This window comes from Silene latifolia, chromosome 9 (genome assembly GCF_048544455.1).
Source record: "Silene latifolia isolate original U9 population chromosome 9, ASM4854445v1, whole genome shotgun sequence".
NCBI lineage: Eukaryota > Viridiplantae > Streptophyta > Magnoliopsida > Caryophyllales > Caryophyllaceae > Silene > Silene latifolia.
The window spans coordinates 11,955,999-12,028,087 of NC_133534.1; the positions used below are offsets into that span (position 1 = coordinate 11,955,999).

At 39.1% G+C, this 72,089-nt stretch overlaps 2 protein-coding genes across 2 annotated transcripts; both read right to left on the bottom strand.

Moving 5' to 3' along the window:
* Positions 1-8,153: 8,153 nt before the first annotated feature.
* LOC141600591 (uncharacterized) lies at positions 8,154-12,374 on the bottom strand. Its single transcript, XM_074420834.1, has 3 exons — positions 12,288-12,374; positions 8,859-9,405; positions 8,154-8,188 (listed from the first exon to the last, which is right to left on the bottom strand). Exons 1-3 carry the CDS (start codon positions 12,372-12,374, stop codon positions 8,154-8,156), a joined length of 669 nt encoding a protein of 222 aa, XP_074276935.1.
* Positions 12,375-31,486: 19,112 nt separating this feature from the next.
* LOC141600592 (protein FAR1-RELATED SEQUENCE 5-like) lies at positions 31,487-34,198 on the bottom strand. Its single transcript, XM_074420835.1, has 3 exons — positions 33,342-34,198; positions 32,805-33,125; positions 31,487-31,673 (listed from the first exon to the last, which is right to left on the bottom strand). The coding sequence occupies exons 1-3, from the start codon at positions 34,196-34,198 to the stop codon at positions 31,487-31,489; spliced, it is 1,365 nt and encodes a 454-aa protein (XP_074276936.1).
* Positions 34,199-72,089: the final 37,891 nt, after the last annotated feature.

A 72,089-nucleotide genomic window follows, 5' to 3' on the forward strand; every position in this document is an offset into this window, starting at 1 on the left:
GATTTATCAACAAATCCCGGCGGTTGATGCATGTATACTGATACCTGTCGAAGTGAGTATTAAAAATAATATTTATAATTTTCCAAACTACAACTAGCAAGCGGTAGTAAGGGTCGATCCGCAGGGAGGTAGGGAGATAATAGTTGCTTCTAATTTTAGTCTAAGGGTAACAGTTTGAGGGGTTTTGATATGAATTAAATCTAAATCTAATAACATAAACTAAATAAGCAAATAAAAGTAATAAAGGATGTAAACAATGATAAAAGAAATGCTAAGACGGTTGGTTCACTATAGCTACGATGGCACATAATCCTAGGTAAGTTCGAAATACAGTTGTGTAGGATGGGTAAAACATGTCCTCTCGGTCCAAGTTAACTAGTAGCTCCTTTCGGCCTATGCTACTGGTCCCTAGGTCTCACTAATACTAGCTCTCGCCCTGAAAAGTGATTCCTAAAGCCTAAATTACATTATCTTTCGATCTTAGCAATTTAGTCGTCTTAATTCATTAATTAATGCCCTTCCCTATCTTACGAACTACGCGTTGGTCAAAACTAAGCATCTAACAAGTCTCCTCTCGGTCTCATTGCTAAATATTGCACTTAACGAATCAAACGGTGCTAATCAGACACGAAGTCGATGGATCGACCAGCTTCCCCAGTCGATCGACAAGCCGGCTCAGTCGATCGACCAGTTAAGCCAGTCGATCGACTAAACCCTAATTCGGGGTCACCTATTCTAATGCCATCTACGCTATAACTCCCCTACATCTTAGCAAAGGGTATTTAGCTACTCATACTGGAATTAATAACGAAAACGAAACTAAAGTTGCGAATAACAGAATTCATTATTAAATTAAATAAATAGTAAAACCGCATAAAAGAGAAATTAGGGCTTAGGGATTCTAACTAATCAATTCTAATCTATAAAGAAAGAACAAATTCAGAACAAGAAATACCGGAAATAAGGGAAGCGGGACGAACAAATCCGGATACAAAGAAGAACTTTATTAAAAGATACTTAAGAAAATTGTAAAACTAAATAATGATAAGTCTCGACCCTATTATCAATGAATGAATAAAAGGTAGGAAGGGGTTACGTTAAATAAGAATGTCACGTAACTCTTATTCTTAAAACCTAATTACAATGGGCTTTCTAATTCTCGTCCTTTTCATTTCCGTGTCAGGTCGTGGGTTGGTCGATCGACCACTGTGACCAGTCGATCGACCAAAGGTGTTGTACAGTAATGCGTTCTGACGAATTCTGCAACGCGCAGCGATCTTAAAACAGCTGTCATTTCTTCGTTACTTGGTCAAATCAGGCGTTCTACGCGGCGTTGGAAAGCTAAGAGGATAAACTTTCACCTCCATTTGGAATCACTCGATTATCTGCTCTAGAACGCGAGATATAGCCATCTGAAGCAGCCTGCAGTAAATTGTTCAGCATTCTGACTGTCTATAGACCATGTAGGTCAGTCTATAGACCACTGTAGCTGGTAATCCGCTTCTAAAACTCTCGCAAATTAATCTTTCAGGCCTTGAAATGCACACCAAGTTCATCTCTCGAGTCACTACTTCATGTCAATTGCAATGCTAAGTACTTAGGGACGGATTCGGCTCGATTTCTGCTGGATTCTTCACATTTATGCAATATTATACAAAAACACGAAAGTAGATGGAAATAGGGAAAATAGTAGCATAAAATACATATTTGAGCTCTAAAATACGTGTAAAATAGGGTGTAAAACATCATATAAATGACACGCATCAAACTTCCCCAAACCAAACCCTTGCTTGTCCCCAAGCAAGAACTAGACTCGATCCTAAAACCTAATTGGAACGATTTCAATCTCAGAGCGAAATGCAACTATAAAGCCTAAACCAGTTTAATGCTAAAAACCAACAATCAATTAGTAATATGAATCATGCAAACGAGTTATGTAGTCGTTAAAAATAAAGCTGAATCGTCGACCTTGCAAGACCTTTAAAATTTGACTCTCACGGGTCACTCTTCTCTTATGAAGCAAAGGGTAAGCATATATATGTAAGAGAGGAAGAGAAATAGCCGCTCACCTAGACTACGACCCACATAATCATGCATGCAACTAATATGATAGACAATTCTAACTACCGTACATACATTCCAACCAAACAAGGTCCTGTCACAGCCGAGGGCTTACAAAAATATGGTAAAGTGAGGCAATGGGTGAGAAAAGGCAAAACAATAATGGAAATGTGGAGGTATATGCGGTCAAGCTAGTACCTAAACAAAACCATATGACAACATCCATTTCCAACAAACTTATAGGTTTAAGCATATGTGCCCTTCATTTGGCACAAAACTCACCAAACCGAACTGAAAATACTCCTTAATAAATCTAAATAAAGCATAGGAGTGAAACCGTCTACAAACAACATCTTTTCCTTGCATGGTTTCTTTCTTTCATCATTTTTTCTCTTTTTATTGAATTTTTCTCAACTTCTCTTTTTTTTTTCTTTTCTTTTCTTTCTTTTTCTTTTTTTTTTTTTTTTCATTTTCCAATTCTTTTCTTTTCATCCTCCTTCTTTCTTTTCTACCATCTCCAAATAACGCAATACAGACCAAACTTGGCACAATAAATTATATACCGCAAAAGCATACATTATACTAGCTTGACAAGGCAGACTAAATTTGGATGTAGCTAAGGGTCAACAGGCAAATTTGGCTAATGTGGAGTTCAATGGGTAAAAACGAAATAAAGGGGAAATTGTAAGCACCTCCCTGCATGTGACACCAACCACTAACCCGAATGTATGCAGGCAAAAAACAATTGAATTTCATAAATGTGCAAATTAACGATACACGATATGCAAGGAGTAACAACTCACAATCCTACATGAAACCGGTCACAAATGACACCAGTTATATGAGCTCTAATCCTTAGAAATTATAAGTAGGTTGCCAAAATTCAGGTCAAGTCTATAATCCAGCAAATATTTTAACAAAAACTCGTAGGTTTGCATATGTGATTCTACTAATAACATGTCAATTAAGCACGGCTTAGGCATAAACAGCTGCAAATGCAATGTCATCATTGAAATACTACCGTTCCGACTCGACCTACATGCTAAAATAAACGTGCAATTTTTTGAATTTTTGAAATTTTTTCAATTTTTTTGAATTTTTGTATATATATAGGAAATGAAATAACAAATGCAAACTGAAGTGCAATAAACGTGAAACAGAAATGCAATAAAACATGTGAATGCAATGCGCAAAACCCTTCCCCAAACCAAATCACACAATGTCCCTATATATGAAATAAAAGGGAAACGGGAATTTGCGTTATTATAACTAAACAAGACATGAAGTTAAACTCGGAAACTCACAAGATTTTAAGCGCAGCAAAAGGAAACCTCCCCAAACCAGCGTGAGCTAGGAGGTTTCAGTAGCCAGCAGTGCTACCATAGGTACCTGAAAAGAAACAGAAGTACCGCGCGTAATTCCGAGAAAATAATTTCCGAACGCAAAATTATGTGCAAAATAAGGAAACAGAAGAAAACAGAAATTGATCAGAGAATAAAGTGGAGAAAAGACTCCCTCAACTCCGCAAATCGACCAAACACAGCAGGGGAATGGTCGTGAACAGATACAGCAACGAATGTGGTCGATCGACCACACCATCTAGTCGATCGACCAGGGTAACAGGAACAGAAGCCTCTGGAGTCGCGGCTCAGTCGATCGACCATACAAGCCAGTCGATCGACCAAGATACCTGCTGTAAGTTTCTGATTTCTTCGAATTAGCTCAATAAATTGAGCTAATATGGTCTATGAACCTGCAAATACACATAATAACGCGCCCAAAATTGTGCAAAACCCAAATGTAAAGTCTAAAGTCTGTAAATCCTAGGCAAACTTATTAAAGCGAAGTCTCGCGCAAACCAAAGCAATAAATAGTCTAACAAAAGCAATAAAATGTCTAAAACTTATGAAATAAAAAGTTTTCATCCGCGAAAAATGCGGAAAATCTCCGACCATGGCTTCTGGCTATATGAAGTACCCTCGGCAATGCTAATCTCAAGAAATTTGGACTCCATTCCACTCCTTCATCTAGAATACTCAACGGGTCATCAACGGCTCTAGCGGCTTCCCAAGCTCTTGGATCGTCTGGCTCATCAAACTCCAAGTCATAATCCGACACTTTCCTCGGCTCTTCCTTCCCCAAACCAGTTCTGCAACAAGTCAAAAAAGTGTTTTCCTCCATCGTGCTCCCAACCGAGGCGGAGGTGTTAGGGGGAATAAGCACAGGGTAAAAGGTAGAGTATCATCAAATTTGCTCGACAAATTAGCAGCTTGATTAGCCACTAAATTTGCCAACCGATTTTCAAAATTCTTATCAGATTCAATCCTAGCTTCTTCCATTTTTATAACTTGAACCAAGAGAGTTTGAACTACCTTTCTTAATTCCGCAGTTTCATTTGTAGCATTCTCCAGCTTTTCGAACCTGGCATTAATGGAAGCTTCTAGTGCCGCAATAGAATTCATCTCAATGCTTGGTTTTCGCGAATTCCCACGCGAACTTCCCATCTATCAAGAGTGCTCAAGCCTTCCTCCTGAAATGATTCTTCTAAAAGTCTCTGTCTAGCGCAAGGTGACCTGCGTATAAGAAGAAACTACAAGAAGAAGATGATAAAAGTTTAAGGAACAAAAAGTTCCTTAAACTAAGAAAAAGACTAAAATAAAAAAAAAATAAAAATAAAAATAAAACTAGCGCTGCCTCCCCGGCAACGGCGCCAAAATTTGATACCTATCGAAGTGAGTATCAAAAATAGTATTTATAATTTTCCAAACTACAACTAGCAAGCGGTAGTAAGGGTCGATCCGCATAGAGGTAGGGAGATAACTAAGGGTAACAGTTTGAGGGGGTTTTGATATGAATTAAATCTAAATCTAATAACATAAACTAAATAAGCAAATAAAAGTAATAAAGGATGTAAAAATTGATAAAAGAAATGCTAAGACGGTCGGTTCACTATAGCTACGATGGCACATAATCCTAGGTAAGTCCGAAATACAGCCGTGTAGGATGGGTAAAACATGTCCTCTCGGTCCAAGTTAACTAGTAGCTCCTTTTGGCCTATGCTACTGGTCCCTGGGTCTCACTAATACTAGCTCTCGCCCTGAAAAGTGATTCCTAAAGCATAAATTACATTATCTTTCGATCTTAGCAATTTAGTCGTCTTAATTCATTAATTAATGCCCTTCCCTATCTTACGATCTACGGGTTGGTCAAAACTAAGCATCTAACAAGTCTCCTCTCGGTCTCATTGCTAAATATTGCACTTAATGAATCAAACGGTGCTAATCAGAAACGAAGTCGGTCGATCGACCAGCTTCCCCAGTCGATCGACCAGTTAAGCCAGTCGATCGACTAAACCCTAATTCAGGGCCACCTATTCTAATGCCATCTACGCTATAGCTCCTCTACATCTTAGCAAAGGGTATTTAGCTACTCATACTGGAATTAATAACGAAAATGAAACTAAAGTTGCGAATAACAGAATTCATTATTAAATTAAATAAATAGTAAAACCGCATAAAAGAGAAATTAGGGCTCAGGGATTCTAACTAATCAATTTTAATCTATAAAGAAAGAACAAATTCAGAACAAGAAATACCAGAAATAAGGGAAGCGGGACGAACAAATCCGGATACAAAGAAGAACTTTATTAAAAGATACTTAAGAAAACTGTAAAACTAAATAATGATAAGTCTCGACCCTATTATCAATGAATGAATAAAAGGTAGGAAGGGGTTACGTTAAATAAGAATGTCACGTAACTCTTATTCTTAAAACCTAATTACAATGGGCTTTCTAATTCTCGTCCTTTTGATTTCCGCGTCAGGTCGTGGGTTGGTCGATCGACCACTGTGACCAGTCGATCGACCAAAGGTGTACAGTAATGCGTTCTGACGAATTCTGCAGCGCGCACCGATCTTAAAAAAGCTGTCATTTCTTCGTTACTTGGTCAAATCAGGCGTTCTACGCAGCGTTGGAAAGCTAAGAGGATACACTTTCACCTCCAATTGGAATCACTCGATTATCTACCTTAGAACTCGAGATATAGCCATCTGAAGCAGCCTGTAGTAAACTGTTCAGCATTCTGACAGTCTATAGACCATGTAGGTCAGTCTATAGACCACTGTAGCTGGTAATCCGCTTCTGAAACTCTCGCAAATTCATCTTTCAGGCCTTGAAATGCGTACCAAGTTCATCTCTCGAGTCACTACCTCATGTCAAATGCAATGCTAAGTACTTAGGGACGGATTCGGCTCGATTTCCGCTGGATTCTTCACATTTCTGCAATATTATACAAAAACACGAAAGTAGACGGAAATAGGGAAAATAATAGCATAAACTACATATTTGAGCTCTGAAATACGTGTAAAATAGGGTGTAAAACATCATATAAATGACACGCATCATATACAGTTTCTTCCAAGTTGCCATGTAAGAAGGCGTTTTTAACATCGAGCTAACGCATTGGCCAAGACCTGGAGACGGCCAAACTGAGGACCGTTCGAATTGTTGTTGGTTTTACGACGGGACTGAATGTTTCATCACAATCAACACCGACTTGTTGTGTCTTACCATTCACGACAAGACAGGCTTTGTGTCGTTGGAGAGAGCCATCTGCATTGAATTTATGACGGAATAACCACATACAACGAATTACAGATGCATCAGTCGGTCGGGGAACCAAATCCCAAGTATAATTGTCCCTTAAAGCGGAAAATTCGTCCTGCATAGCACGGTTACAATTCGGGTCTTGCAAGGCTAGGTGAGGTGATGTGGGAATTAGGGAAGGCTCGGTGGTAACGGTGAAAGCGCCTGGTTCTTAGGTTTGAATATGTCATTTTTGGCACGGGTCGTCATGTGATGAATGGGAGGGGGATGGGGTGGTGGTGGAGGAGGGGGAGGGGGTGGGGGTGGTGAGGGAGAATTGGTGGCGAAAGCTGGAGTGGGTGGAGAGGAGGGTGGAGAGTTGGTACGGTCGAGGGAAGGAGGGGATGTTGGGTTTGTTGTACGGACAGGGGTATGGTCAGTGGTATGGGGCGTGGTTGGGTGGACGGAGGGGTGGCTATGGAGTCATAGATAAGCGGGTTGAGGGTAGAGTTGGAGCTGTCCAAAAACGTGTATGAGGGACGGGTGGAAGTGGTCAATTCTACGAAGGGGAAAATGGATTCGTCGAAGGCATGGCGAGACACATAGATACGACCAGTGGGAATGTGAAGACACCGATAACCGCGTTGACTCGGGGGATAGCCTAGAAAGACGCATTTGAGAGATCGAGGCTCTAGTTTGTGAGTTCGAGTCGAAGATATATTAGGATAGCATGCACACCCGAAAACTCGAAGGTGATCATAGGACGGATTTTTGAGGTAAAGAGCCGAAGTGGGAGTGTGGAAATTAAGAGTAGATGTGGGAATATTATGTGAAGATGGGTAGTAGTGTGAAGAGCATCAACCCAATAGTGAGGTGGGATTGAGCAGTGATGGAGGAGTACGAGAACGATGTCATTAAGTCTTTGGATCATACGCTCTGATTTACCATTTTGTGGGGATGTTTGGGGGCACGAGAAACGAAATACAAGACCATTTTTTGTGGCAAAATTATGAAAAGCACTATTGTCGAATTCGCGGACCATATCACACTGAAACGATTTAATTTTGCGGTGGAATTGAGTGTGGACAAAGTTGCTAAATTGGGTAAATTTGTCAAAAACTTGAGACTTGAATTTAAGAGGATAGACCCACACAAATTGAGTGAAATTGTCGATGAGCACCATATAATACTTATAGCCTTGTTTACTTAAAAGAGGTGATGTCCATAAGTCGCAATGTACGATATCAAATGGAGCAATAGTATGAGAAAGTGAATGTTGAAATGGAAGTCTTTTATGCTTACTAATTTGACAGGAGGAACATAAACTAAAATCATGAGTTTTATTAAACTGAATATGATTATGAGAATTCAAAAAACTTAAAATAGATATCCCGAGCTGACCGAGACGAGGATGCCATACGTCGTGATGATGGGCGAGGAAGGGTTGAGGTGGACTAGAAGAGGAGCTGGATGGGACGGTGGACACAGGGTAGAGTTCGCCGTTACTGTCACTCCGCAGAATCGTTTTCCCACTCGGAATATCCTTCACAGAAAAAACAAACGGGTCAAATTCAACACTTACGTTATTGTCTTTAGTGAATTGGCGCACTGATATAATGTTTTTAATAATACTTGGTGCATGGAGGACTTGTCAAGGGTGTAAGGTTCGGTTAGGGGTTTGTATTGTAGAAGTGCCAGAACCCATAATTGGAATGCTATTGCTGTTTTCGACATATATGGAACGAATCTTACTCGAATTAAGGGATTAGAAATCATACCTGGGTCCGACGTAAGATGAGACGATGCACCTGTATCCATAAACCAAGGGTCCACGTGATTTTGCACAACAAGAGCTTGGAACGATTGGCTCAAATCAGTGAGTTGTGGAGGTTCGGTGTCTGTAACATATGCTTGTCCCTGGGGGTGAGGTGACTAGCCACGAAAGGAAGGAGGTAGAGGTGGAGCCATACCATACGAGGGCCATGGCTGAGTCCAGCCGGGGTAAGTGGGGTAAGGGCAGGGTGGTGGTGTCCAGAGGGAGAGCCAGGAGGGTGGAGGGCCCGACGGGGAGGCTTGGCTAGGTGGGGTTTGTGGCTGGGTCGTGGGTTGACGATATTGGATGTTATTGTTGTTATTCGTGCAATTGTTATTATGGCGATGATTATGGCGATTTTGTTGGTTGTTTGTGGAGTTGTTGTTATGGCGAGGAAGACCTGGTGGGGCAGGTTTGGTGGTGGATTCAGACCATAAATCAGCGGCAGGGGCAGCCAGGGCAGTGGCGGGTTTATCGCGGCCAGATTTGCGATGTAACTGAAGTCCGGGCATACTGCGAGCAGTCTCGAAATTCTTAGTGGTCTGATTTATAAAGGAAGCAATAGTATCACATTCACTAGGGAGACCACGTACCAGTTGGATGACGAGGCGTCGATCGGACACGGCGGCGTCAACATCCTTAAGCATGCCGGCGAGTTCGCGTAATCGTTGGCAGTAGGCGTCCAACGAACCCATGTGCTCGAGACGGAGAGTGTTAAATTCCTGTTTAAGAGCAGCGGCACGCGCCCCTTTGTTGTTGTTGAAGATATTCTTGATCCGGACCCATGCTGCACGGGCTGTAGAATCGTCTTCAAGGATACGGGGAAGAAGTTCATCACTAAGGGTACCGTAAATCCATTGGAGAACATGGGCATCAACTTCGGACCACGACTCGAAAGACGCGTCAGTCTCGTTGGGAGGAGGTGTGCCATCAATGTGAGACAAAACCTTATACCCACGAGCATGAAGTTTGAATAATCAAACCCGTGATGCATATGTCACTTTCGTGCCATCGAGAACACGAATTTTGTGTTGGATATTTGAGACGGTGAATACGGGATGAAGGCCGGCTTTTTGGGAAGAGGAGGGAATTGAATCGTTTGTCATGATGATGATGGTGCGTGAGGCAAAGGGTTTCTCGAAAGATAACCAAAAATAGGGCACAGGACCGAGGAGATGCCGAAGTCTCCCTAATCTCGTGATACCATGTTAATGTTCATAATCCCTGAATTGGGATGAGTTCTATCATTCATATATATATATATCCAAGATTACAAGGTAGTTAGGCAATATACAAGGCTATAATATAGGAATACAATCAGCTAAACTAGGAGAGTATCAAGGGTCAAATATTTACATAATAATAGGCATAAATAACTGTATCAAATATTATCTTCATAATATTTGTCTAACACTGGATATTGGGTAAGTGCATGTGCTTGGCAGCGCTTCATTCCGAAGAAGGGTGATATTGTTCTTCCTGTGCTTGGCGCCTTGGCGGCAGATAATGTAGTGTCATTTTAGGTAGACCTAGCAATACATACAATTCATAAGAATGACCCACAACCTGAAGCCCAAGTTAGCCCCAAGTATAACTCGCAGTCGCAATGTGGTTAACCCATTTTGACCGGAACTTTACTGGACCCTGTTTTGAGCTGATCTGAAATGACTTGACCCAAGCTCGAGTTGACCAGCCTGTAAGGCCCCGTTTTTTTTAACTTAAAGTCACTTAACTTAAGTTTATTTTAGATCCTATAAGTTCAGTTTAGATCAGATCAGATCCTATAATTTCAGTTCAGATCCTATACGTTCGGTTCAGTTCAGATTCTATAAGTTCAGTTCAATTCAGATCCTATAAATTCAGTTCAGTCAGATTCTATAAGTTCAGTTCAGATCCTCTAAGTTCAGTTTAGAAAAGTTATATACAGAGTATTATTTTTAAAAACTGACACAAAAACATTTGACATTATTAATTATTCGATACATATATACATTATTATTTTTAAAACAAAATTATCACTCTTCTCATTATTTTTTATCGTAATGTAACCGTAGTATAATGTATGAATAAACCAATGCATATAAAGAGGAAAAATGTTATTATCTTACCTTGTGTTTTAGACTATACTTTCTTATCAGTGTTCTCTCTTGGTTGCCCACTAATTTCTTGTAAAATAATTGTTTAATCTCAATAAAAGTTTGCATAATAATAATAATAATAATAATAATAATAATAATAATAATAATAATAATAATAATAATAATAATAATAATAATAATAATAACAATAATAATAATAATAACAATAACAAGAATAATAATAATAACAATAACAAGAATAAGAATAATAAGAATAAGAATAAGAATAATAAGAATAACAATAATAATAGTAATAGTAATAGTAATAATAGTAATACTAGTAATAGTAATAGTAGTAATAGTAAAAGTAGTAATAATAATAATAATAATAATAATAATAATAATAATAATAATAATAATAATAATAATAATAATAATAATAATAATAATAATAATAATAATAATAATAATAATAATAATAATAATAATAATAATAATAATAATAATAATAATAATAATAATAATAATAATAATAATAATAATAATAATAATAATAATAATAATAATAATAATAATAATAATAATAATAATAATAATAATAATAATAATAATAATAATAATAATAATAATAATAATAATAATAATAATAATAATAATAATAATAATAATAATAATAATAATAATAAGATTTTGGATCATATGAGAATGGCACAAGCGTGAGAACGGTGAGAACGCGCGTCAGTCATTTGATCTTGTCTGACGCGGCTAATGTAAGGGCCTATAACGCGCGCTCCTTTACCAAAACTTGGGGGCTTTGTCTTTCTTTTTCCCTGAAATTTACCTCGCGCTTCTTCGTTAAGCTTTCAACCATAGATTCCGACCTTCTTTGTTAAGCTTTCAACTATTTCTCTCTCCTTATTCTCTGTAGAGTTGCATTTTCGTCTTTCTGTTGGATTTTCTCTTACCTATTTCGTCATGAAGGTATATACTGTTTAGCTTCAAGCTTTTTTCGATTTCGTCCTTAATTTATTTAGTCCGTTTTATGTAACTCCACTGTAACCTAAATTAATGTTTCTTATGTTCATTTTGCCGGATTATTCATTTATTGATGAATTTTGAGTTCAGTATTGTTGTTAAAATCGAAATTTGCGTTTTCATTTGCATGCTATCGGAATTTGTATTTGTCGCATTGTTTGTTGATTTCGTAACTTGCTTATACATTTCGATTTGTTTGTTGTTTTTTAGTTTGATCTAATTTGTGCTTTTTTGGATTTTTGTTGAATTTTAAGTACTTTTAACGTAAGTAGCATCAATTTAAGACCACATGCAAAAGGTCATAATTGCGTGCACATTATTGTTGTAGATCATGCACATTTCAATAAAACTAATAGGACATTTCTTCGTGAAACGTGTACAACACAACACAACTGATTAATATTACATGCAAAACTACTTTCAGTTATTGAAGTGCAAAGGCGATCCTGGAACTGTTACACGCCGTATTTCTCCGAGGTTGAACAACCTCAGTCCTACTGTTGATGATCCTACTCCAACGTTCTCCCGTATTACTACCCGGATGTCACCTAAAAGTTTTGTTGATGTCCTTCGACACCTTGATTACAATCAATGGTGTGCTCTGGAAGAGATTGGTTTTTCTTCATTGTTTTGGCTAAGGGTTATAAGGCTTCCTTTACGCCTTGGTTATTGGTTAATTGAGAACTACAACCCGTATTCGGATTTCATCATTCTACCTGATAAATAGCACTTTCGTGTTTCTGCTTCTTGTATTCATGATGCTGTTGGCCTCCCAATTGGAGGAAAACCTGTTTTACTTTCATGCTGTAGTGACGAAGATGCGAGAATGTGATGCGTTTTACGCGCATTGGAAAGCTCAATTTCATGTTGATGGTCAAGTGGATATCAAGACCCTTGCAGAGCATATTATTTGTCATGATGATTACAGTGATCAATTTAAGATTAATTTTGTGGTGCTTGCTTTGTCTTTGTTAATGCGCAACAATCAGAAGCCGTTCATCAATCACCATGTACTAAAATCGCTGAGGAATGTGTCTGCCATTGGTCAGCTTGATTGGTGTCAATTTGTCATGGAGAGTTTGCGGTATAACATAAAGGATTGGGTCAAGAAGGGGAAGAAGAATCACTTTGGTGGACCTCTCTTGTTTCTAATGGTACAAATCTTCTGGGTTACATTTATTGTTAGTTATTATGGTTTTAAAACCTATCATTTTTCAGTCATAATCCTGTTTTTACTTGCAGCTTGTTTATGTTGACCGTGTTGTCCGTGAAAAACGATTCGTAGAAAGAGATTACTATACTCTTTTGAATTGGACATCTGCTGCACTTTTCTCAAGGGAAAAGCAGGAGATGGAGGCTGGTCAGTTTGGTCTTAGTCGTGTAAAAGGTCGATTGATGGAAAGAATTAGATTTTCTAAACCATGCAGACAAGTGGTTGAAAAAGTGCGGAGAGTGTCGAGGGATGTTAGTACTGATACAAAATCTCCAATTTCGTACTCGTCTCTGGAGGTATATCCATTGATTCTCGAAGTATTCACTATTCCATTTCAAGATTCACTTTGAAATATTTTCTTTGTACCTTCATAGTACTAAAGATGTACCTTCATAGTGTGCCTTGTCCAGGAGTTTGCAGATGACTACACTGCTTCAGCAAAGAGAATCGTGGAAGATATGGTTGTGTTAGATGAGAAATACGCGGTTGGTTTGCAATGTTTCCCAGGTGAAGAGTGTGTCAAACAGGCCCATTCAGCAACTGAATTTGTATATTTGACATATAGTGGTGGTACCGAAGATGTGTCGTGTGCAACGTCGTGGGAATCCAGCACACTAGATGAGGATGAACAGTTAATTGCTGTAGCAAATGTAGCTGAGAAAGCGTACAAATTGAAACTTGCTCGTGCTAAACACAGAGAACAATGTGCTAAGTGGAGAAATTCATTTGTACCTGTCATTGGTGAATTTTCGTTCGATTTAGGGTTGGAGAAAGACTTTGCTGAGAGTGAGGCAAGGTTAGCCACAGCTAAAGGGATTAAACGGGACCGCCCTGTCACTGGTGAATCTTCTTCAACTACCAAAAGGGTTCATTTCATGGCAAGTCCTTCTTATATACCTCTATCCAGCAACAAGCAACAGTCATCTCGTTTTGATCCGTTGTTTTCTGCTATCCAAGATGACACCAATGTGTTAACACCTCTTACTGCGGTGCACCTTCAAGTGGCTGATTATGTTTTCAGTGACCGGGGCACTAACAATCGTCGTTCCAGGTAATCTAAAATGTGTACTTGCTAAATTACCATTTTGTGTATGTCATTTTCAGTGTTTCACACCTGACAAGTAATTTGTTATATTTTTTGCTCTAGTGAGCACTTATATTCGTACAAGACTTATTTTGCAACGCGAATGCATTTGTGGTCATTAAAGTCGTCTGAACATTTTTCGAGTGTTGTAGTTGATTGTTGGTCATCATACTTGAATTGTAAAGAGGAAGAAAATAATCTTGGTACTCCGAAGCGGTTCTTTTTTACCACGCTTGTGCATGTAAGTACATTTACATACACTCTTAAATGTTGTGTGTAATATGTATTTTGAAATATTGTACTTCCCTCTTTCGTTACTTTCCCATGCAGTCTGTATTGGCGAAACTCAACCCAGGTTTAAGTGATGAAAAAATTTATGAATTATTCGAGGCTCGTGTAAAAATGGAGTTGAAGCTTTTCTCGGGAATAGACATAACTTCAATCGCACTCGTAAGTTGTTATTGTTAGCTTGAAATACTTTGCAATTTTCTTTGCCATTGTTGTATTGCATTTTTAAAAAATTGAGACATACTATTATCGCATAAGTCCTTTCTTTTTTTTGTTTAATTCCAACTACTAAACTCATTTGAACCTCAACTTGTATATACCCATTTTATATTAAAAAAGTTCAGATTAGGCCAAATTAGGATAAATGGCCATTTAACACAATGTTAATGCTATAATTTCTCAATGTACTTTCTAAACGTACTAAATGTACTTTTTAAACATTTACAATGTTAATGTTGTAATTGCTCAATGTGGGGAATATCTAATATGCATGAGCAGTTGCAACTATATGCACACGTTGGGAACATAGACCATGAGTCATACTTCATTCCATGTCTACATTCTGCTTTTGTTTTATTTCAACTGCTTGAGTCAAAGGGAATTTTCTTTGCGTTTGTATTAAATAAGGTCACTTTATATTGCAATGTACTGTTCTCATTTTTTACATGTGCCTCATGATTAGTTAAAATGTACCCTTCGAAGAGTTTGACTGTACTTATGGTTGTACGTCATTTGTTTTGTAATTTCAGTTTTTTTTCCCAATTGTACACGAGAAACACTTTTTCTTATACGTGGTTGACCTGGTGAGGAAGCGTTTCGTCATTCTTAACAACTCACTCTCAGATGAAGACGCCATCAAGAAATATGGTGTATCTCCACTGTTAACAGTATGTTTGAATTTGACACATTTTTGTTGTTCTATTGAATTTTGACTATTAGTCACGCTTAACACTGGTTTAAAATGTTTTGTCATAGATTGATGCTCTTGGAAGGCTTTTGGGTGAGAACCAAAAAACTTCTGACTCTAGCAACATTGTGTTGGCTATGGATCCCATTGTTGCAAAGCTTAGTTGGAGAAATAACTACAATGTTGATGACTGTGGTATATACACAATGAGGCACATGGAAACATTTATGGGATTAATCTCTTGGAAATGTGGCCAGATGAAAAATGATGTGAGTGTTGGTTCTTATTTTAAAGAAATTCATTTTCATTGTGTTTTGCCTATCTTGTTAATTGTTGGCTTCTGTTTTGCAGTGGAGCGTGTTTAAAGTGTTACGATACAAATATCTATGCACATTACTTATGTTCGACCACAATGATTGCCATGAAACTGTCGCTGATCATGCGAAGAAGGGTCATTTCTCTAAAGCCAGTGATTGCATTTAATGTTCAAATATTATCTACGCAGTACGTTAAAATTTGTCTGATGACATCCCTGTTCATGTAGTATGATGTTTTAAATTCTAGTGTACGTTAGTATGTTAATGATTTGTAATTGCATAAGCAGAATGTTGAATTTGTGAACCAATGTTTTGTTTCACTTAATTAAAGTACTTCTTTGTCTATTTTTGGCGTGCTATTTACTTGAACGTTATTATCTCCTTGAATAGCGACTTATGATGTACTGAATTAGCAAAATAATATAATGTACATTTCAGGTCTGTTTTTAAATCTCTTTTGTAAAACAGTACATGCACATTATGAACATACATAATGGACATTTGAATTAAATTGAAAGCACATTTATTTCTATTATACATTGACAACAGGAAAATAAGTCTAAAATCACGTCAAAGATCTATCTATAGCGACATCATAATCTAAGTATATGAATGAACTTTTGAAGTTTTCTATCTTATTAAACGATCACATGCATTACAATTTAATTAATGTTTCATGTTCTTTTTAAAATAATTTAATGTACCTTTAAATATAATATAATGTACATTTTCCAAACAGTGCTTAATGATATTTTAGTTGCACCTAATTATCAGAACATGCACATTATGAATATAGATAATGGACATTTTAATTAAACTGTTTACATAAATTACATAATATATAAAGTGTAAACAGGAAAACCTGTTTAATAAACTGTCAAAGATCTATTTTTAATCCCTTCCCAAAAATGGGTTCACTCGCCCCTTGTTGGGTGTCTTTTGGTCTTGCGGCTATACAAACCACACATAAGGGAAAGGGTTTAGAGTTGGATTAGGTGGATTTGCGGTAGCGGTCTGCCTAATGCAACCCTAAACGCTTTCCCCTCCCATTTTAGGATATCTAACCCCCTAGATTTAATCCCGTTCCCAAAAAGGGTTCAGTCGCCCCCTCTAGGGTGTCTTTTGGTCTTGCGGCCGTTCATAATCCAACCGTAAACCCTTTCCCATGCCGTTTTAGGATACTTGGCCCCCTAGTTTTAATCCCGTCCCTAAAAAGCGTTCACTCGCCCCCTCTAGGGTGTCTTTCGATCTTGTGGTCGTTCGTAATCCAACAACTTGAGCTAATTTGTACATTATGAATGTCGAAAAAGTACATTTAGAACTTTTAGAAAATACATTGACAAATTATAACATTACCATTTTGTTAAATGGCCATATATCCTAATTTGACCTAATCTGAAGTTTTTAAGTATAAAATGGGTATATAAAAGTAGAGGTTCAAATGGTTCTAGCAGTTGAAATAAACAAAAAAAAAAGAAAAAAAAAATGGACTTATGGAATTATAGTATGACTCAATTTTTTTAAAAAAAAACGCCACTTTAAACTTCTTCTCTTTAATATCTTACTACTTTTTGATAAACCTGTCAATTAAATTGTACCTGCACGTTTTCTCATTCTCAGATCGTTCACTTACTCTTATCGCTCTCTATCGGAATGAAGGTTATACTCTTTGCCTTTAATTATTTGCTAAAAATAACTGTGTTTACTTTTCATCTGCTTCGAATTTTACATAGTTTCCTTAGCTATTAATGTTCGAAGATGTTCATTATAAATCAGTCCTAATATTATTTCTCAGGTGCATCAATATGTCGGAATTTATACGCATTGTTTCCTAATGATTTTGATTTACTTTGCTATGGCTTAATATTTTTAAATATTTAGGATGTATTTTCTTCATGTACTTTTTTAATGTTTAGCATTTACTTTCTGGATACGTGTCCTTCATATCAATATGTCGGAATTTATACGAATTGTTTGCTAATGATTTTGATGTAGTTTGTTAATGTTTAACATTTACTTTCTGGATATCTGTGCTTCATATTAATATGTCGGAATTTGTACGCATTATTTCCTAATAATTTTGATGTTCTTTGCTATGGCTTAATATTTAGGATGTATTTTCTTCATGTACTTTCTTAATGTTTAGCATGTCCTTTCTGGATATCTGTATTTTTAATGGCTTTATGTTTATGTCTTATATGTTTTTTTATCTTTTTTTTTTAAAAAAAAAACAACATTTAAAACTGAAGAACACAGATGTCACTATGGTTGTGCAAATCAGTCCTGATTCACCTACTGTTTGTCAACCTCTATCAAGATTCACCACAGACTCTTCTTCTGCTGAGATAATTGAAGTTTATGACAGTCCTACAATAGGAGTAGTACATCATCCTAGCATTTGTCCTCAACTATGAATTATTATCGTTCACTTGCATTGGTAAATTCATGTACATTATGGTTCATCTCGTCTAATTTTTATTATTGTGTTACAGGGTGATGCTTTTGCACGGTTTTTGGGTGAAAATCAATCAACTATGGAGAAAAGTAATATAGTAATGGGCATGGATCCTACAATAGCAATGCTTCCATGGAGAAATAACAGAAATATTTTTGACTGTGGTATTTACACCATGAGGCACATGGAAACATTTATGAGAATAGCCACTTGGGACTGTGGACTGTCCAAAATTGATGTGAGTTTTACATTTTAATTGTAACTTATTTAGAACAAATCAATGTTATTTTGTTGGTTATTAAATTCTAGTTTCATGTTTTTTTTTTTTTGCAGATGAGATCGTTGACAATGCTGAGATTCAAGTACCTATGCACGCTACTAACATTTGAGCACAACAAACATCGTAACAGCATTATTAGACATGCATTAGCGTGTAACGACATTCACAAATAGTTTCTGAATATGATTTATTAGTTTTCTTTTGTTCTGTCGACATATCTGACGTTAGTTAATGTTTATTGGGTTTGCTGTATTGATAATGTACTTTTGATCTTTGGCGTATGTACATCAAAGTTGTACTGGATGTGCATTCATCCCAAGCTACTTGTTATAATGTACATTCTAGAATGATCAGTTGTCCATTTTAAGGAAAACAAATGTTCACCAAAATCAATGATGTTCTTGCTTTAATACGAGAATGTTCATTTTAAGGAAAACAAATTTACATCCTGTGTAACTTTATTGCTTTAGGATCTCACAATTGATATAATTAATTTATATCGTGCGTGGTCATTTTAATACGAGAATGTTCATTTTAAGGAAAACAAAAAAATATACTCCGTATACACTAATATTTAAACAAATCATATGAGAAGAGGCCAGAAAAGAGAAGGGAAATAGCAATATTCGAAATTGAGTAAATATGTACAATTAGTATTTTAATTTAACTATTACTTCTATATCATATGTTGCACACAATTTTTCTACTTGCCCAAATAACCCCAACACACGTAAATCTAGGGTGGACCTAATAATACCTATTATGAAAGTATAGCCAATTTATGTTCAATTATAAAACACGCAATTAGGTGTAAATCTAAAATAGATAAAAGGAATACTTATTTCAAACAATCTTTCCAAAGAAAATACTTCTTTCAACTACGGAGTATTAGGTAACTTCTCCATAAATTTTGGTTATACTCCACCTTCGTTTTCAATACTTCTTCATTGCCAGGTAATCACGTTCATTTACTAACTTGTCCTGAATTTCGTCCATTCTTTTGGTGTATTTCTTAGGTAACTATACTTGGTTGATTTAAAGCATTGACAAAATCACCTGAAAATCACGCCTCTTTTGTTGGTTACATTTTCATCGTTTTCAGTTTAATTGGATGTTCATGTCAAGTTTAATGGGATGTTATTTATTGATTACAATTGTGTGAGATTTTACGTGTGTTGGGATAATTGGGGCAAGTAGGAAAATTGTGTACAACATATGAAATAGGAGTAATAGGTAAATTAAAATACTAATTGTACAATTTACTCAATTTCGAATATTGCTCACAGTGTTCATCGTTTAATTAATAGTGTTTTTAAAGTTTACAGTATGATGTTCTAAATGTTATCGTTCAATGAACATTTTGGAATAACCATTTTAAATCTGTCTACAGAGGAAATCATGTCATTATTTTGCTTGGGATTGGTAACAAATTCTGAAGAGGAAGACAGAAAACAATTCACTGAACATCATCTTGACGCAAAGAAGACAATACTAGGATGACTATTCAATGGGAAGGACGCCATAATTGCAGGGGTGGAGGACAACTATGCAAAAAACACAGTACTAAAAGATGAAACTTACATGCTACAAATCTTTCAAAAAGTTAATCAAGCTGACAAACATAACATGGAAGCAATATGCAAGTGTTGGGCTAAGATGTTTATCTTACACAATGAGGAAGCCCGTTTAAGAGAGGAATATGAAAGCAGATTACAGACAAGCATTTCATTTGGGGTTAGAACGACTACCAGGGATAATGTAGTGGTTTTCCGAAGGTGTCTTTGTTACTTGACAGACAATCTCTTAACAAAGAGGACATTGCACCTGTTTCAATATCATTTGGCACCCAAGTTAGGAAATCTTGTTGTTGTAGACAGTGAAGAAGAAGATTTTGACTCTATCCCAACATCAATTTCCCGACCAGCGGTCGAACTTGCTTTTATTCTATTAAATCAAAACGAGTAATACTATATATAAACAGCTGAAGTACATTTGAGTATAAGTTTTATATTTACCTCATACCTCTTGTACCTACTGTTGATTTTCAATGTCCATTCAGAATATAAGAATATAAGTACATTCTCTTATTTGTTAATGATATTTCATTATATTGACGTAGTACCTTTTGTAATTTTTGAATTTTCGATACATCATGAAAAAAATTGTCCCATCACTGTATTTACAATGTCCATTACGTGCATTAACAATGTACCATTTAAATTAAATAATATAAATTAATGCATCTAATAATTACACTCTCAGATGCAAGTTGTAAAATAATTCAGGTGAAAAGACACCACTATTCATGATTATTTGATTAAATGAGACATGTGTCAAATGGCAGTTGTAAACTAATGCATGTGAAAAGACAAATAATACTACACTCATAAATTGTAACTTCTCCTATTCTTATCCAAAGCAATTTATATATAAAACTCACTATAAATACTTATCTAAACTAGTGTGCTAATTACAAAATCTAAGGAATAATCATACAAACCGTCTTCACTCCCTTAAAAAGATACTCTAATTTCTGTTTTTTTTTTGTTCTTATTATTTTTTCCCTGCAAAAGAAATGCATATATTCATGTAAATAAGTATATTGAATATTATTGCAAGAATAATGCAGTAATGGAATTGTAATATGCTCTGGTAATTTATTTCATACAAATAAAGGTTCGTATATAATGTATTCCTGCCAATGTCCATTGTCATGCCTTTAAAGGAACATTTATTTTATTGATAATGTTCATAGGAAATATTGTTGTACACTTTGATATAGCATATATAAAAAATGTATTGAATGTTAATGACAGTAAACGACACAATACTATTTAATTAATATTAGAAATACTTACAAAAGCCATTCAAGACTGTTTCAAAATCAGTTTAAATATAAAACTCACTATAAATACTTGTCTAAACTAGTGTGCTAATTACAAAATCTATGGAATAATCATATAGAAAACGTCTCCACTCCCTTGAAAAGGTGCTCTGGTTTGTGGTTTTTTTTTGTTCTTATTATTTTATCCCTGCAACAGAAATGCATATCTTTATGTAAATAGTAGCCTATATAACATTCAGATTATTTCATTTATAAGTATTATTTGATTAATCAATATGTTTTTTTATCTTGTGAAAATAAATATATACTATAGTCCCCAGACGAATTAAAAGTTGTTTCAGGTCTGAAAATCAAACTGCATTTGTGGCTCGAACGTTTTGCCAAAATTAAGTATAGTAGATATTTCAATCTGGCAATATGCTTAATATTTGCAGGAGAAGATTATTTTACCTTTTGCTGTAATCTGTTTTCACAATAACATTGTTTGCTCTTTGCATAATTATACAATGTGAAAGCCCACGTTAATTTGTTTTACCCTATAGTATGGCCTTAAATATGGTTGAAGTTGGTACTTTCCATAATGCCTTAAGTTTATTGTCACTCTTTTTAAAATACGTTTATTTTTTGCCTGAACCAGAATATGAGTTCCGTTACCAATGTGGAAATAATGTCGGATATCGAACAAAAACTCGCTAACGTTGAGTATGATCTCGCTGAAATGAAACGTGAAAGAGATTCACTGGATCAATATCTTATTGAGGTGCTTGGTAAGAACGAAGTATTAGAAGAACATCAGGAAGGGCTGTACGAGAAAATGGACATAGCTGAAGTGATTGCAAAGTCACTACAACAGAGGCTGGACATTCTTTCAAGCGCTTGATTAAGTTTATCACGGTGAAAGAGACAAAGATAGCCCGACAACTTGAAGCTAATAGACAAAAATAGTATACAGAGGCTGACATGGACCGTCAGTTTCGAACCGGTGTCACGGCTGTACGAGAATCATATGCTCTTCTTGATGGTGAAAATACTATACCTTGGCCAGCAGCCGTGAAGGCTTGGAATTAATAGACGGTTATAAGAAACATCTAAAGGAGGACTTGCTGGAGGGTGAGAGCAGTGTTCATCCATCTGTTTGCAGTAAACCCAGAAAGGGTTAAGAACTTTGATGTTAATTTATGTATAATTATAATATCCGGTTAAGTTTAGAAACATATGCGTTGTCATTAAGTATTATATATTGTCAGAACATATTAGCAGTTTATTATGAATGTTTATTTGAATCTAAATTATTATATATACCAAAGCTTTAACTGTTTAGAATTGACCCTTTCTAATTTAAAGCCAGTTACAAGACTGATAAACTATAATGTACCTTCAACATTTTACAAATGTCCATATTACAATGTAACGATGTACCAAAGCTTTAAACCCGCATTTCTTTCAAAGATTATCCTCTTAAAATAAGGGAATGGGTTTAAGGTTGGATTAGGCAGACCGCGGTCTGCCTAATCCAACCATAAATCCTTCATCGTCCCGTTTTAGGATACTCAGCCCCTAGTTTTAATCCCGTCCCCCAAAAGGGTTCACTCGGCCCCTCTAGGGTGTCTTTTTGTCTTGCTGCCTTCGAATGAGAGGCAAGGGAAAGGGTTTAAGGTTGGATTAGCCGGATCCGCGGTAGCGGTCCGCCTAATCAAACCCTAAACCCTTTCCCGTCCCGTTTTAGGATACCCGGTCCCCCCCAAAAAGGGTTCACTCGGCCCCTCTAGAGTGTCTTTTTATCTTGCCGCTTTCGAATGAGAAGCAAGGGAAACGGTTTAGGGTTTGATTAGGGGGATCCGCGGTAGCGGTCCACCTAATCAAACACTAAACCCTTTCCCGTCCCGTTTTAAGATACCCGGCCCCCCAAAAAGGGTTCACTCGGCCCCTCGAGGGTGTCTTTTTGTCTTGCCGCCTTTAAATGAGAAGCAAAGGAAAGGGTTTACGGTTTGATTAGGGAGATCTGCAGTAGCAGTCCCCCTAATCAAACCCTAAACCCTTTCCCGTCCGTTTTAGGATACCCGGTCCCCCCAAAAAGGGTTCACTCGGCCTCTCTAGGGTGTCTTTTTGTCTTACCGTCTTCGAATGAGAAGCAAGGGAAAGGGTTTAGGGTTTGATTAGGGGGATCCTAATCAAACCCTTAACCTTTCCCGTCCCGTTTTAGGATACCCGGTCCCCCCAAAAAGGGTTCACTCGGCCCCTCTAGGGTGTCTTTTTGTCTTGCCGCCTTCGAATGAGAAGCAAGGGAAAGGGTTTAGGGTTTGATTAGGGGGATCCTAATCAAAACTTAAACCCTTTTCCGTCCCATTTTAGGATACCCAGTCCCCCCAAAAAGGGTTCACTCGGCCCCTATAGGGTGTCTTTTTGTCATGCCGCCTTCGAATGAGAATCAAGGGAAAGGGTTTAGGGTTTGATTAGGGGGATCCGCGGTAGCGGTCCGCCTAATCAATCCCTAAACCCTTTCCCGTTCCGTTTTAGGATACCCGGTCCCCCAAAAAAGGGTTCACTCGGCCCCTCTATGGTGTCTTTTTGTCTTGCCGCCTTCAAATGAGAAGCAAGGGAAAGGGTTTAGGGTTTGATTAGAGGATCCGCGGTAGCGGTCCGCCTAATCAAACCCTAAACCCTTTCCTGTCCCGTTTTAGGATACCCGGCCCCCCAAAAAAGGATTCACTCGGCCTCTCTAGGGTGTCTTGCCGCCTTCGAATGAGAAGCAAGGGAAAAGGGTTTAAGGTTTGATTGGGGGGATCCGCGGTAGCGGTCCGCCTAATCAAACCCTAAACCCTTTCCCGTCCCGTTTTAGGATACCCGGTCCCCCCAAAAAGGGTTCACTCTGCCCCTCTAGGGTGTCTTTTTGTCTTGCCGCCAGAGGCTGGACATTGCTGAAGCGCGGATTAAGTTTATCACGGCTGAAAGAGACAGCATAGCCCGACAACTTGAAGATAATAGACAAAAATAGTATACAGAGGTTGACATGGACCGTCAGTTTCTAACCGGTGTCACGGCTGTACGAGAATCATATGCTCTTCTTGATGGTGAAAATACTATACCTTGGCCAGCAGTCGTGAAGGCTTGGAATTAATAGACGGTTATAAGAAACGTCTAAAGGAGGACTTGCTGGAGGGTGAGAGCAGTGTTCATCCATCTGTTTGCAATAAACCCAGAAAGGGTTAAGAACTTTGATGTTAATTTATGTATAATTATAATATGCGGTTAAGTTTAGAAACATATGCGTTGTCATTAAGTATTATATATTGTCAGAACATATTAGCAGTTTATTATGAATGTTTATTTGAATCTAAATTATTATATCTACCTAAGCTTTAACTGTTTAGAATTGACCCTTTCTAATTTAAAGCCAGTTACAAGACTGATCAACTATAATGTACCTTCAACATTTTACAAATGTCCATATTACTATGTAACGATGTAACAAAGCTTTAAACCCGCATTTTTTTTCAAAGATTATCCTCTTAAAATAAGGGAATGGGTTTAAGGTTGGATTAGGCAGACCGCGGTCTGCCTAATCCAACCATAAATCCTTCACCGTCCCGTTTTAGGATACTCAGCCCCCTAGTTTTACTCCCGTCCCCCAAAAGGGTTCACTCGGCCCCTCTAGGGTGTCTTTTTGTCTTGCTGCCTTCGAATGAGAGGCAAGGGAAAGGGTTTAGGGTTGGATTAGCCGGATCCGCGGTAGCGGTCCGCCTAATCAAACCCTAAACCCTTTCCCGTCCCGTTTTAGGATACCCGGTCCCCCCAAAAAGGGTTCACTCTGCCCCTCTAGGGTGTCTTTTTGTCTTGCCGCCAGAGGCTGGACATTGCTGAAGCGCGGATTAAGTTTATCACGGCTGAAAGAGACAGCATAGCCCGACAACTTGAAGCTAATAGACAAAAATAGTATACAGAGGCTGACATGGACCGTCAGTTTCTAACCGGTGTCACGGCTGTACGAGAATCATATGCTCTTCTTGATGGTGAAAATACTATACCTTGGCCAGCAGTCGTGAAGGCTTAGAATTAATAGACGGTTATAAGTAACATCAAAAGGAGGACTTGCTGGAGGGTGAGAGCAGTGTTCATCCATCTGTTTGCAGTAAACCCAGAAAGGGTTAAGAACTTTGATGTTAATTTATGTATAATTATAATATGCGGTTAAGTTTAGAAACATATGCGTTGTCATTAAGTATTATATATTGTCAGAACATATTAGCAGTTTATTATGAATGTTTATTTGAATCTAAATTATTATATCTACCTAAGCTTTAACTGTTTAGAATTGACCCTTTCTAATTTAAAGCCAGTTACAAGACTGATCAACTATAATGTACCTTCAACATTTTACAAATGTCCATATTACTATGTAACGATGTAACAAAGCTTTAAACCCGCATTTTTTTTTCAAAGATTATCCTCTTAAAATAAGGGAATGGGTTTAAGGTTGGATTAGGCAGACCGCGGTCTGCCTAATCCAACCATAAATCCTTAACCGTCCCGTTTTAGGATACTCAGCCCCCTAGTTTTACTCCCGTCCCCCAAAAGGGTTCACTCGGCCCCTCTAGGGTGTCTTTTTGTCTTGCTGCCTTCGAATGAGAGGCAAGGGAAAGGGTTTAGGGTTGGATTAGCCGGATCCGCGGTAGCGGTCCGCCTAATCAAACCCTAAACCCTTTCCCGTCCCGTTTTAGGATACCCGGTCCCCCCAAAAAGGGTTCACTCGGCCCCTCGAGGGTGTCTTTTTGTCTTGCCGCCTTTAAATGAGAAGCAAGGGAAAGGGTTTAGGGTTTGATTAGGGAGATCTGCAGTAGCAGTCCCCCTAATGAAACCCTAAACCCTTTCCCGTCCCGTTTTAGGATACCCGGTCCCCCCAAAAAGGGTTTACACGGCCTCTCTAGGGTGTCTTTTTGTCTTGCCGCCTTCGAATGAGAAGCATGGGAAAGGGTTTAGGGTTTGATTAGGGGGATCCTAATCAAAACCTAAACCTTTCCCGTCCCGTTTTAGGATACCCGGTCCCCCCAAAAAGGGTTCACTCGGCCCCTCAAGGGTGTCTTTTTGTCTTGCCGCCTTCGAATGAGAAGCAAGGGAAAGGGTTTAGGGTTTGATTAGGGGGATCCTAATCAAAACTTAAACCCTTTTCCGTCCCATTTTAGGATACCCAGTCCCCCCAAAAAGGGTTCACTCGGCCCCTCTAGGGTGTCTTTTTGTCTTGCCGCCTTCGAATGAGAATCAAGGGAATGGGTTTAGGGTTTGATTAGGGGGATCCGCGGTAGCGGTCCGCCTAATCAAACCCTAAACCCTTTCCCGTTCCGTTTTAGGATATCCGGCCCCCCAAAAAAGGGTTCACTCGGCCCCTCTAGGGTGTCTTTTTGTCTTGCCGCCTTCAAATGAGAAGCAAGGGAAAGGGTTTAGGGTTTGATTAGGGGATCCGCGGTTGCGGTCCGCCTAATCAAACCCTAAACCCTTTCCCGTCCCGTTTTAGGATACCCGGCCCCCCAAAAAAGGGTTCACTCGGCCCCTCTAGGGTGTCTTGCGGCCTTCGAATGAGAAGCAAGGGAAAGGGTTTAAGGTTTGATTAGGGGGATCCGCGGTAGCGTTCCGCCTAATCAAACCCTAAACCCTTTCCCGTCCCGTTTTAGGATACCCGGTCCCCCCAAAAAGGGTTCACTCGGCCCCTCTAGGGTGTCTTTTTGTCTTGACGTCTTCAAATGAGAAGCAAGGGAAAGGGTTTAGGGTTTGATTAGGGGGATTCGCGGTAGCGGTCCACCTAATCAAACCCTAAACCCTTTCCCGTCCCGTTTTAGGATACCCGGCCCCCCCAAAAAAGGGTTCACTCGGCCCCTCTAAGGTGTCTTTTTGTCTTACCGCGGATCCGCCTAATCAAACCCTAAACCCTTTCCGGTCCCGTTTTAGGATACCCGGTCCCCCCAAAAAGGGTTCACTCGGCCCCTCTAGGGTGTCTTTTGGTCTTGCCGCTTTCAAATGAGAAGCAAGGATCCGCCTAATCCAACCCTAAACTCTTTCTCGCCCGTTTTAGGATCCCCCCCCCCCCCAAAAAAAAAGGGTTAACTCGGTCCGTCAGGTGTCTTTTTTTTTTTTTTTTGACGAGGGGGGTAACCAGTTTTTAGCTCAGTCGTTTTACATTACCAGTATAGACGTTGTCATAGGAGAATTTTTCAACAGCAGTATAATTTTGAAGTTACGCCCAATTTCCTCCGTTATACTAAGGTATTTTCTTTTCAATTTCGTTTCTTCTCTATCATAACTCTAATATAATGTTTAATTTGGATCACTTAATTGTTCAATAGCAGTATAATTTTGATGTTTTGATTTCAGATATTTATACTGCTTTACTGTTAAAAATTAATTCGGATTAATGTGCATGAATTATTTTTTCTACCTTTTGAAATACATTCGCATTGTTCTTCCCCAATTTTATATCTCTGAAGTATTCTTTCAACATTTACTTTCTAGTTTCTGTTAATTTTGAATTTTTAGTTGAAGGTAATAATATATATTGTTCATACAGCTTTAAATTAATGTGCGTATTTTTTTTAATATAGAAATTGTTCTGAATCATCTAAAAGTACATTATCTTTGTGACTAATGTACATTTCCTAAAATTACTTGTTTTGTAATTTCATTTTATTATTACAGACTATGGAGCAGGAAGATAATAAATCTGAAAAGCGGAGAAAAGTTAATTTTATTTTTCCACCAACTGAAAGTTGCACTGATGGTAAAAATGAGTGTGCTCCATTTACAAGAAAGCGTAAATCAGCTACTATTAACAGTAAATCTAAGTCTATACAATCTTTCACAAAGAAGATAAATGAAGAAAGTGACGATGATCTTGCAGTTAAGAAACAAATTGTTTCTGTTAATAAACAAATTGTTAATGCAAAGAAAGAAAGTACTCAAAAGGGTAAAGTAAGTAATAAGATGGTATTGGGTTCCAAGTGTAAGCAGAAGTTTGATTTCTCTTCGTTTAAAAGTGCATATACGAGAATGTCTCCTATAGGAGTAGTTGAGGTAGTTGAACGTTTGTCATACGAACAATGGTGCGCGCTAGAAGAGATTGGATTTAGTGGGCTGTTTTGGTTAAGAGTTCGTTCCATTCCTTTAAAGCTTGGATATTGGTTAATTAAGCAGTATAACCCATACCAAAACTGTATCGATCTTCTTGATGGTGAGAAGTTGTTCTTGAAGGTTTCTGATGTAAGATCAATATTTGGATTTCCAATAGGCCCTAAAACAGTTGAATTATGCAAAACTCATACTGAATCAGAAGAGTTTCAAGAGTTTTATGGCAAATGGAAACAACAATTTGGTATAAAAGATGGATAAGTTCCACTCAAAACGCTTGAGAATTGGTTGATAAATCATGATCATGGTAGTGATGAATTCAAGGTTAACTTTGTTGCGTTTGTTGTTTCTTTGCTAATGAGAAACACCCAAAAGCCTTTGGTTAATCATCATGTTTTGAAATCGTTGATGAATGTTGATGAAATCAAAGATTACAATTGGTGTTCCTTTTTGTTAAAAAGTTTGCAAGAAAGCAAGATTGAGTGGGTGGAAAAGGAGACTCACTTCGGCGGGCCACTGTTGTTTTTGGAGGTAAGAAGTCTCAAAAAATGTATTTGAAGTTCATAAATTAATTTAACATTGCAAGGTACGTTTTCATTCTCTTGTAATTATTATTTTTTTTTTTTTTCAGCTCATCTATGTTGATCGCGTTGTTCATGTGGAACGAAAAGTTGAAAGAGATTATTATACGTTGGTAGGTTGGACTAGTAGTTTGTTATCATCGAGAGAGAAGGATGAGATGAAAAGCGATATGTTTGGAAATGGTAAGTTGGAAGCACCAATGGAGGAGGTGGTTGACAATACAGGTGTTGAATCTGTCTATCAAACAAAGGACTACACTGAGGAGTATATTCTTGATCTTGCTAAATGTATAACTAGTTTATCTCAGAACATATAATCTGTTAAGGCTAAGTTAGAAAAAGGAGCATCAATAATTAAGGAGAACATGACTGCTCAGAAGCTCTGTGATCATGCATTTAATTTACTCAATTTGTCAAATGACCACAGCTCCGCTGATAGTGAAAGTTCTGTTGGTATTAATGTTGCTGATATTCCAGATGTTGTTCCTGCTACTGAGAATGATGTTAGTTATCATCCTTTGGTTGTTGAAGCTTTGAATAATGTAAACATAACTTTAAAAAATAGTATTCAGGTTGAAAGCATGTCATTGAAGAGGCCGATTTTTTATACATACAAAAAGGTAAATATGTTGATCATATTTTTTGTTATATTATGTTAACTTGGTGCTTATGTGTATTGTTCTTGAATTTGATACATTTCAACTACTCCAGAAGCCTTGTGCATTGAGAAAAGAAGGTGAATTAGTTTACAATGTGAATGAACATAACAAGGTTGAAAATGGGAATGAAGACAACAAGAAAGAGATGTCAGAAGGGGAGTGTGACAACAACAAAGAGGTCTCAGAAGGGGAGTGTGAAAATGGGAATGAAGACAACAAGAAAGATGATGACAAGAATGTGCGAAATTATTCGAACCATTTTTATGTTGATAGTGACGTGGAGAATGAGGAAGAAGCCAATACGGATAATCTTATAAATACCCTTGTATGTAGCATGTTATCTGAAGATTATAGTGAAGAACCCAAGGCAACCAATCCCAATCCAAGCTTAGATATTAGTACTGAACTTGATTTACTAAGAGGAGACACTGACCCATGTACAGAGCCATCTGAGTTTCAGCACTGTATTGCTGACTACGTCTACTACACCAAGGGAAAAGGCACTGTTCTTGCTAGGTATATTTTATTCTACTCATTATGTTTATTTTATTTAATCATTATGTACATTTCGTTTGGGTATTATGTGCATTATTAATAAAGATAATGTACATATGTGTAATTAACTGACTTGTTTTGTGTAACGTCTGAACCAGTGAGAAGCTTGTGAGAACAATGATAGCATGACAGATGCGAGTAATACAAACGACAAGAGTACAAATGAGCATAATTTGCTTGACAGTGGTGACACTACCAAGGGCAAAGTCATCAACAATGAAAATGTTCATGAACGTGAAAGAAGTCAACCAGAGTCTCTGAGCATCCATGCAAATCGTAATTTACTAAGCACAGATACATGCATTATTACTCCTCTTCGACTTTTAATTGCATTGCTTTGATTATGTGTCGTATAGTAGAGGAAAACATACCGATTTAGCCAGGTATATATATATATCTCTACTAATGTACAATATTTAAATTTAAAATGTTTTGTATCCTGTTTTGAGTTAACACTGGTAGTCCTGAACCAGGGAACTTCTTGTGCATGTGGGTGAAATTTCTCTTCGGCGTATTGAAATGGCAATGCTACGACAATCTAAGTATTTAACGAGTGATGTGATCGATTGTTGGGCAAAACTTTTGAATGCCAAGGAATCTAGAAGAAACTCTCCAGAGCCATATCGATTTTTTTTCACCACAGCTGTGTGTGTAAGTCAAATATTTATATAAACTTATTTCAACAAGTAAATTTTATAATGTTTTTTCCCTTGATTAACATCAGAAACTTTACTTGTCTTGCATGCAGATGATGCTTCAAGGAGAACTGGACACTGTTGAAAATTTTATGGTGATTAAGGATATAATGAAAGAAGAGTTTACCCAATTCTCGGTTAACCCAGATAGAATTGATTTGGTTAGCATCGACAATATACACTCTTTCTGCATGTTATTTTTAATTTGCTTGTTGCCTAATTAAATCTTTTAAAATCTAAAGTTCTTCTTCCCAGTTATATATAAAAGGCATAACCATTTACTAGTCATTGACAGCAACAAGTATAAGTTCATCATCATTGATAATGTGCATCGTGACGGAAAACCGGAAGAATTTTTCCACGATAGACCACTGTCTTTTGTAAGATTCTATGCTCTCTTTTGCTTAACAGCACTACATACTGTTCCTATTCATTATTGTAAATGTACAATGACTTTACATAGAGTGTACCTTCCCCAAAAATTTTGTGTCTGTCTTAATTTTCTTATTTTTGTTATATTGTAGCTCATAATTATTAGTGTCCTAATGTTTTATTGCCCCCTTCTCTGCCAGCGTAATGTTCTAGCAGAGTACTTGAAAGACATCGGTGTTTCAAAGGTAAAAGTTGATCGCATTAAAAAACTGCAGCCTATTCTTGCAAAGATGAAGTGGAGAAACAACACTAACAAGACTGATTGTGGTGTTTACGTTATGAGACATATGGAGACATTTAAGGGTAATCTAAATTGGACCTGTGGGCTTAAAAAAGGCGATGTGAGTTTCAGAAGTAATACAATTATTTTTAATACATAATTCAGTACACATTTGTACATGTTCTAACCCCTTATTTTCTTTACTTTCCTAGGATGCTCCCCTACTGATTCTGCGGAAGAAATACATTTCATATATGATTTCAACTGAAGGTTATGTATGTTTTGATGCTGTACTAAAGAAGGCAATGGATTTCCGTTCAACCCCACCGCCATGGGAAGAATATGACGATGAAGATGAGGAAGATGCTGAATTGAAGATGTAAAAACTTTTGTAGTTTCGTTTGTGACATGTGTGTGAGTAATGTAACATATATTGAGGAAGCTGCGAGTCGAACAACCTGAAGTTTGAAAAAATTTTAATTCAAGAGAGTGTTATATTCCGGAAACAAATTTCAATAAAGTTTATTATGTTCTTGCAGAACAACAATAATGTTTATTGTGCAAAACGCCTTAAAATTATTGTACTCTGGGAAAACAATTCCAATCAAGTTGATGATGTCCCTGCAGAACAACAATAATGAACCTTTAATACAAATATAATATACTTTGGCTATAAGAGTAATGTACTTTGGCAGTGAAATCCAATTGTACATACAAGCCTTTAAGAATGTTCCTTGCAGAACAACAATAATGATCATTTAATACAAATGTAATATACTTTGGCTATAAGAGTAATGTACTTTGGCAGTGAAATCGAATTGTACATACAAGCCTTTAAGAATGTTCCTTGCAGAACAACAATAATGATCCTTTAATACAAATGTAATATACTTTCCCTATAAGAGTAATGTACTTTGGCAGTAAAATCGAATTGTACATACAAGCCTTTAAGAATGTTCTCGTAGTGTATATTATGGATGTCTATCCTTGAATCAAAAATTTGCACCTTCCACTTCGTTATCAGATTCATCTTCTTCATCGTGGTCCTCCACATCATCAGATTCATCTCCTTCATCGTCGTCATCTTCATGGTAGTATTTGGTGAATATGCAACAAAATGTAAATTAAATATCAGATTTTATAAGGAGAAAATGGCCAAAATAAACAAATAAATTGATATAGATTTAATGTTAACCAAATATACATTGCTGAAATTCTCATTTGTGCCTTCAGAACAACCATAATGTTCATTGCACAAAGAGCTTATGTGCCTCCATATAAGAGTGATGATTTTGGAAGGTAAACACTATGCGCTATGCTTGTATAATTTAATAATTATTTAACATTAATGTAATATGCTTTAACAAGAAACCAAATTATACATACCTGTCAGATGGTTTGTTTCTTTGCAAGTCCTAGAGTTGTGTCCTTGGCGGCCACATGTTTTGCAGTACCTCTTCTCTTTTCCTCTCTTCTTTAGGGCTTTTAACATTTATGATTCAATTCTCTTGCCCTTGGTCCTACCCTTGTTTTTAGATTTTTTAGGAACATGAATCACCAACTTCTGAGGTATTTTGCAGCTCACGTACTTTTCTATTTCTTTCATCTTGTCTTTCTTCTTTGCTGGAACACTTCTGTTACTAATCATATCCAATCTAATATCTCTCAGTTTTTCAATCAAAAGCTTCATGTCGTTATCATCACACTCAGCTACGCTGACACAAGAATAAACCTCTTGCCACAGCTCAATACTCAAACTTTTCCGGTCAGAAAACTTTTGAGAGACATCTATCAGTTTGCCATCTTTATCAAAGACAGGCTTACTCATTGCAGCTTTTGTCCATCTTTGCGTTATGTACTTTTCTTTTATTTTCTGAAAATCTTGGTTGTGTAGAATCCAAAGGCAGTGCCTGCACAACAAGCTCATTCTCTGAAACATAGAACAGGAACAAGTAATCTCCATGTTATCTGGTGAATATGCTACGTTCCATGACTTATTTGGCATATGCAAGTCTGTTAGAATATATATTTTTGTCTCATCAATCTTCTCCACATCTTTAAAACGGCAATCAGACAAAGCTGAAACCAATTATGTTTGGAAGTCTTTGAAAATGTTGTGCGAGTACATTTCAGAAGCATGGACTTCAAGGTTTGACTTTGTTTTCCGTGGGATTTCAGAGTGTTTGTTGTCACTGTTCAACTTGGACTGCTTGTGTCTTTGTGCTTCCAAGGCACTCTCATAGCACACCCAAAACTCAACAAGGGTCAAATGAGGTGTGAGGAACCTGTCAAAGAAACTGTTTTCACTCTTAGACCTAGAAGTAACCCTCATCAAGCCAGACATTGAAACATCTTTAAAATAGGCAGGGATCCACTGTTCCCTGAGATCGTACAAATCTGAAAACCACTCGTGTTCTACAAGTTGATAATCAGTCATTATCCTCCCCCATTGTTCTTCGAATTCATCAGGCTTAAGTTGGTTGTTCCAAACACACCTATTGAGCCTGGTCTTAAAATCCTCATCTTGAAACAGTTGATAACTGACTTTTTCTCTTAGTTTCATCATTATGTGCCACATGCACAGTCTGTGTGTTGACTCCTTAAACACTTCCGGGACTACCGACTTTATTGATTTGTCCTGATCAGTAATTATAATTCTCGGCTGGCGCCCGCCCATTGCTTCCAAAAATGTCTTGAACAGCCATGTATAACACTCAATACTTTCAACGCCTATCAACCTAGCTCCAAAGGTTATGAACCTTTTGTGGTGATCAACTCCTGTGAAAGGCACAAACACCATATCGTACTTGTTTGTTCCATATGTAGCATCTGCTGATAATACCTCACCGAACAGCATGTAGTTCTTTATGCAGATCGGATCTGCCCAAAACACTTCAGCCAGACACTTGTTTTCATCTACTATAAAATCAAAGTAAAATGAACCGCATGTGTCTTTTCTCCCAATAAGATTTTCAACAAACATTTGTGCATCAAAATTACCAATGTAGGTTTTTATGTCCCTGACAAAGTTTTTGAAATCAACCTAAGTAGCCCTAATGTTGTCGTAACCTCCACACAGCTCCTTCCAACCTCTATAGGCTTTCACACCACCTAGTTTTAGCACCTTTACCTTTGTGATAAATTGCTTATGTACCTCTGTCATTTTTCGGTTTCCTTTCAAGAATATTGTAGATTCAGGCGAAGCAAGTGGATGGTTATGCGCTTCATCGAATATGGTAACAATATAAGTTCCATTTTCTTGGTATTTAAACTGCAATAATGCACGACAATCAGTTCTTGTAATCGGCCTCACATGGCTTACGTCTGTCACATCAGATTCTGCATCATTCTCAGCAGTATCAGTATCAGTATCAGTCCTCTTCCTTTTCCTACTTTCCTTTACACCTTGCCTATTGTAGACAACATTCCTTAATGCAAAACTGTTTGGTAACTCATTGCCTTTAATCCTTTTTGTTGTTGCAAGTCTTGGCGTAAACCCACAGATTGTACAATATTCTTTGTAGAATAACTCTGCTGATTCTAGCGTTTCGAATACTTGTCCTACTTTAGGTTTCTTTTCCTCTGGACAGAATGGAATGTACTGGAGTGAATTTAATGTTTCAATTCTTATCCTTGGTGTTTTAAAGCTGTTATTTGTAGAAGAAGACGTAGTTGCATCACTTGTACTCATTGTCTGCTTCAACAGTAGTTAAGTAAGTAAGTATATTGAATATTATTGCATCAATAATGCAGTAATCCAGTTCTAATATGCTCTACAAAGATTGGTAATTTATTTCGTACAAATAAAGGTTCATATATAATGTATTCCTGCGAATGTCCATTATCTGCCTTTAAAGGAACATTTATTTTACTGCTAATGTTCATAGGAAATATTGTTGTCCATTTTGATATAGCATATATAAAATGTATTGAATGCTAATGACAGTAAACAAACAAATAGTCATAATATTATTTCATTAATATTAGAAAAGTATTTACAAAAGCCATTTAAGGCTTTCAAAATCATAAAGCCTACTAAGGCTTATACTGGAAAAAAAAAAACACAAGATAATACCTAATAACAATAAACACAAGATAACACAAGATATTTCTAAACTAATCTAACAGTCGGAGTCATAATAACCCTCATCCCCAGACTGTTCCTCAATTTCATATTCTTCTCTTTGCTTTCTAAATTGTCGTTCTTGTTGTTTGTGATATCTAATTATTTCTGCAGGACTAGACATAGTCGTGCACATGCAGAATCTGGCAAGGAGCCGATTATTCTTTGTGACATAGATTACACCATTTTTATTTCCCCGAACCGCGCCTCAGTAATAATCCCAATCCATTACCTTTGCCTGTCTCCCTATAGGAACCACTTTGACCAGCCCTTGCACACCATGGCCATGTTTCTCTTTTCTTCCCTCCCAAGTCGATCAACAAAAATCCGGAGGAATGCCTGATTAGTAAGGAAAGGATGTAAAGGACGACTGTGAGATGGTATATCCATCTGCACAGGAATGTCATCTCCATCAAACCAGTTTGAAGAAAACTGGCTTACTTTCCATTCATGATAATGGTCCACGAAATTTTGCTTGTAAGCAGCATTCGTGTAGGGAACTATTGTGCATTTTGAGTAAGACATTGTTTTTTTTTTTTTAATAAAATTAAGTAGTTTTCTGGACAGATTAAATGTTTTGCTTATTGGAAAAGGTAGGATGGAAAAGTGGTTGTGTACTCTTGGGTTTATATAGTGGATTAATTGATTATAAGAGATTAAATTCTGTGAACAGTTGTGTCTTTTCAACTGACACAAACATAATCATGGTAATTAATAAATTGGGTGAAGTTATCTATGTTACTTTAATCTCTTGCATAAAATAGTATATGCACTTTATGAAAATACGTAATGGACATTTGAATTAAACTGAATTCACATTTTTTTCCAAATAATGTTCCATGTTTTTTTATAATTAATATAATGTACATTTAGAAGTAATATTCAAATTAATGTGAATAATTGCGTCTTTTCACCACATAAGCAAGTTACAAACCGTCATTTGACTTATTGTGACTTATTGTGAACAGTTGCAAGACCACTTGTAAAAGGTAATAATTACTTGCACATCCTTATTATATATAATGCACATTTCACTAAGACTGATTGGACATTTCCTTATGAAACGTGTATAGCACAATACAACACATTATTTTTACATGCAAAATTACTTTTCAGTTACTTCAAATTGCACACTTTTCCTTTCTCATTATTTTTAGTACATTTTTTCTCACCACAAAGTACATTTGCATTTATCATCCTCCTAAAATCAAACAAACAAACTATAAACCCTAATTTAACATTTTTCATTATAAAATTAATGTTTTTGTGGTTCTGGACATTAAATCTAGTTAACTAAATTGAATCAAATCCGAAATTAAGTTGAATTTGATTAAATTCAACTTTAACATCATCATAAAATCAATTCAACAACGATTCAGAAAGGAATTAAATAACATTGAATGAACATACCCCAATTTTGACTGTAGAAAACAATAATTCTAGATGAATGACGAAATCAATTCCGATTTTCTTACAAAGTTTTGATCTTGAAATAGCTGAATAGCTGATGAATGCAAAAGTTTGAATAAATTGACTCTGATTTGCGCTTCGAACACAACAATTGATGATGAATAACAGATTTTAGATCACTAAATTTGATGTCGAAAGACAAAAATTTACAAATTAAGGAAGGATTAATGATGAAATCGATTGATTTTGTTTCGTGTGGTTTGATTTTGTTACGTAGGCTTGATATTGCTGACATGTACAGTCTTATTTTTTGTTTTCCGTGAAATTCTAAGAGAAGCGTGCCTCTAATCTCAGCCGTCAGATAATTTGATGGACGGTTGAGAGCTGTTCTCACGGTTCTCACGATAAGCCCCGTTCTCACCGGAACTCTACCCTAATAATAATAATAACAATAATAACAACAATCATAATAACAATAATAATAATAACAATAATAATAAAAACAACAACAACAACAACAACAACAATAATAATAATAATAATAATAATAATAATAATAATAATAATAATAATAATAATAATAATAATACTAATAATAATAATACTAATAATAATAATAATAATAATAATAATAATAATAATAATAATAATAATAATAATAATAATAATAATAATAATAATAATAATAATAATAATAATAATAATAAAAGGAGGTTGATATCGGTTTGGTTGATGGACATGGTGGCTCTCTTCGTCCTGCGGATTTATTGCTTTATTCTTGGGACAGGGGGCGTGATGTGTGCGTTGACTTGACAGGTTCTTCTCCTTTGACTCAGACTGGGATGGCGGATTTTGTGCCTGGCCGGGTTGTCGCTGATGTTGCTCAGCGAAAGTGTGCTAAGTATGGGGATTTGTGCGCGGTGGCGGGTTACGGTTTCCTTCCTTTCTCTTTCTCTTCACTTGGGGAGCTGGGTTCGGATGCTGTGGCCTTGCTCAAGCGGATCCAGAAATTCTCGGTATCTCAGGATGCGGGGGCTCGGGTGGCCGCTTACATTTTTACTAGACTTAGTTTTGCTATTGCTAAGGGTGTGGGAGCCCAGATTGTATCTCGGCTCCCCACCAATTTCATGTAAACTTTTACTTTTATTTTAATGAAAGCTGCGCACATCTTATAATAATAATAATAATAATAAAATAATAATAATAATAATAATAATAATAATAATAATAAATTAAGAGAGAGGTGAGGGAGTGCGATTAGGGCAGCGATTAGGGCAACTTCTTCTCGCCTGCCGTTGGCTGCCGCAGGGGGCCTGACCACCGCCTCACGCCGACATTAGACCTCACGTCGCCGTCGTGTACGAGTGTTAGGTGTTGTTGCTGGTTGTTTTTCTTTGTTTTTCGTCGTCGGTTTTTCAATCCGTTCTCTTCTGTTTCCCGTTGATCCTTATAACATCGACCACCTTTGTCCTAGCCATTCTTTTACGCCGGACATTTGGTTGTTGTTGGTGTTCGTCGGTCTGGAGTTGGTGTTCGTCGGTCTGAGGTTGCTCTATCTGCGATTAGGGCATCCTACGTATTGCACGATTGCTGCTGCACCTCCACGACGATCTGGGTGTTTGCGTGATGGTAACCTGTTATGGTGGTGATCCTTTGCCGGCCTAGGTTGTCGTCTGCTGCTTGTTTCCGACGGGTTTAGCGGGTTTTTCTTCTCCTCTCTTTCACCGTTTTCTTATTTTCACGGTTTTGTTTTTTTTCTTTTACTGTTTTTCTCCTGCCGTTGCTGCTGTGTTTGGCCGCCTCCTGTCGCCGTTAGGTTGGGTGTGGGCTGGTGTCGTGGTGTTGGCAGGTTTTGGGTGGGTTCAGTCCGCTAGGCTGCTGCTCTACTCTTCTTTTCGTGCCCCTTGCTCCTTGTGTGTGGCCCGTTTTGTGGTTATCATCCGGGTGGGTTGTTTTGTGGCTATATTGTTTACCGCACAGGTCGGAGGAGGGGTTTTTCTTCCTTCATGCCCGAGCTTGTACGGTACCATTGTCCTTTTTCGAGTCTTCATGGGTGTCGGGATGGTTTCGGTAAGGGCCTTTCAAAGGCAGCTTGGAAGAAACATTTGCAGGACCGACATTGTCATGACGGGGCGTTGGACCTTACGCGCGGACTCTTTTCGATAGTTTGTTTGTCTATTCCAACGCCGAGAGTTCTTTGAGACGGATGGGGTTCTGGTTGTGTGGGGTGTGTTTTATGATCCATACTCTTGGTGCTAGATGTCGGCATAATCGGGGTGATATTGTGGAGCATCCGGAGTGTGTTGATGGCATTTACTCCTTCCATATTCATGGTATTCCGAGACCTTTGGCTCCCTCTACTTCGGTTTCTTCTGATGATAGTGTGGAGCTCGTTCAGTGGTCTATATCTTCGTTGGATCGTTTGCTGTCTTTGGGCCTTCGCACTGTGAAATCTATTCCTCCTAAGTGCCGTCTTGGGTTTGCCCGGGCTTTGAAAGGGGCCTTGGATGCGGTGTTTGATGCCCCTAGTGATCTCTCCCGCTGGGTTCGTTTGCTTGCTTTACCTCTTTGTTTGCTCAGGACTTTTGCTCCTCGGAGTAATCATGAGTGTCGGTCCGCTATTCGGCGTCAAAGATCGGGAGGAGAGTATTGCGGGGCTATTCTTGCTTGGGGGACACAGGGGGGGGGGGGTTTGCGATTATTACGGGAGTGCTTTGATGAGGGTCCTTCTTCTTTTTATGTGGATGAGGATCTCGATTTGAGTGACCTTAACCTCCGCCAATGCCGGCGGAAAATATCGATGGCCATTATCTCGCTTTGTACGAGTGCTTTCTTCTTCCTCGGGGTCGCCCCTACTCCGATGCCACTCTCGTGGTCCTGCGTGAGAAGCATCCTGTCGCCCCGCCTCATTCATTGCCTCCTCTCGTCTGGGGGATCATCATCCTCTGGTTGCCTCTTCCGCGGTGGTCTTGGATATGATTCGGAGCTTCCCTCGTGGTACTTATTGTGGGAGGGATGGTTTTCGTGCCCAAAGACCTTATGGATCGTTTGAGTGGCGCGCCGTGGCTATCTCCGATGATTTGATCACTTCTATTACTAGGGTGGTTAATCTTTTTCTTGAGGGTCGGTGCCCTCTTCCTCTGGGTGAGTACATTGCGGCGCCCCTCTCACACCACTCGTTAAACCGGGTGGTGGAGTTCGTCCTATTCTTTGTCGGTGCACGGTCCGGAGACGGCTTGTCTCTAAGGTTGGTGCTTCTATGGTTGGCCCGTCCTTAGCTTCTTATTTTGATGGGCTTTGATTCGGGGTGGGTGTGTCCGGTGGAGGAGAGGCTATCTTGCATGCCTTGAACCGGCTCATTGAGGCTCGGGGGAACAGTGGGGCTTTATGTTCTATGTTCTTTGGTTGATTTCGAACGCGTTCAACCTTGTTGACCGTTCGACCATGCTTCGGGAGGTCCGCCGTCGGTGCCCAGCTCTCTCCCGTTGGGTGGAGTTTTGTTATTCCAGCCCGGCCCGCCTTTTTTATGGGGAGCACTGCTTATGGTCTTGTCAGGGTGTTCAGCAGGGTGATCCATTGGGGCCTTTGCTTTTCGCGTTGGTTTTGCATCCTTTGGTTTGCAAGATCCGGGACACTTTTGACCTCACTTTGCAGGCATGGTACTTAGATGATGGCACCATTGTGGGAGATACTTTGGAGGTGGGGATGGTGTTGGACTTGATTAGGTTGGATGGCCCTCGTTTTGGTTTACACCTTAATGTCTCCAAGACGGAGGTCTTTTGGCCTGTTGAGGATCCACGGAGCCGGCTTCCGGGGGTTTTCCCCACTTCTATTTCTCGGCCATTGCGCGGTGTTACAGTTTTGGGAGGACCACAAGACTTGTCCTGGTTTTAGCGGTGAGATTGTGGCGACGAGAGTAACCAAGACCATTGAGTGATGGATTTGGTTGCGAGGATTGAGGACCCGCAGCAGTGTGAGTTGCTTCTTCTTCGAGCTTGTACTGGTATATCTAAGCTCTACTTCTCTCTTCGCACTTGCTCCCCTAGTGTTTTTGGGTCTGTTCATCTTCCTTTTGATGCCGCTATGCGTTCTAGCTTGGAACGTATTGTCACCGCATCAGGGCCGGGTTTTGGGGATTGGCAGTGGCGCCTTGCTACATTCCCTTTTCATCTGGGTGGCCTTGGTGTTTATGCGGCCGGAGATGTTTTGTTCTATGCTTTTATTGCGTCCCGCTTGCAGTCTGCTAGTTTGCAGGCTAAGCTCCTCGGCCCTTCTCGTGTTGTAGCTGCTGGCCCTGCTTTTGATGATGCCGCGCAGGCAATGTTGTCAGGATCGGGATTCTAGTTTGGATCGATGGAGTAGGTAGAATCGAATCGGTAGAATCGGATCGTAGGATCGTAATATTCTACAAACTCACTATATATAATTTTTTATTTGATAAAAATATAAAATTAAAGATCAAAAATACATATTTGTTAATATTTATTCATAAGTTATTAGTTAATAATATTTTTTGTATCATTATATGAACATGTTCCTACTAATTACGCAAGATTCGAACTTTACAATGTCATTAAATAAAATATATATTTTATAAAACCGGGATCGTAGGATCGTGAGATCGTAGGATCGTATTATGATCCTACCTCTAGAAATTTTCAAACGAATAGGATCGTAAGATTCTACAACCATAACAGAATCGTAAGATCTGGGATCGGTCAAGCGTTTTTTAATCGTAAAATCGTAGAATCATAGGATCGAATCGGGATTCTGACAACAATGCGCGCAGGTGTTTACTGCGACTACAGGTTCTGATATTTTAGGTCACCCTAGTGAAATTGCTGCCCCCAAACTTATGAAGAAATTGGCAGATATTTATTTCACGACGGTTGCCTACGCCTCGTAGTCTGTTTTTTCTTTGACACCTCGCCGGATCGCTCTATGGCGGTCTCGGCAGGCTCTCACTCCTCTCGATTGGTTACGTGCGGTTCCTATCTCGGGGTTGGGCGGACTATGAACGGGAGGACTTACCGTAGTGTCTTTGGGGTATCGCCGGGTGTTCCGTTATTCTCGGTATCTAGGCCCCGTCCGCTTGCTCTCGGGTTTTTCTTTGGGGATGTTTTTGGGGACCATGCTATTTCTTGTACCGGTCTTGTGGGCGTTAAACATCGGCATAACCTTGTCCAGGACACTCTCTTCGACATCCGCTATAGATCCGGTATTTTGCGGGGAAGGAGGTTGATATCGGTTTGGTTGATGGGCATGGTGGCTCTCTTCGTCCTGCGGATTTATTGCTTTATTCTTGGGACGGGGGCGTGATGTGTGCGTCGACCGACGGGTTCTTCACCTTTGACTCGATCGGGTTAGCGGATTTTGTGTCGGGCGGGTTGTCGCCGATCTTTCGCTTTCGGCGAAAGTGTGCTAAGTATGGGGATTTGTGCGCGGTAGCGGGTTATGGTTTCCTACCTTTCTCTTTCTCTTCACTTGGGGAGTTGAGTTCGGATGCTGTTGCCTTGCTCAAGCGGATCCAGAAATTCTCGGCATCTCACGATGCTGGGGCTCGGGTAGCCGCTTACATTTTTACTCGTATTAGCTTTACTATTGCTAAGGGTGTGGGAGCCCAGATTGTCTCTCGGCTCCCCACCAATTTCATGTAAACCTTTTATTTTTATTATAATGAAAGCTGCGCGCATTTTATAATAAAAAAAAAAAAATAATAATAATAATAGCAAAATTGAAATTGGCATGGATTTAGTGGAGCTGAACTGAAGTGCGCTGAGCTGAACTGAATGGAGCTGAGCTTAACTTAACTGAACTGAATAGAGCTGAGCTGAGCTGAACGAGCTGAACGAGCCGAATCGAATCGAATCGAATAGAGCTCAATCGAATCGAATCGAATAGAGTGAGTGAATCGAATCTGAAGTGAGCTGAAAATAAGCCAGAAAGAACAGGGCCTAATTGGTTTAATTATTGTTGTTGTTTGATATCTTGAAACTTCAAGGACGAAGTTAATTTTAAGAGGGGTAGAATGTGATACTTCAAATGTTTTGAGTTATTGTTGTGACATCTTGTGATTAGATTGGTAATAGTAAATGGATAATCGTGTTATCATAAGTTAGATAGTGCTCAGTTTTGTGGATGTTTATAGATGTTGATATGGTATGTATGGGCGAAGTTCGAGGACGAAGTTAATTTTAAGAAGGGAAGACTGTTATACCCCGTAATTTAATAATTGTTATAAGAGTGCGTGAGTAATACAATTTAAATAATTAATCAATGACATTAATGATAGTAGTTGCCTATAAAACGATAATTAAATAATAAAGTAAGTAAGCAAGTCGGGAATAGTCATTGGGTCGTGTGACACGAATTGGAGTACCGGTTTTATTGGCCCGATACATAAGTGATCGGGATTTAAAGCGGGATATAATAATAATAATAATATGGAAATAATAATAAGTAAAAATAATAATGATTATATCAATATAAGCCTAATAATAATAGTGTTATGGTAATAATAAGATTAGAAAAGATAGTATGTAAAAATCCTACTTATGGTAAGACTAACATAATATGTAGTAATAATAATATTATTGGTAATTCATACAATAATTAGAATAAGGTAATAGTTCTTAGTTTTTTAATTGACCTCATATACTCTCCAAATGTAGACTATAAATACTATGATAGCTGAAACATAATTCATAAAAAATAAGAGAAGGATTTTTAAGAGACGGAAAGAGCAAATAAGCGATAAAAGGTAAGATCGTCGTAATTTATGTTTATATTGTCTTAATAATTTAAGTTATATTTAATACGTCGTATGGACCACCGTAAACAGTGCCAATGACCTTATTAGTTGCCCTTGACCGTAGTGACTCCATTAGGACCAATCGTGGCCTTTGTCGATCACCGTAGGTGGCGGTTTTGGTGTCTAAAGGGGGAGGTGACGTGAGATTTAAGACAGATAGTGTAGCTTGTGTAGTTGTCGTATGAACAAAGGAATTGGATGGTTGGTTGTATCGGCTAAGGGCGGTTCTAATGGTAGTGTCGGGGTGGTGAGTCGTTGTGGTTGGTACGGTGGCTGTCGTGGGGGTAGTTGTTACGGGATGTGTCTTTTATATGGGTCATGTGTCGCGTATGGTTGGTTGTGGGTTGTCATAGGGAGTCATGGCAGGAGGTAGGGATCATCGTCGGTCAGGGGAGACCATGGTGGTGGCCCTGGTTGCCGTGAGGTGGTGCAAGGTGGCGAATGGGGTTAGGAGTGTAGTTCTGTCGAGTTTTCGTGGGGCTGTTTAGGGTGTCAGGTTGTGTGGAGATGATGCTCGTGTGGCTGGTGGTTAGGGTATAATTGAGGACGTCGGGTTGCAGGTTAGTAGTGATGGGGTTGGGTGATGTTTGTGGTGATTGATGGTGTTGGGTTTGGTGGTTCAAGGGTGTTGTGTACACGGGTGTAAAACCGTGTATATGGGGGTGATGATGAGTGTTGTTTTGGGTCGGGTTTTTAGTTGGGTGAATCAGATTTAGTATCGTAGTCCTTTAATAATAATAAATAGTTAAATAATAAATAATAATAGAATGTGATAATTAATAATTAATAAAGAAATTACTATATGTGTGTTAGGTGACGATTTGTGAAGGAAGTATAATTGGATTCGATTGCTTGATTATTGGATTGCTTTAAGCTGCTTAATTGGATTTGATTGCCAGATACGTTAACTACTCAACTATACTATAATGGTAATTGAAGATTTGTTGAAAGACGGTTTATTGTTGTACTTGTCGTGTTGAACATTTTTGTTATTATTGCTGTCTTATTATCATATTATTATCTTGTTGGTTGGTTCTCTGTTATTGGTTGGTTTTGTGGAAAATATTGGAATTGAGTTTGGCAATGTTTGAGATTATATTGGTCGGTCAGGCACGAGGATGTGGAAGAGCCGTGGTCCTGTACGGTTTTGGTAGGCCAGGCATAGTGGCGTTAGGGGATTGGTCGTGGACCTGAGCAGTGCACTGTGGGGTGTCAATTGAATTCCGTTGGTTGTGACGAGTGGGTGGCATACGGTTGAGCCGTGTGTGACGGATTTTTTTGTGTTCCTTTGTCATAACTTGTTATTGTTGTTGTTAGTTATCCTACTCAAACTCGCGGTTGACCGTGTATTCGTGAACACCTGTGATGAACCATAAATGGGGAGCAGATATTGCATGTCTTAAAGATTAGTCGTTGGAGAAGCTTATGGGAATGCGTAAGGATTTGGTGATCTACTTAGAAGTCTAGACCGTGTAGATGATTTAATCACTTATCTAGTTTACATTACGAGTTGTATTGAGATTTTAAAGTTGAAATTGGTTAGTCACATTGTAATGATTATGTAATCATTAAAGTTTTATTTAAATTACTTTAGTGAGTTGGACTTTGTTATACACTACCTCGGGAAGCCGAGATGGTAACAACCCTATTTATCTAGGAATGTTTAGCTAAAGGCTCTCAGGTAAATGGAGGTGTTACAACGTCATCCACTCGATCCGCTGGAAGCTCTGCTCGGTCCACTAGAAGTGTACTAAGTCTAGTTTAGATCTCACTTGGTCTAGTGTACAGTCATCATTTGCTTCCGAGTACACGTTGGTCCGTTCACGTGTCCCAAGGTGCTTTTGGGTCCCAAAATATCCGAGACCTAGTCAACTTAGGCCAAACCATTACCCGAGACCTAGTCAACCCCAATTTCTCATCCATTCTACTCGGGTGAAGCCAAGGACCCTATTTTTCCCTTAATAGATTATAAATATTTTGTTTACATTGCTATAATTTGTCTTAGTTGTTGGTAAAATTTCCGAATTTTATTCGATTGACTAATTAAACTTTGATTAAAACGAATTAAGTACAACTTCACTCCATCCTCATGGTTCCACCCCGATTATACTACTATAGTTGGGTAAATTACAAATTGTTTTTGGTGCGAGAATTGACGGCAAAATTCGGTCATCAATGACTCATACTATGCAAATGATGATGAAAGACACGCACATAAGTGTACACATTATCAAAATCGAGTAGCATTAACCTACCTTTTAGCAATCTCCATAAGCTACCCGAATCCGACTCGATTCCGTCTCATGAAATCGTCTCATCCTATACAAATTATATAATAACTAACAGCAAGCATTCTACACTATTATACAATACAAACCCCTTATTATTACTCATTAATTACCCTTATTATATATGCTAATTACTAATTAATTAACCCAAATAAAAAACCTTAAAAGTTAGGGTTCATAAGAAATAGAAAAGTGTAGATCTCAATTCTTACAAGGTGGAAGGAAGGAAGGGTATGATCCTTTAATACAAGTTTAAATCCCATTAGGAGGTGTTTGTGAGGGTTTTAGAGAGAAGGGAGATAATTTGGAGTAAAAAGGAAAAAAAATTAAATGATTTGGATAAGATCGATAGGATAAGGGGAATCACGAGTCACTTTAACCCGTCTGACATAGTGCACTCGGTCGAGTGCTGAGTTCACTCGGCCGAGTGACACTCACTCAGTCGAGTACAACCTGTACTCGGCCGAGTGGAACCTGCTCTACTCGGTCCACTACAGGTTCACTAGGGCAAGTCCAAGTCCTACTAGGTCTAGTGTACACTCACTAGGTCCATCAAACAATCCACTAGGTCCATTGTAGGGTCACTATTTACACCCGAGTGGCCTCTCACACACCTCAAGGTCTCTTATATGGGTCCCATAATATCCGGGTATTACATTATGTTTTGGATTGAGAGGGCTCCCGAGTATTATTCACGTTACTCATATCGGGTGTTCGATCAGTTATCTATTCAGCTATTTTTAATCCGTATTTTCGGGTGGTGTTCAGATTTACTTTATCAGGTCTACCAGCACGGCAACAAGGAGGGTTGCAATGGCGCATTGGAAAACAAAATTTCTGTAAAAATTTTGAGTATTCAGTTACTACCACTCAGGGGCGGCCAATGAGTTTCCGTGGCCCTGTTCAATATCGAAAAATGTGGCCTCAATGAATAAATAAATTTCAATTTCACGCAAAACCAATCTAAAATTGTTGTCTTATAAAAAAATACAATATAGAAAATAATTTTTTGTTCATAAACTACAAAAAAAAGATAAAGAAAATATTCTCCAACGATATTATTTATCTTTCTTGAATATATTTGACCGTCTTGCATTTTGAGAAGCAAACTCATTAATCATATCTTTGTATTCAATTTGCTCCAAAATCTCATTCTCGATTGCTATCAACGCCAAACCATTGAGCCTTTCTTGTGACATTGTAGACCGCAAATAAGATTTCAACAATTTTAATTTCGAAACACAGTCAGTCAAATATGACAAATAACAGTCTTCAATCTTCAAAAAGTTTAACCTAAAAGAAAAACATTCAACAAGTATTAACAACAACAATCAATTGAAATAGCAAATAGACAAACAAATTGAAAGGAAAAAAACTCAACAAAAACCCTAACTAATGAATACCAAAAAAAAGACACCGTAACAATTGAATATTAGAGATGATCGAAAATTTAATGATTGAAAACTATAGATGATCGATCATAATAAGATATTGTTTTAGCAGATCAAAATTTGAGTGATTGAAAAAATAGAGGTAGTCGATGAATTGATTTGTTTTAATGTGGAAGAGAAAAGAGTAAAATGTGGTTGTGTTTCCTGTGTTTGTCGTAGAAAAGTAGGGAGTCTTTTTTTTTTTTTTAAATTAGAAAATTAGGTAAGTTTGGGCCCTTTATTCAGTTGGGCCCCGGTACAATGAGCGGAATTGCTCTATATTTGGGCCGCCCATGCTACCACTGCTTGAAAATTTCATCCATACTCAATCTATAAGGTTGTTTATTAAGTCATTGTCGGCAAATGTCTTCCCTCCCCCTAAAATGACTCAATCCAAACACGACTCGAATAACTTGTTTATTAGTAACTCGACTGACCTTACTTTAATAACTCGATTGATTAGTTTAACAAAACATAAACGTAAAATGACCTTATGAGAGATACGCGACAACACGGTAAGTCAGCACTCTCTTTTAACAGACCCCAAAGGTCCCCGTGCAATAACCGCATACTGTTTATGCAGGGAGCCGAATTCGGGACCTCGCAATTCATGCCATTGCATGTTTTAAGGGTGACCCGCGCTCCACTGCACTCACAACACTTGGTTAAAAATGACCTTACTTTAATAACTCGATTTATTAATATTATTATAATAATTTCAAAGCACAACATATATATGTAATTTTACAATAAATTTGTGTGAGACGACATCATACTGTAAGACGGTCTATTTATTTATATAGATATTCCGTCTTACAGTGTGACACCGTTTTACTCTAAAATTTGGGTTAGTTATTTTAAAGATCCACTGGGCTCGTTTTAAAAGAGCCCAAACAATTAGTTTTAGTGGAGCCGATCAAAAGCCTTTATAAAAACCCCTCGTTTTGACTCACCAGTCACCTCTCTCTATCCTCACTTTCTGATTCCTCTCTTCCTCGCTTAACAAGTAGCAACCTCTGTTTTAATGGCAAAAATGGCAACTAACCTAACAATCAAACCCACCCTTGTCTTAAAATTCTATTTTCCAAGAACTACTTCACTTCCCACCCAAGCAATCTCCCTTCCTAACGACTCTACCCAACCCCATCTAACCATGAAAAATATAGCCGAAAAACACGAATTCGTCGAAAAGATTGAAGATATCTCTCAACACGCTGATTTCAACAAGAAGGCTCTTTCTCTCCCTTGTCTTGGTCTTATTTTTTTGTTTTTAGGAGCATCTTGTGTTGCTAGCATAATATGGAAGAAGGGATTTAAACTTTTTTTTAAACTCTTACCTTGTCTCGTGGATTCTCTAAAAATGTTTTTTCCAAAATCTCTGAAACTCGTGTTTACCATTGTCAAGTTTGTTGCTGATTTATTGGATAAGTTGTTTGAAGTTGGAGATGGGGTGGAGAAGAAGAATTAACTGGGTGAAGACTGAAGAACGAAGAGAAGGGAAGACAAGTGGAGGGTAGACAACTAGATATTATTATGGTTAAATAAGTGTCAATTTCTCTTTATTAAACTGCCGAATGAGATACACTTTTTGCTAAATTCTGGGCATTAGTATTAGGTAAGGATTGAGGAACTAGTTTTATTTTGCTAATGACAGTATTGCAGCTTATTATTCTAGGCATTTGTCTATTTCTCATAATTAAATTATAGGACTAGTCGAATGAGATGTTTTTTTACGTTAAATTCTGGGTGTTGTTATTATTATTATTATTGTAATGAACTAATTTAATTTTTTTTTGTTTTGCTAATTACGATTATGGAGTAGCTTATTATTGTTGTTTTATTATTTTTATGTTTTTTTGTTATTTTATTATTTTTTTGTTTTTTTCAAATTATTAAATATGTTGTTATTATGTGGTGTGGGTAATACTTAACCCGATCCATCTCAAACTTGTGACGGATATATCCGTTGTTATCCGTCACAAGGGAGACATAGTTATATTATGTCACAACTATTTCCAAATATGGAAATATGTACTTCACAAGGAAAGCGGATAATGGCAGCTGTACAACCTGACCGGCACAAGAATCACTCAGGGTAGTGGTAGTGCAAATCATCATCATTAGAATCAGAGAAGCTGGACCACAGTACAAATTTACAATGCCCACCAATATTGGTGGTGTAGTACTGCTAGGTGTTACTTGTTAGTATAACATTTTTGTCTTATTATTGCTGAGTCATGTGGTACTATCGTTGGAGTAAAAGATTGATCAACAATATTGAATGAAACCTGAGTTAATGTAAATATTCTAATATTATAACTAATTTTATTCTTTTGTCTTCATAATAATTACCATTTTGCAATATAAACAGTAAATAAGAACGTAAATTTTCATTTAAGACAGGTCAAATAATAACCTGATACGATTGCATAAACGGATTAAATTAACGAACAATGATAGTGGTGAGGATAACCAACAACTCACCAACTCACCAATTAATCATATTATAACCCATTTGTAGATAAGACAAACATCTTTGTTATTTCCTAAACATTTCATTTTAATTTTGTCTTATCCATACAAGTGGTTACTACTTAATCCTTTTGGAATCCCGATTGTAACATCTCATTTACATTGGTATGATTCGCACTGCTACAATCAATAATTCCTACGAGATTGTTATCCTCTACTTTGGCAACTCCGGTCTGATTGCTAAGCCGAGTTCGAAACCACCAAATTAGTGATTTTAGTTTGTAACTTCGTTCCAACCAAAGACCCGTGGTGTACGAACATTTGAAAGAAATTATTGAAGTTAGGACTGGATATCAATCGGAAATTTTGAAGTTTGGACTAGTAGATAATTTATATTGGAAGTTAACTACAAACGGAAAGTACTCGATAAAGAGTGCATATGATGTTGCTTTCTCAAAATTATGGGACAAATGGGCCGCTACTATGAATAAGTCTCGCATGGCTTCTTCTTCTGCGGATATTTGCAAAAACAAATTGTGGTATCTGCCTGTCCATAAGAAATGGAAGATTTTCTTATGGAAAATTTGTCAAATTTTTTACCTTGTGGTCAAGAAGCTATGTCAAAAAGTCTTAGCGAAAAAATAAGACAAAACATAATGTTACTACCTAGGCACTCTTCTATTCTCTTATCTACCCATCAAATTAGTGATCTTAGTTCGTGTTGGGAATTTACGCCTTGAATTTGTGTCGAAGATGGAAAGGCAAGAAAAGACGAGTTGAAGCAAAGGCGAAGAAAGATGGTGACGGGCTTCACGTGAGACACGCATGGATTCGACGCAGTCGTACACATTCTTGATTATAGCGTATTGTTTCATGGTGTTTCACGTTATTAAGTTGCTACTAGTTTTAAACCCGTGCAAAATTGCACGGGTATGTATTTGGGCCAGTATTAATGTTTTTGGATGTATATTTGTTTTTGCATTTCTAAAAACAACATATTTTAAAGTTTTTCGACTGTTAACTTATCTTGTTGTTATTATTAAAAAAAATTTACTAAAAAAATTTTAATCACTTGTAAATTAAATTAAAATTTATTTGTTTTTTTAGAGTAAAAAAAAATTGCTTTAAATGCTAGTTGAAGACTAAATTAACTTGGTTGCCTATCATTGTCACCTACCATTTTTCGGTGCTTGTGGTGATAGTTAAGTTGCCGAGTTTTATATTCCAAGTAAATACTCCGTCATGATTGATTTTTTAAACAAAAAATTTTTACCGTGTAGTTTTAAAAAATTGTGTTGTTATGTTGTTTTTTGCATGGTACAATAATATTAACCAAAATACATGAATATTTTATACTCCAAGTAAATACTCCGTCAAGAATTATTTTTTAAACAAAAATTATTGTACCATGTAGTTTTAAAAAGTTATGTATGTAATTCATTTGCGTTTTATGTTCTATCCCGTATATAAATGTAATTCCTTCTCGCAATTATGTAATTTTATTATTATTTAATTTTGTTTTAAAAATTATGTAATTTAATTTCATTTACTCCCATTTGTAATTCATTCTACGTATATGTTATTAATTTTATTTACACGGAATGTATAAAATTATTTCATAATATTAATTCATAGAATTTTTTCATAATATTATTTCATAGAATTTGTTGCAAGACGGAATTTATCGCATGTTTGAAAAGACGGAAATCTGAAGAAATAAATACATTGCACACTAACGGGTCCCACCATAACATCCAAAAAAAAAAAAAAAAAAAAAAAAAGAGGTTGCATTAATGACGTGTGGCAATTTGAGGAATGAGTATTGTCTTTTGTATTAATATAGATAAGATTGATTTCTTTGTCTTTGGGCGTTGACTTTAATTATGACTTTAATTAGTTTTCTAGCTTATTACGTGGGTTTGTCCTTCATTAATTAGTTTTAGGAAATTATTATATATTTCCTAATTGAGTCTTATTTCTTATTTAGTTTAGATATTTTATCTTAGATAGAATAAATATAGTGTAAATTGATAAATAGTACCAATATAATCACCCTTTTTCATAATAGTACCAACATAAAATTTAATTTGTAAACAGTACCAACTTATTTGCTCCGATCAATAAGTGGTACCAATTGACCTGTAACTGGTTTTTAAAATTGAATTTGAATTTTCTGTCAATATCTTTGTTTTTATTCTTATTCCACCCCTCCCTTTTTGCTATTAAATAACCCATCTCTTCCATTACTGCTTCATTCTCCCCTTGATGCGTGCATTTTATATAATCTTTTTAAGTCTTATTTGCACGCATTTCTATGCGATTCCCAGAGTTTTAGGTTACGAAATGCCCCGAATAGTCTACTTTTGTTTGTTTGGCTTTAATTGCAGGAATGGACCCGAAAGAAGCAGAATTGAGCCTTATACTGTCCCGTTAGCTCGTATTTAGGATATGGAAGAATTGGACCGGAAATACCTACCGTCTTGGGATGCGTGAAGTTGCCTTGGAAGCTAAATCATACATCTTAAGGTTGATTCAGTAGCAGTTGACTCGATCGAGAGGTTTTGCTGGACAATGTGCTCGATCGAGACCTTTTGGATGGTGAGAAGTCCTCGATCGAACCCCTGTTGTGATCGATCGAGAGATTTTGGTTGGGAGTTGTTCGATCGAGGAGTCTGAAAGTGCTCGATCGAACACTTTGCTATCTGACGAGGGATTTTTCTTGCGTGAAGTTATTTATTTTAATATCTTAAGTTACGTATTAGGTTAATAAAATATATTTCCTATATAAATGTTGGGCCCGGAATTATCTTGCCTGACCTGACAGAGGTCAGGCAATATTTAAAGCCAAGGCTCAAGCAAAGAATACCTGAAATCAAGCACTAAGAGCATATGGACATGCACCAAGCAGGGGAAAATACAAGATAGGCAATTACTAACCCTAGCCTGAAAGGAGACCACATCAGGCACAAGAAAAACGTTGTACAAGCTAAGCAGGCAACAACCAGGCCATTTAAGTATAGTCCCTACAAACAAGGAAGACTAATTCAAAAGGAGAAGATAGAGGAAAGAGTCAAAGACAACGGCTGAAATGCTGTTGTGGTTAATCAACTACCTCCGGGTAAATAGGGCACGAGTCCTATTTACCAGGAAACCTTAAACAGAAGGAAAATGGCGACTTTGGAAACTAATATAAATTGATGAGAAGATGAAAACAGAAGGGACATTGAAATACATTGACTATCACTCTCATTCTTGTATTCTTAAGCAATATATTTGCCTGTCACGCTTGATATATAAATACTCTGTCAGGCTATCTTAAATCATAGTAACAATCACTCCTGACTTGGTGCCCGTGGTTTTTTCCCTTATTCCAAGGGTTTTCCCACGTATAAAATCTTTGTGTCTTTACTTTTTACTTATTAATTTACTTACTAATACTAGTCAGGCAAGTTATTTGAGTTAGATCACCCCTCCTTAATTCCCCTGGCAGGACGTTTCTATTCAGTGAAATCCCTGCTAAAACAATTGGCGCCCACCGTGGGCATCTAGCTCAAAAATAATCAAAACCCATAACCAAATAACACAGAAACTTGAGAAATGACAGAAGATAGCATTGAACAACAACTGGCTGCCGCCCAACAACATTTGTTGGAAATGGAACAACTGAAACAGAAAATGGCCCAGGCTGAAGCATAAGTTGCAAAATTAAAAAAATCAGAATCCAGCCTAAAACTGAGTTTAGGAGAGAAAACTTCAGGATCAAAGTTGAAAGTTCAACCTGGCACACCATTCTCCTCAATCATCAGAAAAATTGATTTCTCTAACTTTGGCACTCCTACTCCACCAAAGTCCAAAGCTGGAGAAGAAACAGACTAAGAGGAAATCCCAAATGAGTAAACCCCACCAGATCAAACCAACATAGCAATCATGATGGCTATGCTCCAGGAAATCCAAAAACTCCATGAAAGATTTGAAAAGATTCCTGGAGTCCCCACCCCAATTGAGGAAGCAAATCCAGAAAGCTATGCTGATTCACCCTTTTATGGATGAAATAGCAAGAATAGACCTACCAAAGAAATTTGTGGTTCCCTCAATGAGAATCTATAATAGGACCACAGATCCACAAAATCATGTAGCCTATTACAAGCAAAGGATGTTGGCAGCATCTATTCCCAGTGAACTACGATAAGTATGCATATGCAAGGGATTTGGGACAACCCTGAATGGGCCCGCCCTGCAATGGTACATAAACCTGCCAAACGGAAGTATTAAGTCCTTTGCTGACCTGGTCAACTCCTTCAACCATCAGTTTGCCAGCAGTAGGGAACTAGAGAAGAGATCCAGTGACTTATACAGAATCAAGCAAAAGCCTGGTTAATCAATTGAATCCTACATGATAAGATTCAACAAGGAAAAGGTGTCACTCCCCAGATGTGATGTTGGAACAGCCGTGAAAGCTTTCAGGCAAGGGCTACCTCTGGATAGTGACTTCTACGATACAATGACCATGAAGCCCTGTCATACCTTTGAAGATGTCCAGGCATTAGCCATAGGCTATATTCGGCTGGAAGAAGATAAAGGCTACAAGGAAGACAACACTGACAACAATTCAGGATATGACAAGGTGAACAGCAAAAGTTCCAACCACAGAGGGTGCAGTTCCAGGCCATCCCTTTACACAAGACCTGATAGATCTGAAGTCAAATACACACATGAATAACGAGGCAACTCCTTTATTTACCCCCTATCCAAGAATATAACTTCTCTGTTGACATTGCCGGACTAATCAAGAGACTTGACAATATGGGAGACATTGTCAAATGGCCAAAGAAGTCAGATAACCCCAACTCAAGGAAGGATACTACAAGATGGTGTGAATTCCACATGGATATAGGACACACAACAGAAGAATATCTGGGATTGTGCAGGCAAGTGGCCTACCTGCTAAAGAAGGGATATCTAAAAGACCTGATGCCAACAAAGAACAGGGAAGATGATGGAACAAGAAAGAACCCAGAAAGGCAACAACGTGACCTACCCCCAACACCACCCATCTATGAGGTCAAATTTATCAATGGAGGATCTGAAATTTGTGGCCTGACCAGTTTAGCTGCAAAGAAAATTGCCAGGGAGTCAAAAATGAAATCTCCTTTTAAACCTAGAAATTTACCTCAAATTACTTTTGACGACACTGATATGTAGGGTATTCCTAATCTATACCATGATAGCCTGGTTATCACCATGCAAATAGGAACTGCACGTGTCCTGAGAATCCTGGTAGATGGAGGCAGCTCAATGAACCTGATCATGCTTGATGTCCTTAAAGCAATGAAGATTGATGGAAGTCAAATCATAAAGAAGTCTAATGTCCTGGTAGGATTTAGTTGAGAAACAAGGAATACACTGGGAGAAATACACTTGCCCACATATGTGTAAGGAGTCTCTTGATATGAAAGATTCGGAGTCCTGGACTTCCTGTCATCCTACAACGCCATCCTAGGAAGACCATGGATCCACAATGTGAGGGCCATACCCTCCACCTACCAATGCATCAAGATACAAACAGAATGGGGAGTAGAAACCATAAAAAGTGAACAAAAATCTGCCCAGGAATGTTATACTGAGTTATTAAAACCCTCCAAGGCAGGTAAGTCTCTCGCCTAGCAATTACAGTACCCTGTCAGGACAACTTAAGTGGCAGAAACCAAAATGGAGACAGATCAAATAATTTAGACCCTGAGTATCCTGACAGGCATGTACTGATAGGATCTAATGTCCCTGATGTGGACGCGGGCCCACAGGGCGCTTGGGAGAACACGCGTTTGCATTTGTGGAGTCGCCACCATTTTATTGTGGAAAATTGGAAACCGTTCGAATACCTCGTGTCATGTCAAGACACAAAGTAGTGACATGAACACCAAGAACTCGTTACCCTTAGCATTCTATGTCCAGAATGACTCTTGTGGATGCCAATGAACACGGATGTTCACAGAGATCTGGAGTAAGGGGTGAGGGTACGTATTAGGAAGCTCTTTTTATCGAACACCTAATCCCGCCCGCCTCGATAGCGGCCTCTACTAATGATTAGGGAAATTATTCATACTCGATATATTGTCGATTATATGCATGCAATGCAACATCCATTAGATTAATCCGAGCATGTGATAATTAGACTAAGTCGGTTAACACGTAGTTTAAGCATACAATTGGGTCAAAGTTGGAGATTTAAGTTCAATTACATGTGAAGGCATACAATACAATACAAGAAACATAATAAATACAATAACGAAAATAAATTACAATAATTACATCGGATTAATTGATTTATGTCGAAAATACTTTTAAAACGGATAATTTGAGAAAGAATAAATAAACAAATTAACGAACAGAAATTAAGGTGACAATATGATTAGTAGTTAATTAGATACGTAATTAATAAACTAGGTCAAAGCAACACGGGAGTTCAGGGAGAGAAATCAACCAGGAACAGGCGCAGCAGAGCTGCGTCCCTTGGAAGAGGCGCAACAATTGCTGCATCCGTTCCTTGGCTCAGTTCTGGCTGTGAAGCCGGAATTGCAAGTCGTTAATATTCGTTGGTGATTTTAATGCTTGATTAATAATATTTGACTCGGTTGAAAGTGATTAGCAGGTTATTTACATGTGATTAAGGGTCATGAAAGCGATAAACATGGATAAAAACTAATTAGGACGAATATTTACAAGATTAATAAGATTAATTAACAAATTAATAAACTAATTAGATTAAACAAGTTATGAATGATGAATTAATGATGGATATGGTAAATAACAGGTGGGAATATATCAATGACGAATTCCAGAGACCCAATATTGATGAATCGAACCTCTAAAAACCCGAATTTGATTTTAATGACGAAAACCCGAAAATATTAGTTTATAAGGGATTTAAGTCGGGATTTAAAAGATGAATTAATTACTAATGATTAATGATTTACATGTCAAATTTTATTATGTTCAGATTGTTACATTAAAGAAGCAAAGAACAAACGAAAACAAAAGAAAAACGAACAAATTGACAAAAGACGAAGGAAGAAGAAAGGAAGCAGGAACTGCGGCAGCCTCACGAAGAGGCGCAGCAGGTACTGCGTCCCTTCGAAGAGGCGCAGCAGTTGCTGCGTCCTTTCTCGACGGTCATCTTCTGGTAATTCGTAAAAAGGGATTTAAAGCATGGTTTTAGAAATCGGTTTTAACAATACTTTCGACATAAATCTTACAATATGATTATAATAAATAAAGAACAATAATAAAATAGGGATTATACACCCTCAGACTTACATGTTTGACGAAACGAAATGAACTAAGTTAACGTTTAGTGAATGCTCGACTCGAATGTAGACGAAAGTGCCCTCGTAAGAGGAAATTAAACAGATTGATTAAGTTGATTATGGTGGAGTTGGTCAAATTGGTCGGTCATGCAAAGCGAGGCTGGTACTCAGAAGGATCCGAGCTTACGTGGTCGAAAGTTCAAGCACGTTGACGCCAAAAAGTAAGAACGTGGTCTAGAATGCAAAGGGAGAAGAGAAGGGCGGACACTCGCGTGAGAAATATGTGAGACCGAAGGTCTCCATTTATACTAATCACGTGGAGGAAATAGGGTTTTCGGAGAAACTTTGGAAGTGAATCTCGAAAAGATATGAAAAGATACGAAAAAATACGCAGAAAAGAACTTGGGAAGAGGCGCAGCAGGAACTGCGTCTCTTGGAAGAGGCGCGGCACCTGCTGCGTCCTTTCCCAAGTGGTTTCCTCCTGCGGAAGAAAGATTTCCGTGTTTTGGTTATGGAATAACGGATTAATCTTGTTTTCCTTAATTTTTTGTGTGAATATTACGGGAAATATTTGCCAAAGATTAAAAGATTTATAAAACATGGAATAGAAATATCCGGAACATTCCAGAACATTCTGACTCAGTTTTGTAAAATGAAGACGGTTTTATGACTCGGACTCCAAATGTACTCTAAGTACTGCCAAAACGACCGTATCGGCGTGTAGATGACAATTAAGAGGTAGACACAAGTGTTTGAGCGATCACTTAATGATAAACTTACGAACTGTCACAAATCGTTCCGTGTACCAAACATGCGGCCCAATCATCACCGGGTGGTTTGCGGGAGGTGCAGAAATAAGGTTTCTACAGAGCCCCCACTTTGACTGAGGCTTGGACAAGGCGAAAGTCAAAGTATAGCCATCAGGTCAATCGAAGATTACAACCTGACGACTATGGCGACGCGAGGCGGCTCAAGGGTTCTGAGACAAGGACCTGTCGTCGGGAACATTTTAGAGTCTGTCGACTATCGGTGGGTCGTTTAAAGTGCATTAGACTACGTAAGGAGGCTCGCCAGCCATAAGAAGAGACCATACCTGAAATTCCTTGAAACTCTAGGGAAAACAAAACGCGATATTAGGAGAAGACATCAGGACACAGTTTGGAACTGCTGGGAGAAATCTGCTTGTGTTCGGCTTCAAACAAACTTTGGAAGAGCTTGGGGTCGATGTTGATCTCCATGTCTCGAGAGGGAATGACTGTCGGTCGTGAACTCTTCCTGGGGGAACATAATTGGGAACTGATCTCCATGTCTTGAGAGGGAATGTTTATCCGTGTACTCTCGCTGGGGGAACAGAATAAAGGTGTGTCGAAACACCTGTCAAAGAAGGAACGCTCATTGTGACAAGCTAGGTCTTGGATAAAAATGATAATATATGGCAGTCTGCAGTTGGCTAAAAAAATGCGGATCCGGGCGAAGAATATACGTCAAATGGATCAAATATGCGATATGACATCAAGGAGAGGCGCACCAAAGATGGGCCCACAAAATAACCAACTCATAACGAATTTTTGAAAATTCGTATGAAGGGAGGCTGAGGAAGAGGCGCAGCAAGAGCTACGTCCCTTAGAAGAGGCGCAGCACTTGCTGCGTCTATTCCCGGGCGTGTCTTTCCTGCGTGAAAACCCGATGAAACAGAGGGTTTATGTCATTTATTTCGAAACACAAATTCTCAATTTCTCTCTCAAATTCCAACCATTTCCATCAAAATTTGATCCAAAATCTTGCATTTGCCATGACTAATCGAGGTATGTGTATCAATCTTGCATTTATCTTCCGTATTTGATCAAATGAGATCGACAAAATTAGGGTTTTCGACCCTAATTAGTCGAAAATTTGGGGCTTTTCCCCCAAATGACTTTGCCTTGCAAAATTGTCTTTGTAAACGGCTAATTGGTAATATAAGGATCATAACCATGTATATATTTTGAATTTTCATTGAGTTTTGAGCATTTGAGTGAAATTGAGACGGTTTCACAGCTAAACCGTAAATCGCTTCGAAAATAGCCTTAAGATTGCCCATTTGTGACGAAACTTGATATTTGGAATCCTTGTATGATGGGTAAACTTCTTACCATCTCGGAATTTCGGTTTGTGACGGCTTTTTCAGGACACGTTCTAGGGCATAATCGCCGTTCTAACGAAATGCTGTCGAAATTCCGACTCGAACCCATGACTAGGCTTCAACTTAGGCTTGACTTGACCCAAATTACCACATGATCGGACGGGTTTGTGGGAAATTTGCCAAAGATGGCGAGAAAAGAGCGATTTTGGAGCTCCGAAAACTCGAAAATCCTCTAATCAAGGCTTGTCGTCACTTGACGCGGCCTAAATTTACTTTAATTTTGCAGGCGACGAGGCTTCTACATCCGAGAGGGATCCCATGGATATGGACACTACTATCGACCCTTCTCAGGTGCTTGAGGAGGCGTTGGAGGAGGCTTTCACCGCCGCGGTGATGCCTGCTGAGGACGAGGTCCTAGAGGAGGAGGTTGTTGAGGAGGAGGAGGCCCCGAGACGGGCCAATGTTGGACGGGGTGGTCGCCAGTTGAGGGGAGCACCTGCGTGGGCTGAGACCTGGGACAGTAGGCACCTACTTTGGGCTGCGGAGGGTCAACTGTCCTACAGGACGGTGAAGAGCTTGGTAAATCGAATTCATCACTCTTCATTCATCTTGTTTCATTTCTATTTTCCATTCCTTTTCTTCTCCATCTGAGCTAAAGATAGCTTTTGTTTAAAATCAACATAGGAGGCCGGGAACATCAAATCGTTCTCGAGCTATACGACGGCGATGGGGTGCTACGAGAAGCTGTCGGCTGAGGAGCGAGCCATGATCGAGCGGGGAGCGTTCGGCGCCTCGGTGCAGGCTGGGAGGGATATTGCGAGGAGGAACCTTCGGGCTAACCTCAGTCTCGTCCGAGCTTTATTGGATCGGTTTTGGGACACGACCTCAACGTTTCACATACCTTTTGGTGAGGTGGGGGTCACGTTGGAGGACTACGACATGATTTCTGGTCTGCCGTGTGGGACTGAGGTGGTGGAGTGGCCGGAAACAGCCATGAGGGTTGAATCGGCGGAGGCTAGGAGGCTGATCGGCTGGAACTTGGCGCCGAAGGCGGCTGCGGTACCTAGCTCGGTGCCTAGTTCCTACGTTCGAGACTACTTTGCGGGGAAGACCCCGGGGTTGGTGGTGATCGAGAGGAGGGAGACAGCTCCTCCTCCCTACACTACAGAGCAGAGAGTCCGCTTGTGGCTCTGGTGGTTCTTGTCTTTGATCTACCTCGGAGACAAGGGAGAAAGGCTTTCGACGAAGCTTCTTCCCTTTCTTTCTGACCTGAGCTCCCTAGGCTGTTGGGACTGGGTCACTGCTGGTTTTGCGGTCCTCATCCGCTTCATGAGGGCCATGGTTCGTCCGGAGTTGATGGAGAAGGGGACTTCTTCTGCTGCTGTCGGCCCTAGACTGCTGTTGGAGGTACGATTCTTCACTTCTTTTCATGAAAGATCATTTCCTTATCTTATCGAATCACGAAAGATCGTTGTTGATTATCTCGTTTTGTAGGCGTGGGTGTACTCCTACTTCCCGGGCCTCGCGACCAAGAGGACGGAGCCGGTGGAGAAGGCATATCCCGTTGTGAGGGATTGGGTGATGTGTTGCACGAGGAGTCGGCGTTCCTTCCACTACGTCTGTCGGCGGGGGGTGAACGCTCTTCAGCTGGACGACGTGAGTATTTCACCTTACATTTGTTTGCTTCTTTTTCTTTACTTTTAGAACTGATCATAAGAATGACCCTTCGTTTGATTTTCTAGTGGGTGCCCAGGCCTTGGGAGGAGTATGCTGGCTCTCCTCCTTTCGTGGCTGAGGTCCTTCGACCTAGGAGCTCGAGCCGACTGCTGCTGAGGACGTTGATGGGTCATGTGTGGTACTTGGGTGAGCGCTTGGCTCGTCAGTGCTCTCGGGACGTCTTGACGGTTCCCATCGATCCTCCTCGGACGATGTTTAGGGAGCCTTCTGAGGCCGAGAGGGAGGCGACCTGGGGTGGCGTCGGTGGCGACGCCCTCCTTCTTCCTGGTGAGGACTACTCAGCGTTCCTCTACGGGAGGTTGGCGTACTGGCCGGTTGTGTTAAGTGATTTATCCTCTTTCATTTTCAATTATTTGAGAATACGATGAATGATCATCGGTTAACGAAAATCACCTGATCTTGCAGGAGGTCGAGGTGGCGGACATCGAGCCCCCAGACTCCCAGAGTACCCCGAGACCCTTGAGTACACCGACACGACGGGGATGACGACGATCTCCGAGCTACGTGACTTTGACGTGGCGGTGAGAGATGCTGGCTTGGACGAGTGGCAGCATCTGATTCGGAGGGTGAGTCCTCTAATTTATATGATTTTGTGTAAGAACACATTTGCTCGAGTTTGTCCAATCGCTAAGAATCTTCCTTTTGAAATGCAGGTTGCGCCATCCCGGTTTGTGGCTTTATGGAGGGTAGCCAACCGGCTGTGGGCTACTGCCGTCGAGGCACTTGCTGGTGGCCGAGGACGTCAGTTATGAACCTTCCGTTTACTTCATTTTCGAATTTTCTAATCTTCCTTTATGTTTGAAATGATTGACGAGAGCCAGTTTTTGTTGTTTGCAGAGGGAGCGCGAGCTGGAGCGAGAGCTTGCCCAGTCCCGAGAGGAGACAGCTCGCCTGTTGAGGGAGCTCGAGGTCCGTGACGCCGAGGTTGTTGCTCTCGAGGCGAGAGTTGCTGAGCTATCTAGACGGCGACCAGCAGTAGCTTCCGTGTTGCTTCTTCTTTTTTGGCTGTATTTTTGTACATTTATACACTTTAGGACCCACTTTTGGACATTTGGATCTTGTTTTGGGGCTCGAGCCCTCAGTCTGGTGTACATATCCCCTTTTGGTTGTATATATGATGGCCTGAGTGCCTTTGCTGCTGGGTTGCTTTGTTTGTACCTGCAGGTTAGCTTTGAACATGTTTGGTAGATGACGGTTTACGCCGTCATGCTGCCGAAATTTACACAGAAATCACATAGAACATATATTTGTACATATCGCCTAAAGTAGCGCAAAACAATGACTCGAAAATGCAAAAATTTGGTCGAAAATGAAAATGCAAAAATTTGGTCGGAAATGACCGGACGGTAGGGAGGGTTACCCTCTAAAAAAAGAAAAAATAAAACCATATAAGTTTGAAATGTGATGTGGAAGGAGAATGAAATGATTCCCCAAAAAAGAAAATTAAAAAAGAAATGTATAAGTTTGAAAAAATGATTGAATTAAATTAAATACAAAAATGTATAGAGTTGAAAAATGAATAAATTAAATTAAATTGGTGAAATGATTCCCCAAAAAAGAAAAAAAAAAAGAAATGTATAAGTGTGCTAAAATGACGAAAATGTCGGTATCGTCTCGAAATGCGTGTCCGCGAAATTAGGAAACACGAAATATGGCAACCTGACGCATTTACCAAAATAATAACCCGTATGAATAGGAAATTATTCGTTGAGGAATTTAGGAAAGATCCAACGCGGAAAATCACAGAAAGAGTACCGAGGAAGAGGCGTAGCAGGAGCTGCGTCCTTTCGAAGAGGCGCAGCACCTGCTGCGCCTGTTCCCCAGTGCGTCCGTCCTGACGGATTTTAGGAAACAGCTTTTAGTATATATAGAGACGTCGAGGGAGGTTTTATTCACATAATTCTTCCGTATTTCTTCGTCTTATTACATAAAGCTCTCAAAATAGGCATACATCATGAATGCTCTTGAAATTCGTCTAAGAGAGTGGACAAACGAGTTCTCTAATGTGGAGAAACATGACATGGGTGCTTATAATTTTGGATCGCTTTTGAGCTTGATGTTGATCAAGGTAGTCAAAACGTTCCTAGATGCTTGTCTTGATTATTGGGACCCGAATTATCACGTATTTGCCTTCCCTGGAGGCGATATTTGCCCATTTCCTGAGAAAATTGCTGCGATTGGTGGTTGGGACCCGGAACATTTGTCTGCTATTCCCTCCACTTCTCAAGGGTATAAGAACAAGTTTAGAGACTTGCTTGGATTGGCCAGAGTTGATGTTGACCGTCTTGTTACTTCTAAAGGAGTGCGAATGTTGGATTTCATCGATCGCTTCATCAATAGGGCTGATCCTACTGTCTCTTATGTTGCGAGGCGAAGGGCATTCGGATTTTGCCTATTACACGTGTATGTCCTTCAAGGGCATGTTGATGAGGACATGAGGGGCGACCCTCCTCTTTTGAGCTTGACTGAGCAAATGGAGCTGCGCAGGAGCCCAGCTTGTATGTGTTTAGGAGAGATCCTATTGGGCTTGGATAACAGGAAAGCTAATCGCGACCTTCCTTACTTGGGAAGTCCCATTATTTTGAAAGTAAAAAGAACTCTTTCTCTTTTTTCTCTTTTTTCGGTTTTTTTTGTTTCCGTTTTTTTTTTGTTTCTAATACCCGCTTTTGGTAGGTCTGGCTTATGGAGCGTCTTCGATTGATCGAGCCCCCAGTTAATGTTCCTGCTTATCATGCTCGCTCAATTGCAATGAGGACCAGGCTCTACATGGTGGACTTTACTCGAGTTTTCAATTACTGGGAAAACAAATTGAAGATTGAAGACGACACCTTAATTAGATGGATCGTTCCATGGTGGCATCTCAAATCTGTCACTGGAGTATCTTCTTTGGATCCTACCCGATCTGTTCGCATTCCCGGTCTGGAGTTTATGATATGCATTTTCCTGGAGAGGTTGATGAGGCAGGTTGGATTGAAGTAGATGATTCCGAAGCTTGACACGGTCCCGCAGACTGCCGTGGCGCTTACTACTGAGAGTCGAATAGAATGGGCCATCAAATGGGCTCAGCGGAACATTTGGGTTCTTGAATTCTTCTATTAGTGCTCTATGGGTGTCAGACTCCTATCTGCGGTGGAGGAAAGCTGCTACTCCGGAGGAGCGCGAGAGATTGAGGAAACGTGAACTTGTCGACTACAAGGTTCGTGAGGTGGAAAAGGAGAAGGAGAAGCATCTGACTGAGGGAGAGGAAGAAGCCGGGTTTGGAGTTTTTCATCCTTCGAAGAAACCGAAGACTTCTCCTGCCGTCGAGATAGTGGTTGACAAGAATGGCAAAGCAAGACCACGAGAGAGACCATTGGTGATTAGGTCCGAAGTGGCGCAAGAGCGTCCGACTCGAGGTCGGGACAAGAAGTATGATAGAAATGACAAAGGCAAAGGGAAGATAGAAGAGTAGCCTAAGTCTTTATTATTATTATTGTAATAAGAAGGTGGGGTTGAATCCTAGCCTATTTATTTTTTATTATGATTTTATTATGTAACATACTATTATTAGAAATGAAATAAAAAGGTTAATTGGTTATGAAACCGTTATGATTTTCTTTTCATTATTCTTGTTGAATTTCAAATGCATTCGCAAATGTCCTTCTATTTACATTTAAAATGATTAAATAGGTTGTATCCCGTAAAGGATTGCCTACGTATTCATTAAAAAATGAAATCAAACCCTTGCGCGTAGTTCGAGTAAATGTAAAAGAATAATTGTTCTAAGCAAGAGCTTGTAATGAACTTAGAAAATAAGCATGAGCTTTACTTACTCCGAAAATGCAACTTAGTTTATTTGATGATATGAGAATGACAAATTGTCAAAGTGCAAGAGCAAGATGACATTAGCTTGATTCAGCTTGGCCAGGGGCCATTTATTTCGTGCTATAAGAGCGACATGTGAGGTTACGCGAGGCTCATTTTTGCTCCTATTCTAGGCATAGTAACGTTTTAATTGGTCAAGGTTTGTTGGGTTGGCAAATTTGTTCCCGTCTAAGTCTGTGATCGTAACCGCACCCCCTGGTAGTATGGACTTGACTAGGAATGGCCTGGCCCAATTGGGTTTGAATTTTCCTCGTGCATCGACAGGTAGAAGAGCCCTAATTGATTTAAGGACCAAGTCTCCTTCCTTAATGTTCCTTGGCTTAACCCTTTTGTTGAAGGCTCGTTTGATACATGCCTGATATGTTTGCACATTATGTAATGCACGTAACCTTCGTTCATCCAGGAGGATGAGTTCTTCATATCTATCCATCTTCCACTCGGCTTCTGGGATTTGACTTTCGAGTAAAATACGCAAGGATGGTATTTCTAGCTCGACTGGTTGTACGACTTCCATGCCGTAGGTCAAATAGAAAGGAGTAGCCCCAGTGGACGTCCTAACGGATGTACGGTATCCCCATAAAGCGAAGGGTATCTTGCTTGGCCAATCTCTATAGTTGTCAATCATTTTCTTTAGAATCATGACAACGTTTTTGTTTGCTGCTTCTACTGCGCCATTGGTTTGTGGTCTATATGGCGAGGAGTGGTGATGCTTGATTTTGTACTTGGCTAGCAATTGTTCAATCTCAGCTTGGAAATGTGATCCATTGTCACTGATGATCTCATGTGGGCAACCATATCGACAGATAATGTTGGTTTGTATGAACTTTGCCACGTTCTTGGCTGTAAGACTAGTGTAGGAAGCCGCTTCTACCCACTTGGTGAAATAGTCGATTGCTACTAGGATGAAACAGTGACCTCCTGTTCCGGCTGGAGTGATCTTGCCGATGATGTCAATTCCCCAAGCAGAAAATGGCCAGGGAGATGTCATGGTGTAGAGCAATGAAGGAGGGACATGTTGCACATTCCCGAAGATTTGGCAATTATGGCAATGTCTTACATATTTGATGCAATCAGATTCCATCGTGGTCCAATAATACCCTAAGCGTGTGATTTTCTTAGCCATCATGGGTCCGCTCATGTGAGGGCCACATTCTCCATCATGGACTTCTTCCATCACTTTCCCTGCCTGTGAATGATCAAGACAACGTAGGATTACACCAAGAGGTGTTCTTTTGTATAGCTCTCCTTGCATGAGAACGTATTGGGAAGCTAGCAAGCGGATAGCGCGTTGTCCCCTTTTGTCCATTTCCGGTGGGTATGTGCCATTGAGTTTGAAGTTTAGGATTGTTTGGAACCAAGGTTCCTCCGTAATTTCCTCTTCATCGGTGATTTGGTGCACATAAGCTGGCTCTGATCGTCGTTCGATGCATAAAGGCATTTCTACCATGTTATCCGGCATATTAATCAAAGATGCGAGTTTTGTAAGAGCATCTACAAATTGATTTTCTTCCCGAGGTAGATGTAAGTAGGTCACTTGATCGAAGAATTGGGCTACTTGGTCTATTCTGGCTTGATAAGGTGCCAAGCTTTCGCTTCGGATTTCACAAGATCCCGTAATTTGATTGATAATCAAAGAGGAATCCCCATGTACTCGAAGATTCTTGATGCCTAAACTTACTGCCGCTTGCAATCCAATGAGACATGCTTCGTATTCTGCAGTGTTATTTGTCACCTCGAAGTCGAGTTTGACAGAGATTGGTGTATGCTCGCCTTCAGGAGAAATGAGCAACACTCCTATTCCAAATCCTCTTAATTTCGATGCTCCATCAAAATAGAGATCCCAGGAGTCTACATCCGTTTGGAGTATATCCTCATCCGGAAATGACCAGGTGTCTATCGTTTGTGTATCATTGATGGGATTTTCTGCGAAGAATTCGGCAACGGCGCGCCCCTTTATGACTTTCAGAGGCACATACTTGAGATCGAACTCTGAGAGCATCAAAGTCCATCTTGCTAAACGTCCGTTGAGGACGGGTTTCTCGAAGAGGTATTTGACATGATCCATTTTGGAGAATATTTTGACGGAGTAGCTAAGCATGTAATGACGTAGCTTCTTCGTTGCCCACACAAGAGTGAGGCATGTCTTCTCGAGTGGCGTGTATTTGCACTCGTACTCCAAGAACTTCTTACTAAGGTAGTAGATAGCCATTTCTTCTTTTCCTACGGTTTGAGCTAGCATGGCGCCCATGGCCGTTTCAGTTACCGTGAGATATAAACAAAGAGGTTGATCTTGTTGAGGTGGCATGAGCACTGGCGGTTTGGCTAGTATTTCCTTGATTCGGTTGAAATCCTTTTGACAGTCATCATCCCACATAGTGTGATCTGTTTTCTTTAACTTCTTGAAGATAGGTTCGCAGATCATGGTGAGCTTCGATATGAATCGACTTATGTATTGTACCTTGCCTAGGAATCCCCTAACTTCTTTCTCTTTTTGAGGTTGCGGCATTTCGATTAGAGCTTTGATCTTTGAAGGGTCTATTTCTTTTCCTCGTTGGCTAACAACATATCCCAGGAGTTTGCCAGATGTCACTCCGAATGCGCATTTCTAAGGATTGATGTAATACCCCGTATTTTAATTATATTTTATAAATTATATTGATTAGTTATATTTAATAATTATAATAATTGCGGATTATGCTGTTAGATGGAAATAATTAATAAAAATAATAGAACAATGAGTCGGGATGACAATTGAGAAATAACAAAATACGATAATTTATAGAATAATAATACTCGATAATTATGTTATAATTATAATAGTAATACTAGTAATACTAATAATAATAATATAAGTGTATAATATTAATATTATGGTAAATTACATATTTCCTAATTAATTTCTTATAAGCTTAAACCTACCTATATAAATAGTTGAAACCATACACCATATTATTCATAATAAATCTAAAGAATTCACAAAGGGGAGAGAATTGGGATCGATATTGGATATTCACGAGACTACTTCGCTAATTAACTCAAGGTAAGACCGTCTCATGTATACTCTTTGCTATGCTATAACTCGTAAATTAGACCATCGTAGGATGAACCGTGACCATAGTTGTGACCGTGGATCACGAGAGACCACTGTTGACCTTATTTGACCACCTTTGACCGATGGTAGAGGGTTGTTTCAGGTGGGTTTTCGTGGGTGGTTTTATGGTGGTTGAATTCGAATAAAGCACAAATTAACCCCTACTGTGACTCGACTTAGACTCGAATCAGTTATGGTTGTACTCGTGGTGGTAGGACGAGTCTAATGGTGGCTATAGGGTGGTCGGGAGTGGTGGTTTGCGTAGGTAGTGGCCGCAGTTGAGCGTAGACAGAGGAAAATAGGGGAAGGATGTCACCATCTTAAGACGGAAACCGTGGCCGTATTGGTGGCTGTACCGGGGAAAGGGGACCACCCCTGGAGTCACCGTGGGATAGAGGTGTCAACGGTAGTGTCCAGAGGTGGTAGTGGTGGCTGTGGTGATGTTGGCGAGGTGCTTTGTATGCGGTGGTTGTTGTTGTCGGGTTTTCGGTAAATTGGTAAAGGTTGTGGTGATCGTCGCTAGGGCTCGGATTTTGGGACATGTGTGTTGGTCACGGTGGGGGATGAGGTGGTGGTGTGCCGTGGGTTGTTTAGGGTGTTGGTGATGGGTTTTTACACGGGTTAAGTGGGGGTGGTGTAACACGGTTTTCAACTATTTTATTAGGTGACGGAGTTGTGAGAGGCTTTGTTAATTGGATTGGTATTATTCGAATTGCGTAATTGGAGTATTTGCTTGCCAGGTCGGATAACTACTCAACTCGTTTTCTTTTGTGGGATTGAATGGATGCGTAAATTACTATTGTTTTATTGGATTGGATTATTCGTATTGGCATACTATTTTATTGCATCTGATTTCAAAGAAAGGGGTAGATGTGGATCCGGCAAAGATTGAGGCAGTTACCAAGTAGGAAGCACCAAAGAATGTAGCTGAGATCAGGAGTTTCTTGGGTTTAGCAGGATATTATCGACGGTTCGTGAAAGATTTCTCCAAGATTGCTAGACCTATGATAGCTTTGATAAGGAAAGAGAACAGGTTTCGCTGGGATGAAAGTTGTGAGACGACGTTCCAAACATTAAAGGAGCGTTTAACCACAGCTCTAATCTTAGCATTGCCTGAAGGGAGTGAGAACTTTGAGGTGTATACGAATGCTTCAAATAATGGGTTGGGTTGTGATACGTGCCTAGTGTACGGTCTTTTTGGCCTATTTCAGCACGTATTTCCATGCATTTATATACTGTTTTTATAGTATTTTGCCCCGAATTGGCTACTTTGTTGTATTTTGTCCTTTTTGTAGGGATAATCGCGAAAGTAGCGGAACCACGCTCTTTTCTGCCCTTTTGCATGCATTTAGAGGAGACAGGACCATTCCAGAGTGAGATGTTGTACTTGAAGAGTCGTTGCACGCTTTACGAGGCATTTTGGTGAAGACGTGAGCTGAATTGAAGACCCAAGTGGTCTATCGAGTTGACTGGTGGTCTATCGAGCTGTTTATGGGACGATCGAGAGGTCCCAAGCTTTCAAGACTCGATCGAGTTGTTCCTCACTCGATCGAGTACGCTGCCCTTGTTCAAGTCCTCGATCGAGAACCATGCTGGTCGATCGAGGAGTTCCCCTGAGCTGATGGTCGATCGAGTAGTCTAATCTACTCGATCGAGAGACTTTTTGACGCTGTGGGCTTTAATTAGCCGTGTTTGGTTTATTCCGCAATAAACACTTAGACTTTTCCTATTTAACCAAGTATTACTAGGTTAATTAGGATATCTCCTTTTTGATCTGGAATTAACTTTTACTCTTAGACTATCTTTTTCACTAGCACTAAAAACCTACTGTTACTTTTACGTTGCTTCGCCTTGGGATTATTGCACTCGGATTTCGTCGTTCTTTACGCCGGATTGCTCAGATTGTAATCTCCTCCTTTTCTTAATAATAATTAACCTTCATTTATTGTTTCAATTCTTGTTATTGCTCTTATTTCCCTTGCCCTAATTTGTTAATCATTGCTTTTTATTATTATATCATCATGTCTCATTCTTTGGAATCTTATGTCTTTGTTAGATTAGTTATGAATATGAGTAGCTAAACCCCCTCATGTTGGGATTAGGGGATCTGCGGTAGGATAATGACGACGTAGTGAATGAATTAGACGAATTGACTAAGAGACTCTGTCACTATAGCAATATAACTGTAATCACCGACCTAGTTGAGTGCACGCTTCTATGTCACCCATTAAACCGGCTACAATTAGTCCTGGATCGAAAGATTGGATTAAATAGGCCGCTATAAACGATGAGACTGCCCTAATGAGGACGAAAGTTAAGTTAGTGGTATTTTAGGGTGGGAAGTGGACCGAAAGGACCTTCTAATATCCGTCTCGCATTAGTTCGTCCGAGTCATTTCTTTCTTTGAGTTGTTAAATTACCGTAGTGAACCGAGTTCCCGGCATGTCTCCCTCTTATTGATAGTTAAATCATTTTCTTGTTTACTGCTCTGCCTTTATTTCTCTTCCTTTTACTCCGTAGTTTAGAACCAAAAATTCAATCAACCCCATTGTTACCTTAGGATTAAAGATAGACAGCTGTAGTTGCCTTACCTCCCTAAGGATTCGATACTCGACTGCCTCTACTACATATTTAGTGAGACCGTTAGGTTTTATTTTTGACAGGTCAACGACAGGCGTGTCAAATTTTGGCGCCGTTGCCGGGGAGGCAATTGTTCCAATTACTAGCTGTTTTTATTTTTAATTCCTTTTAGTTTAAGGAACATCGTTCCTTAAACTGTTCTCACATCTTGTTTGTAGTTTTGTCTTATGCGCAGGTCGCAAGGTGGTCCACTGCTACCTTTTGATCCCGAGATTGAGAGATCCTGTCGCGCAAAGAGGAGGCTATTTCGAGAGCAACAGGAAGAGCCCAGTTCTCGCGGCAATTTTTACGAGAACGAGCTTTTCGAAGACAACCCACCGTCTTCTCCAGTTTCCGACTACTCACTTGAGTCTATCACTTTTCCAGAAGAACCAGAAATGGCCGAAGAAGCAACCATTGCTAGTCACTCCGAGCCTACAGCCGACAATCTTTATAAAGGGTTCGAACTGCCGGGAGATGCCAGAAAGTTCGAACCGAAGCCGTCTTATATCAGCATGGTAGAGAAAAACCAGTTCGGGGGAGTGCGAAAGAAGATGCGGCAAAGATATGGAGACTTTCATTGATTACTGCTGCTCCATACCTCCTCCCGCCGGTGTCACGGTGATCGATTAAAGAGACTATGTTCATCTTCTCACTCCGCGATCCGCAAGGGAGTGGTACAGGGATTTGGACCGAGCTGCTCACGGCATAACGGATTGGAATTCGCTAGCATTGGCATTCTACAAAAAGTATTTCTCTGCTTCGAGAACCATAGCCATCAGAGCCCAGATAACTAGCTTCAAACAAGGGCCCGACGAGAATTTCCATGAGGCATGGCTTCGTTTTAAGAAATTGGTGCGGACCATACCGCATCACGGTTTCGAGAAATGGAGTCTATGTAACCATTTTTACAATGGTTTATATGATGATCAGAGAGCTATACTTGATGCGGCAGCCAACGGTCGATTTTCTGACAACTTGGGGCCGACGAAAGGATGGAAAATCATCGACGATTTGGCCACTCACGGGGGCCGAATACGGGAACTCGAGGGGAAATCAAAGGAGAGCTGCTGAGTCATCTTCAGTGGCCGCATTAGAAGCCCTTACTGCTAGGTTCGACAAGTATGAACTAGGGGAACTTTCAAGCCAGGGATGTACCAGGTTAATGCTATGACAGACGGTCCTTTCGTCTGTACGAGGTGTGGGGTAGAAGGACATGTCTCTGGAATCTTGTCCTACCCTTATGAGCAATGTGCTGCCTTCCAACATTACAGGCAAAACAACGCTCATTACGAGTCAAACATCCACCCCAATCTGAGGTGGAGTAATCAGAACAACATACTCAACCCCACCGCTCCTCCAAATCAGCAGCAGCAGCCTTACATTCCGCCACACCAGAAGCAACAAGGCTACCAGAAGCCTCCGTCTTTCAATCCTCCTAACCAAGGTGCCTCGTCATCTAGTGGGGTGAGTGAGATGGGAGAGTTAAAGACCATGATGCAGTCCATTGCGAAGCAGTTACAGCAAAAGGACACGGCATTCAAGGCACTTGAGACCCAAGTTGCTAGATTGGTGAAAACCAATCTTCAAGGAAGCCCGGTCA

What these genes read in the sequence shown, in the direction of transcription:
- LOC141600591 (XM_074420834.1), bottom strand. Translation starts at nt 12,374, where the DNA reads ATGAAAGTAAAACAGGTTTTCCTCCAATTGGGAGGCCAACAGCATCAT. An exon ending in ACGAAAGTGCTATTTATCAG is followed by an intron (nt 9,406 to 12,287) that starts GTAGAATGATGA and finishes CGTGGGTATAAG; the next exon opens with GTTTTGTCTCACATTGATGG. An exon ending in CACCAAACCTGCCCCACCAG is followed by an intron (nt 8,189 to 8,858) that starts GTCTTCCTCGCC and finishes TTTTCTGTGAAG; the next exon opens with GATATTCCGAGTGGGAAAAC.
- LOC141600592 (XM_074420835.1), bottom strand. Translation starts at nt 34,198, where the DNA reads ATGTTTGTTGAAAATCTTATTGGGAGAAAAGACACATGCGGTTCATTT. An exon ending in GAAGTCCATGCTTCTGAAAT is followed by an intron (nt 33,126 to 33,341) that starts GTACTCGCACAA and finishes CTTGTTGTGCAG; the next exon opens with GCACTGCCTTTGGATTCTAC. An exon ending in AAGATGAAAGAAATAGAAAA is followed by an intron (nt 31,674 to 32,804) that starts GTACGTGAGCTG and finishes TTCAAACTTCAG; the next exon opens with GTTGTTCGACTCGCAGCTTC.